We start from the raw sequence: 72,089 nt of genomic DNA, 5'->3' as shown, positions 1-72,089 counted from the left end.
GAGAGTTTCATTTCATCCTCAGCGTCATCTTCCACACGGGCATAATTAATGCTACTCGCTTGTGGTGGAATCGAATGAAAGGCACTCTACTCAGTTTTATGACATTTATGGTATTCCAAAATCGAGTTTCTTAAAGTGTTGAAATTGTATTCTAGCTGTGATTTTTATGCATTCACACTGGGGCCAACCAAGCTTTGACTTTGTTTAACACATAAAAATGTAAACAAGTCCATTGATGCGCTGCACTCTGTTTGCCTTTGTTTGATATTGAATTTCAATTTGTTATTAACATGGGAATGCAGCTTCCAATACTTTGTGATACTGATATTGATATTGAGCTCAACCGTGTGTGGAAGCAAAAGTCTGGAGGGAGTTAGACGAGATTGTGCAAGTGATTAAAACCCGCATATGTAGAATTTATATCTGATCAGTTTTAGCAATATTAAAACAATTTAATTAATATTATTGGATAAGTTGTAAAACTGTTTCCATGTTATTGAACTACTTCATTCGAAAACTAAATAATGCAAAAACAATAACTTTGTGGTAATTATTTTAGTCTCTTGTATGTTATTAAACTACTTCATAATAAACCTTAATATACACAAATAAAATGTTTGTAGAAGTAACTGAGACTATTCCACTCGAAACCATTAAATAAATTCATTTTAAAGTCCAAATAATGCAAAAAAAATGTACTTAAAAGTCACTTAGACTATTACATATTATTGAACTTCTTCATTTTAAAATCTTAGTACAATAAAATTAAATTTGTTGTGATAAAAAGCGCTTAGAAGTAACTTATGCTAAAGTAATATAAAATTCTTAGATGTAACTGAAGTGCTTCTGTTTATAGTATGTTATAAAGCTATTTTATTTTAAGATTCTTGTAAAATCAATTTAAAAATACATTAATAAAATGTACTTAGAAGATTATTCTTTTCCATACTCTTTAACTATTTTATTGTCGAAATCCAAAAAGGACAATAAAATTTACATAGAAGTAACTAAAAATCTTCATTACATCTCAAATCACTTTAATAGCCTTTAATCTCTTTAGAAAACCTTTTATCATAAACCGTATATATACGATCGCATCTTCGTCATTCGTTTAATGCATGTTTTTATACTCGTATATCCTCAGATTTATGACAACCCAAGAAATGCATCATCTCGCTGCATGAAACCTGATGTTTAGCGCAGTAAATTCTAAAAGCAGTTATAAAACATTTCGTGCGACTTCATCGAGATGCATCTGTAAATAGTTTTGATTTGTGTTCACGATTTGTTGTTGTTTGTTGGCTCTAAAGTGTTTGTGCGTGTGTAGATGATTTTTTTTTTTTTATTGTTTCGTTCTACAAAAAAACTCCATTTATATCATTAAATATACATATCGAGCGCTTGAAACGCACTTGACACGAAAAAATTCAACTCGATGGCACTTAGGTGTAAAGCTCAAGCTATCGAGAGCTGTGGAGAAATTGAGAGAAATATTCGTATGTTTGAAATTTATATTTAAATTGATATAATTTAATTTGTGTTGTGTTTTCTCTTCCGGCACAGATACCACAGAATGTATGGGTATCGGCTTTCAACTTTGACAAATCATTTCCAGCTACAATTTCCTCTCGAGTGGCGGATAAAACACAAACAAAATTAACGTTTATCATTTTTATTATGCTGAGCGTTGCACTTAAAATGCAAATGTTGTTTATCTCTAATGTATTCACGTATTTCCCTATAGAGACATTATATGACCCAGTTAACTCCAAGCTATTCACAAATTTATAGCATACGCACAGGTGAATAACACCTCTGAGTAAGAATTTTTATGAATGAAGTCTAAAGTAGAGTATAGACAAAAGCATTTATTGTACATTGGAAAATCTAAAGCTACACAATCTGTTTTGATTTAATTTATTTTTTATTTTATTTTTGATGATTTTTCTTTTTTTGACTTTTGGAATTCCACTTGATTTATTTTAATTTGTAATAAATTACAACTTTCAGCTGTGGTAAACAATATTTATGCCTTTGGCCCAGCATCATATGCTCCACCTATTTCGGCTTCAACATATTCGTTGGGCTTCCACTAATGGTTTTTCAATGTTAATGTGCCAAAGCGGGTGAAAAAAGTGAGAGTCTATCGAAAATGAATTATGAAATGTGAGTCAAGAGTTGAGAGTTATTATTGAAATACGAGCACATCGAATCTGAATTGGAATTGGAAATGAAATTCTCTTCATCGGTCTCTCATCTCTCATCTTTGCTCGCAGCTCAAATGTTGATTGTCATTGCCAGGGGTGAAGCGTCGATGCTTCTACTATATGTATATGGAAAGCTAAGAGCTACAATATGATATATGAATGGGTTATAAATTCCGCTGTTGCTGCTGGTGAAGGTGTCATAAACAGTAGCCGGTTCGATTACCTTTTACCTTAGGTATTGTGGTTAAACTAACGAACGAACGATGAACAAATATTAGATTTCTCGCCTCGGAGGTTAATGATCTTGGCTTAACACACCTTATGTGGTATATGAACACTGACTGAATTTAGGGATTGTCTCAGAGCTTAGCAAAAGATATTCGTGTTTGATATTAAATCAATTTTTGACTCTGTTAAATCTTTGAAAATGGCACAATTTATGTTAAGTGATAGGCAATCAATTTTGCAGATAACATATGTAGAACAGATTTCGATATTATGTATTTCGGTCAAACACAATTGTTACGCTAATAACACAAGCGAAGCCCAAATCAAAATTAGTCAATTTGAGTGACAGAATAACACAATTTATGATTGCGATAGCATAAGCCATATTTTATAATGTCACTGTCCACAGCATTTAGTTGCGACTAGAATGAAATCAGACTTTGCCATTGTGTTTGGACAGCTGCATCATTAGAAATGCAAATGGCACTGGGCGAAAAAATGGCCAAAATTTGGAAAACATTTCATGGCAAAACAGACATGAAATTATAGTCCGAAAACGCAAGAGCACCACACACACACAGTGTCAGTGCCAGTGCCAGTTTCATTCACACAATTTTGTGGTTTTAACTGTCAAAATTCATCAAAGACCATCAAAAACAATGCACCGTCCTCAAACTCCACCCACTCGAAGGGCTCAGTCAGAACTGACATGAATCAACTCAGCCCAATTTGCCTGCAGGCGAGCGTCAAGCGTGAATTATGACAATGCGTTCAGAAAAAAAAAAGAGAATTAAAAATTAGGGAAAAAGAGTGAAAGCTAGCGATAAGGCTGTGATACGAACACAGCTGGGGGCTCTGCATGTAAATAATTGCTGCAAAAATACAAAAACACCAAAAAAACACAAAAATTAAAAAATGTGTCTGCATAAATTTTGGGAAGGCGAACGCTAGAAAGCATTTCTGTTTTTTCGGATTTTTTTTTTCGGCAAGAGAACACAAATAAAATACCAAACTAAATTAGTTAATTAATGCAGCACAAACACAAAGGCGAGCAGAGCTGGACGCGGGTCGTCATCAATCATGGGGTGAACCTCAGTCGCTCTCGGTCTTTGGTTTGGGTTCCGGCTCAATTGTTGTGCGTGTGTCAAAAATATTTTGAAGCGCTCGCTGTTGGGGCGGGTGAAGTGTGCTCAGTGTGAGAGAGAGATGCTTTCGCTTTCACTCACATTTCGATTGACGTTTTGAATTGCTCACGGGAGGGAAGAAAGAAGAAATATTCACCAATTAGATGCCCACATCTGAGAATACGTGCCAGCGACAGGTAAAGTGATTAAGCGCCGCGCTATAACCCAATATTATCTATAAATACCAAAAAAGGCCAAATAAATTATGCACAGGCCAAGACAGCGACAACGACGACGACGATAGCAAACCGCAATGTATCACATTTCGCGCTTTGTGGTTTTTCGTTTGCTTGTTTGTATTTTGAATTTTTTCTGTTGGGTTGTGTTTTAATACGCCCCTAAGCCGATGGCAAACAGCAAACATCCATTAGTCGACGAGAGGTATACGTAATAAGAAGAAACAAATTTGTAAAAAATTAAATTGAATGGCTGCATGTGCCAAGTCGAAATTTCAATGCTCTTTATTGTCGAATGTTCTGAGCTCAACGATGCGAAATTTTCTCTATTTTTTTTGTTAAGAAACGAGTGCCATATTTCTTAAGTTATTAGATTTATAATTGAAGAAATAAAAAATTAATAAATAATTAAGCAAAATTCATATTTACTGATTAACCCTTAATTATTTCATACGTTAGAAATATCACCGAAACCATCAATAAATTTGTATATTATAAGATTTGTAGTTTTTTTATTCTCTACTTATAAATAACTTAATTTTGAATACTATAATATGTAATCATCTAATAGATCTGTTAAATTTTATTTATCACAAAAACGGAGATGATATTTATTTTAAGTGAATAGGTAAATAGAAGTTACAATTATATATGTTTAAAGTATGTAAAAGTTCAAAACTAAAAAAAAATTAACCCATTTCAATAAGTTTTCCCAAATTTTTGTGTATGTCATAATTTTTAGTTAACTAATTTTTCTCTCTCTCTACTGAAAAGCAAAATTCATTATGAATGCTGTCATATTCAGCATGCTTCTTGTTCCTTAGAGTAGCAGGGTTCTCATCTTTGATTGACATATCTAAACGTCTGTTGTCCCCCACGGGCATCGTTTCACAACTTATTCGGAAAAAGAGAACCCTTTGGGGCTTACTCATTTGTCGCACTGACATAATGATGAGAATAGGGGGAGGAGGACGTTTCCATTGGGCAGGTGCTCATATGAAGGCATTTGAAATTTGCATAAAAGCAACCAAAAATAATACAAATGAGGGAAAAACTCGCTATGCATTTTTAATTAATTAATTAAGGCGAGTCTTGTCGCTCTGTTCGCCTGGTGCCAATAACGAGGCTATCAACGGGCAGTGCTACCAGGTATTTAATATCATTCTTCCTCCCCCTCGGACAGCCATCCAACAATTCTAATCAACGTCATCATCAACACAGAGAGAGAGCAGAGAAAGCAAAACGCAAATATTTGTACTTGGATTGTGTTGGATTTAGTTTGCGATGGAGCTGTGTGTGTGTGTATGTGTTTGCATATGCATGAACTTAATTTTAATTAATATTTTATTATCTTAATTATGCATCGCACCTTGTGGTGTCCGCCTTGTCCGCTCCGTGAGTTGCTGCGCCCTTTTGTCGTCAGTTTAGTTTTCGACCTTTTGCTTAACAAATTATGGCCATAAATAAAGTAAACGAGTTAAAAGTGGTTTTGCGTGTAGACAGCCAACAACACAGGCCCTGTGTGTGTGGGGCCTTTAGACCGTATTCTGTATTCTGTAGTCTGTTTTCTGTTTCCTGTTTGTTGTCTGCTCTACAGTGTCTGGTCTCGGTCTAGCCACAGTCTGGCGGCGCTTCGCTAATGTCATTTTCATATTGGCTGCGTTTTTTCTTACCTTCTGTCGGCCAGCGGAAGGGTTAATTTTTTGACAAATGTGCAGAGTGCACTACGCGGTTTTATTTGGTTAATTTCGGCTGATTTATTGGTTTTTATTAGTGCCACTAATTGGCTTAAAGTTGGCTGACTCCAAGGCTACAGTTTATGGCACAAGCAGGTGGTGAATTTGTTTATTTCTTTGAATTAAGGGTTAAGAGTAAGATTTTGCCTATAAGATAAGCTTAAATTCAGCTCATTAAGAAATAGTTGTAAAAATGTCATTTGCATTTTATAACCAAAACATTAATAAAATAAACTGAAGGTGCAATATAAAGGAAATAAACGAAAAGTATTATTTTGGCTCTTCATTTGTAACTCATTTTAAGGGAAAGACAATTCATAAATTGAAAGATATTTATTTATTTCAATTAGAAGTTATTTATATATTATCAACTACTAGTCCACAGCTTCAAATATAAAAATAAAATGTAATTCTACTTATGTAAATTATCAACATCTGAAACTTTTATATTTTTATTATTTTAATGCAATTAATGTTAAAATGTAAAAATTTAAATCCTTCTAAGGATCTTACTTTTTAAATATTTTCTCTACAACTTAGTAATTTAAATTTAATTAATAAATGTGCTAAAAAACTAAACATTATGCAGTTGTCCTGCATATAAACATGTTAAAAGTATGTTTGTTTCTTGTACGTTGCATTCCAACTGATTTCCTGCATTGTTTTGCTTGTGACAACAAATTCCATTTGCCAAAATTCTCTTTTGTCCCCAATATTTTTGGGTAAAAATATTTCATAATTCTGCAACGTTGCCGCCCAATTAAATTTTGAAGTTGTGACCAAAACAGAATTTCGACAGAATAAAGAGGCGACAGACATTCGTTGACAATGCTGAAGAGTTTGCCCAGCGATTTAAACGCAAATTCCATGAAAGCAGTCAGCCTGTCAACGTGAAGTAAGTGAAGTTCCCGAGCCGAGCCTGCTTTTTCGGTCCTATGTCCTGTGTCTAGAGAGAGAGAGACGGCTTAGAAAAACATGAAAAATTTAAACAAGGCGACGGAGCAACGAACACAACGAAGACGAGCAGTGTTTTGTCTGCAACAAAAATTGCAAGTGACAGGCAATTCATCATTCATTCGGTTTTCGTTGAGTTGACGGCCTGGCTAACTGACTGACTGACTGACTGACTGGCTGGACTCAGTCTCTGGTCTGGTCTGGCATGCTCCGATCTGCTCTGTTCTGGGCAGGACTGAGTGACCAACGAGGAGGCGGAGCTGGTTGGCAGCGGCGACTCCTTTTTTGTCTGAGTCGCAGCAATTTTATGGCCGGCAACTTTAAGCACAGCGAATGCTTTGACAATTTAATGCATTTAAAGCTTACACGCGATGGTGATTACAGTGAGTGTAAAGTGTTGAAAAATTGTTTACAAGTATTATTACCAAGCACATAACTTGTTAAAAAAGAAACTCTGCTTAATACATACTCTTAATTGATTAAGTAGACAATGCATAGTATACAAAAATAACAAAATCAAGAGTAAAATTTATTTACGCTTTATTCTAAGATATATTTTTAAGATACTTTCTTTTGCCCCACAGTAGTATTTAAAAGTTTTGCAAATTGAATTTTCTCATTTATATCTATACGAAAAATTTATAATTGAATTATCACTACGCCCTCTTTTGAGTAATCGCATTTGAAACTATTTTAATGTATCGTGTATTATCTAAATAGAATTTAAATAAAACATTCAAATGTACAGCTAAATTTATTTATAGATATTATTTTATTACAACTTTTAACAATATTTATTATTTATAGTTATACTCTCTTTTTCCCCACAGTTATATTTTAAATAACTCTTTAGGTACTCTATACAATCCTTTCTACCTCTCAACAATTTATAATATAATATTTAAATATAGTGCTAATTTTATTCAAATTTTAATTTAATGTCATTTTCAAAAGTTATTTCAAATTTATGGCTTCACTCACTTTGGCCCCACTGTGGCCTTGGCTAGTGTTGGAATTTTAAATTGTTTTAATGCATACGTTGAGCAGCAGATAACCACGCCCCCTGCCGTTCCACAACCCACTCGAGATGATGTCGTCAAAGTTCCAGCTCGCCTCCCAGTCTCAGTCGCAGTCTCAGTCTCCGTCCAAGTTCCCAGTCCAGTTCTGTCCATGGGGTCCCAAGTTGGCGGCCGCCCGCTGCCCCATTCGGTTGCCCTTCAAGGATCAATCAATTTTTTAGCGCAACTCGGGCTGATGAAGTGCTGCCGTTGGGAGATGGCCTGTTTAATATTCAGCGAGTGGCATTGCCAAGCGCGACGAGCAAACTGCACCAATTTGGAGCTGCCTGGCTGCTTGGCTGGCTGTCTGTCTGTCTGGCTGGCTGGATGCATTTCATCGCTCATCGTGATGCAGTTCATAAATTTTTTAAACGTTCGCCTGCAAAACAAACAAGCTGCCAGCGTGAGGGCAGCATCGAAAATTTATTCATTGCGACCAAGACACACGCATGTAATCAATTTTTATTTTAGAATCTCCCAGCGCGTCGCTGGGGCAGGTGCAAAAGTTCCTTGGCTCCTCTACGTCGCAGCACTTCGCTAGACTATTACGGGCATAATTGGATTATACACAGTTTCAGTTCAGTGCAGTTCAGTTGGGTTTGGTTCGCTTCGAGACGGAGTGGTTCACTTGGTTCGCCAAGGACTTTGCACACATTGCGCACATTAAGCTGAATGCATTTTTACCATCTTCGCCGAGTTTGTTGTGTCTGGTTTTGGGTCTGGGAATGTCTGGACCGATGCTCTCTGGTCTGCTCTGCCTTTGCTCTGGTCTGGCATTTTTAACGAGCGCATCGTCTGAGCTGAGAACTGCAGTCATTTGCACTATCCGCTCTCTGCTCTTAAATGACACAGGGCGGGGTTCAACAGACTGGGGAATTGCCACCGCTGATACGTGTGGCAGTTGAGTTGCGAAGTGTGCGCCATAAAACGGTTAAAAGAAAGCCAGTTTGCGAGTTTAAAATGCAGCCATCCCGAAAAATTGCATCCTTCTTGACCCAGAGTGTCCATTGTCCACTCTATTGCTCTCAGCCCATTGTGTTAATCCCCACTTAACCTTGAGCTCAAACTATGCGAGTTTGCAAGTGTTATTCACTAGACATGATGATGCAGCCAATACACGACTTACGAATTCCTGTGGGTGTTTTACAGGACCGAAAAGATTGTCTTTATAAATATTTCGGACTAAAATATGAATTGAAGTTGTGAAGCAAATAAAATAATTCTTATATAAGATTTTAAATTAATAATTGAACCAAAACTGTAAAGTGTTTAATATTTGGGTGTTTATCCTATTCAAATTTTAGAAGTGAAAAGGAAATATTTATTTTAGAAAATATATTTTTGAGATAGATATTTATTCGACCAAGTGGAAAGCTAAAATTAGTTAGGTACCTGGAATCAATCTTCATGCTAATAAAGAAAACCAAACTCAAGGTTTTAAAAGAATATTTCAAATAAATAATTGAAATAATAATGTGTTATTCAATATATGGCTATACAATTTATTCGCTTTACGTAAAGGGAAGAATTTTGTATTTTCCATATAAAATTTACTTTATTTTAGGTTAATTATGTTGCTTTATTATTTAATTAATTACTGGTATTTTAATAGGTTTACATACATATACAGCTGAATTTAAAATTTAAATTTTTTTACAAAATTATTTTTAAGATGTCATTGACTTTACTAAGTATGAAGCTATATTTAATTACATCACAGGAATCGATTCATCTGTCAAAAGCTTTTTTCCTAAAATTAGTACAAAAACTACATTTAACTCTGTTTAAACCTTCATCATGCTTCACTTTTTAACACAGTGGATTGAAAATTTTGTTGGAGGGAAAAGCAAGCCACTTTACTGTCTGCTGTATGGACGCGATGAGGAACAAAGCATCTGGATTTCACCGATGCGTTATCTGAGCAGCTTCCTGATCGGCGTCCTGCTATCCTATTTGCTGGGTCTGCTGGTGTCACTCAACTACAGTTTGAGCTTCCTCTACCAGAATCTGCTGGTCGAGGTGCCAGTCGTTACCTTGTTCCTGCTGCTCAACGGCCTATCCTTTATGCTTAGTCGTAATGTGCGTGCGGTGACATTGCTGATATTTGCATCGATTGCCGACAAAGCCGGACATAAGTATCTGCGAGCGGTGGCCTTTGGTTTTCTGATTACGGGTCCCATTGCCAATCTGGCGGCAAATGCCAGCGAGGTGGCACGAGTCTTTGCCTGCAGCACAACGCTCACGTATAATCTGACTAAGACACGCTTTGATCTGATTGCCAAACCCTTTACGAACACATTGCAACACATGAAAAGCGACATTGTTGAGATACAAGACACCTTCAAGGAGCTGCAAGTGATTCTCAATGATCTTAAGCTGGGTTTGAGCAGCGACGATGATAGATTCAGCTACTACAAACATTTAAGAACTGCTGGCAATACGACGGGGAAACCTTCTAAGAACTTTAGCTTTAATTCGCAACTGCCCAAAGCAGCCGAAATTCAGCTGCAATTTGTGAGGAAAATGGGAAATCGCTGCAAGCAGCAGCTGGACAGTGGGCACGAGGTGTGTGAGGAGGTGTTTAGCCAAGGCTTTCGCAAGTGTGCCACAAATTTTCCCAACTGGTTGGCCAATGCCATTTGCTGGCCATATCGCATCGATATCATATGCAAGGTAAACATGTTTGGCAATCCCGATAAAGTTTGCGATGCCTCAAAGGTAGGTAGAAAATTCAAATTAGCAATTTTTTATATTAAAGATAATTTTGCACAGTTTGTGCCATCTGACTTTGGTCAGAACTATGTCAAGTTTCTGCAGACGGAACAAGAACTTTATGGCAATAGTTCCGATATTCAAATCACCTACAAATTGCAGAATTCATCAACAGCAGCTCAATTGCGAAGTGCTCAGCAGACATCGCAGGAATTCCTCAAGGATTTTGAGCAGAGGCGACGCATTTTCAATGTTGTCATGGAGATCATTGATAAATTCATGTGGTTGTTTATCTTCTATTTGATTTGGTCAGCTGCGAATTACAATTGGAATTATCGCTGCGTTATTGACTTTGACAACTTTTATATAACGGACTATTTCAGGCACGTCGATGCGCGTCGCAAGCGAATGAATGAGGGTTCACTTTTGCCCCTGCGCAGCTTGGAGAAATCGAGAATTGTGGATCTTCAGGATGTTTGCAGTCGCACTGTGGCCGAATCGAATCAGCAGAGTAATCATATACTACAGTTTCTACTAGAAATATTGCCCACTGGGTTATTTTTATTGTTGGATCGCATGGTTGTCAATATGCTGAACATCATTAATCATCGCTCATTGATCTCCTATGAACAGGAGGGAGAACATGAAGTTCGATTTCGCGTGAGTTTCTTTTTTTGCATTATTTCAGGCACAATTTGATTTCATTTTAATGGCAATATTGTGTCGCTTTTCAGATCAATGGCACCGGCTTGATGGCGCGTCTATTGCGCACCACCATGAAGAATTTTAATATCCACGAACGTGTCTCCACTTTCCTCACCAACGAGGAGTGTCTTCCTGTGCCACACAAGCTGCCCCCCACCTTCTACGTGAAACTAATTGCATTATACGCTCTGATCATATTGCTTATACATCAGAACATTTTCATATCGCGTATGCGTCCAGTGATCTGCAATTATTTCTACTACAAGCGGGAAAAGCAACGGACTCTCTTTCTCTACGGTTCGCTACTGCGCAATCGTGCCACATATCTGGATGATATGCGCCAAACTGCTGAGCAAAATTTGGCCACGCGACACTCGCAAGGTCAACTCAATATATTCCTGATGCTGCGCCTGGGATATCCTCAAAAATTCGGCTGGCTGACTTATTTCCAATGTGCTAAACGCAAGTGTCTAATCTGCAGTTGCGTTGAGAACGACAGGTTTGTCATCTGCAAGTATTGTGAGTATCCATATTGTCGCAACTGCAGTCGAGACATGAACTTTGTCTGCATCTTCTGTGAACAGTTGATGCCTCGACAAAAGGCGAATGAAAATAACGTAGAGTTTAACACCAAAGAAAGTACAAGCAACAATTAGGAATTTACATAGTAATTTTTGTAATAGAATTTGCAATTTGCAATAAAATGAAAAATGGGCTTTTCAACACAGAAAATTATGATGGATGTTATCTTTATGCTATTAGCTGGGAAAAATAAGTTATTTTTAAAGCCACAAAATATTTATTAACTCTACTTAAGTCTTTCTCCAATCTAGTGCTACTGCTTTTTATTGAAATTGTTTAATTTATGAACCCTTTAACTGAAAGCAATTATATTTGTGTATGTTAAACACTTATAAATTCTATATAAATTTCGCTTTGGACATTCACAATTCTCTTGCTTAAGAATTTTATTCCTTTCTACGACTCGTAATGGGATCGTCGCGATAATTGTCCATTTTCCAGTCTGCAGAACTTAATTCTCAGTAGTTTTGCGAGCTCACTCCGCACTCAGTTCTATTCTTTCATTTTAAGTGTCTTCAAATTGCCCTACAGCTCTGTCTGGCATTTTGTCTGCCGTGTGTTTTGGCAACATTTCCTCATACAACCAAGTTTTGCTTTCCATGCTTTTAACCATTAGAGGGCAACCTTTTTGTCTGTCTCTTCCTCTCAGTCTTTGCTTTATGCTGAAGTCCTGTGCCTGCCTAATATAATTATGCACATGTCTAGGGTTCCAGGGGCTGAAGTTGCTTGTTGCTTTTTGCTTTTTGCTGTTGCTTGTTTTGCCCGTTGTTGTCCTTAGACAAACTTTAGCCAGGCATTAAGCAGCCCCTTTTGCTGATTCGATTATGTCTGCTGAAATTTCAGCACTACCATGAACTACCACTGAGCAGCAGCAGCAGCTGGATTAAGTTGCAAAATTGTTAATTAAAAATAATAAAAACGCTAATTGAAGAAATGCCTACAGCCAAAACGACGAAGAAAGAGCTAACAAACTTTTTCGGGAAGCTCAGGGAAATTGTCTAGACATGCGCTGAGAATGGAGGCGGAAATTTCTGAGATGCACTTTGGCAAAACAGTTGCAACTTGCGAGACTCAGAACGAGAACGAGCTGCTCTTTGTTTTAATATTCATGCGGGCAGCACTCTAGCATGTAGTTTTGTGGGCGTGGCACACCTTAGCAGCCAGCCGCCCGCCCTTCTGCTTACAATAAAATAATTATGCAAACAAAAGCAGCAAGCGAAAGGCGAAGGTGGAGATTCCACTGAGGATTGCAAAGCGGCAGATGAAGGTGGAGACGGACACGGAGACGAAGACTCAGGCAAGGCGGCAACCACAGACATCTGCGTTTGCATTTTCCGTGTCGTTCCATTGAAATTTCACACATTTCACCAGACCACCGAAAAATGGTAAATAGAGGGGAGAAAAAAAACATGCGCAAAATTTTCTTACGAAAAACAAATACCAAAGAGAGTGCGACATCGTCAGCATCGGAGACGTGGAAAACTCAAAGCTGCTGCCGCCCTCCAATTGACTCCCATTTCCCCCGCCCCCAACGCCTTTTCCCTTTTGTGGGGCATGCCGCATGCGAAGGTGATTATTTGACGTTCACACCTTGTCCGCAAGTCTCGAGGACTGGGATTGGGACTCTGACTTCGTCTTCGTCTTGGTCTGGGTAACTGGGCGAGGTCTGTGTCTCTGCCTCTGTCTGCATTCTCGCCTTCCGTCTCCATTGTTGGCGGTTGTTGTGATCAGCCACAATAGTGACAGGTGTGACAGTGCGCTCCGGCATTGGGAAGGGATGTGGGACGCCCCGTTTAGTGGAGCAACGAGGCGGCTATGAAGATGTAAACTAGACGAGACGTCGACGGCGACGACTATGAAAACTGTAAAGCGAAAAAAGAAAATTATTTCCTAGAAAAAGCGGCAAAAGCAGCTGAACAAAACTTAAGTTGCACGCAACAGGGCTAAAAAATAAATAAATGACCGCAGAAATACTCTTCAGAATGATAAACGATCACAACATTATTGTATACGATCTGTTAGCTATAACTTTTCAGTTTGTAGAAACAATGCTGAATTGATTATTTTCATCTAGGAATTCCAGATGTTTTATGGCACAAAGTTTACACTAGAAAATAATAAACAAATTCAAGGTCGATCGTTAAGGTTATCATAGATATATTTCAAGAGCAATATGTCCTCTCTTTGTTGCAGGGCATTCGGCAAAACAAGAAGGAAAATAATAGTTATTTTTTCATAGAAAAATGCCAAGGTGCTGAGAGAGAAAAAAATATAATCGCATTGAAGCGTTTTTCATTCTTTTTTTTATCATGCGCTCAACTTGGCGTTGATAATGACGATGATGGTCGAGGTGCTGAGGTCGGTTCGTTGAGCAGTTTGCCAGTTGATGATGATGGTCAGTGCAGCGCATTGTTCTTGCGGTTTGAGTTGGTTTTTTCGCTTGCTTTTTTTTTGTGTATTTTTTTTTACAATTTACGAGAAGGCGACCAGGCAGTGAACTATTTAGCAAAGCGCATGTTGGAGGCAGGCCAGCAAGGGCATTGAGAACTGGTATCTAGCATTGAGAACTGCTAAACTGGTAAGCTGGCAAACTGGCGGCATCTCTGTGTGTTGCAAACAAGCAGCAGGTGGTAATGCGCAGAATTATGGTGCAGAACATTTCAATTAGAAAACAGCGAGCCAGAAAAAGAACTTTGAAACGCTGACAGGCTGTCGTCGCCCCCATCAGACTCCAGTCCTCAGACTCGAGACCCCAGACCAGATATCAGACTCTGTCCCAGACGAATGTTCCGCCTTTGATGTGCTCTGACGAACTGTGCCTCGTTTTCTGTTTTCTGCTTAGCTCCCTCTGGGTGCCGCAGTCTCTGTCTCAGTCACAGTCTCTGTGTATCACGTCTGAGCTCTCTACCTGCATCGCCTGTTATTATTTCAATAAAAATTCTTGAATATTATTTCAAGTTTTGTTATGGCAGGTTAGTTAGTAGCACATTTTTTTTTTTGCTCTTTACCTCTTTCCGATGCCCGTATTTAATTTTTATAATTAAAATTTTAGCAAAAAAAAAGAAAAAATTACACAACTTGGTTGTGGGAAACGACGCTCCGGATGAACAAAGTAAAGAAGGCAAAAGCAAGCGGCGCCTTCTCTTTGGGTGTAAAGACGCAAACGTGTTAAAAATTGATTAAAGTAATTGATTTGTAAGAGATGCTCGGTCAGTGTGGAAATGAGAACGTTGAGGTAAGAGGCAAGAACGAGGAAGGCATCTGGTATTCTCAGTAGATTAATGTTCTGAAAGCTCAAACTCAACTCAGGTAGTTTGTTAGCGGGAATGAAGGAATGTTGTCGTCTCGTGAGGGATTTTGCATATTTCGTTCAGCTTTTGTTGTTATGAGACTTTATATAACTAACCATGAACGATGACTTTATTAGGGTTGAAAAGGTGTTGCATTTATTAATGTTTTGCATTTTGTATATTATTATGTTAAAGAGTGTGCAGAAAACACTCACATGACTTTAAGAGGGGAATACAAATTTTGAATATTTTAAATAACTCTTACAACTATTATATTTTAATTTCTGTTATTGCCATCTCATTATATGTTGTCCCTTCACTTTAAGATGCAACTGCATTTGCTCCAACTGATTAACATTTTCTTGGATTTCACATTCCACAAAATCAGTGAAAAACTTGCCAGGCTTTGAAGTCGAAATATTTCTTTATATTCAAATCATATTCAAACCGCATTGAAATCTCAGCTTTGTTTCGCAATTTCAAGTCAAACTTCAAACGGCAAACAGCAAACACCAAATGGCAAACAACAACAGCAGCAGCAGCATCGGAGATCCAATTTCACACACAGAGCCAAAAGCCACTGCACCGCAAATCTTTCACTGCAGCCGCACCAAACATTCAACATTTTTTCTCGCTCATGTAGCCCAGTTTAAATACTTCATACATATTCATTTGTACACTTGCAGAGAGAGAATTAATGTTTTGGTATGTCATATGATTTAGGTGATTACTTGAAATAAAAGAACTACAGTTATCAAAAATAAAATAACAAGAATTTATTTTAGTATTCCCAATCTTGAAACATTTTTAACATTATTTTTATTTACTATTTTATTTAATCTTTTTGAAATGTTCTTCACATGATAAAGAATAATTCTCATTTATCAGCAAAGGGTATTTAACTTTCGACACCTTGCTTCAGCCCATTTTACAGAGCATTTTTGTTGTGTTTGTTTCTTTGCACAAAAACCTCAAACCGAAACTCCAACAGAGTCGAGGTCTCTATGCGTGTGCTGTGCCGCCAGTTGAACTCAAAGTTTTGTGCCAACTGCTTTTGACTCTCGCCAGCACGCGAGCTGTAGCTGTTGCTGTTGCTGTAGCTGGAGCTGTTGACGCCTTTTGGTCTTTCACAGCAGCGGCAGCAACAACAAGAAGCAATGCGCGAAAGAGTTAAAAGGCACTGGGAATACATTGAGGAAAAAAAACGCCTCACAAGCTTTGGGAGGGAAGCGACACAGCCAAAGCATTTTCACCCTATTATTTCGAGCAATTTCATCAAAACTAGACTGGGCTGGCCTCTGCTCCAAATTGTAACCACAACCAAGCAAACTACCCAGTGCCAGTTGCAGAGCTGCAGAGCTCAGGCGACCGCTGCAATTTTTTTATTTTTTGTTTCGTTTGCTTTTTTGCTGCACTTTTTGCTGTTGTTGCTGGACTGAACTGCGCTCAATAGCAGCCGGGAGAAGGCTGTGAACAGGGAACAGCAGGTTTCTTTCTTCAATGGTCAGCTCTGACTGTCGACTGTTTTTCTTATTTGGTTTCCACTTTTATGTAGATTGGTATTTATTTTCCACGCGAAAACCGGCAGAAACAAAACGAAAAAAATATATATATAAACCGAGGCGAAGAAAAAGCAGCAAAGATAGAAAGAAAGAAAAGAGTGGCAGCGGTTCTCACACTCTGCGATTTTGTTATTCCTGCTGCTGCTGCTGCTGTTGCTGGCTGGTTCCTTAACTCTCCTCATCGCTCTTATTATCGCGTCAAGCTTTAGCTTCAACTCAAACTCCATCTCCAGCTCTAGTTCTAGCAAACAACAAAAAAAGAAAGACCAAAACGATGGCAGCAGCAAGTCCGCTGTGCAACTATTTTGCGGTCCGCTGCCTGACAAATGGCAGCAACGCCATCGTCGCCAGCCGTTCGAGCATTTAGCCAAAGTCCAGGGCAACGTGGCGGACATTCGCTGCAAGTGCCAGAGCAGCCACTGACCGCCTCTGGGTGTAGGCTCTGGCCTGGCTATGGCTATGGTTCTGACTCTGACTCTGGCGTCCACTTTTCTTCAATACTCTATTTTGTTAAAAAGTTCTCTATAACTTTGCAGACTGCTTAGGGCGCTCATTTAGTTTACAAATAATCTTATTAGACTTTTACCGATTATGTAGGAATGTATTTGTAATATAATTTAAATCACTTTTATAGCTGTAAATATTTTCATTATTTCGTGTAATAATATAATAGTATTTACTATCAAACTTAAGAATTAATTTAAAAGTGTTCTCTAAATATTTTATTGATAATTATTAAGGCTTCGTTTATTTTAGTAAAATATTTCATTGACAAATTCTCAATTCTTGTATAGCTTGTAATTGTCTAATTATTATATTTCCTTAGAATATTTTCTTAGATCATATTTATTTTATTTTATTTCTTAATATTAATAATATTGCTATTTATTTGAAGCACTGGTTGTAGAGCATTTGTGCTTCGTCATTGTGAAAGAGTTTCCATCTGGTTTTGGTTGTTTTGCTTTGGCGCGTTGCGCTCGCTGGTAATTAGATTTAGTTTAGCGCACAGATTTTGATACGTTAATTGTAAATTGTGCAAATACATATAATTGTGTGCTGCCTGAAGATAGTTGCCTCCGATTTGCCTGGTTGCCCTCGAATCCACAATTGGACTCTGCCGCTGCCTCTGCCTCTGTCTCTGCCACTGATTGGAGATTTGTGCTTTAGTTTTGCTAAATTAGCGACCACTGCTGTCGACTTCTCTGTTGTTCTCCGCTTTGTTTTCTCTTCTGTGGCGTGAAGAAGACAAATGCCTAGCATTCTTTTCTCAAGCCTTTTGGCTACGCTTTTGATATGTGACCGAGCCAAGCTAACTGAGAACTGAAAACAGAAAACTGGGCATGACCATTGCTGCAGCTTTGTGGCAGCAGCGACTACAATTAATAGGCACGACAATTGCTTCACTTTCTGCCCGCGGTTCCCACGTGGAGTCCATAGACCTTATGTTCATATCTCTCTTTATCTCATATCGGATGAGTCAACATCAAACAAACAAATTCGGTATTAATAACAATCATTAAAGACTTATCGCAGCCTAATTGCTGCTCAATTCATTTTGGATTATGCTGCATACTTGTATCCTATATGAGCCATAATTGTTTATGGCTGTCCTTCGGGGCAAACATAATGGATATCATTATCCTTTTGTGGTAGCCAAGCGCATCTCAATATAATGATTGCAAATTAAATTGATGTCGACTGGGAATGCGTTTGATATTGGCCCAAAACTCAAGCCATGGCAAAACATGTAGCCCCGAAAATGTAGATGGTCCTTAGCACAAAATTATATTAGGCGAGGGTTATTTGAATAGTTTGTTGAAATTCAGAAAATTTTTAATTCTAAAATAAAGAAGTTAAATATAAAATTACTATTTGGACACTAAATTTCCCAATGTTATTAGTTTATATGCTTACTATATTTCAACAATTGAAAATAAATGGATGGAATTAAACATTCTTGAGATTATAATTTTATTCATTCCTAATTCGTAGATAGAATATATTCGCATATTTATTTAGTTACTTCCAGCATTTAAGTTTTATTATTTTTATTTTATTTCATCTTCTCAATTAGAAACATAAACTCTTTGATGAAAAATCGAATTATCAATAATGAATTTAACATTTTTCTGTTTGTGTTTCTCAATTTCAATATTTTTAAGATTATCAACATCTTATTTTATTTCCTTTCCTTTTTTGCTTAAACTGCCCTCTTTGACTTGATGACAAATCGAATTATCAGTGTTATAATAAAGCATAAAACGAAACAAAGGCCAATTTGATGAAGAGATGAAGCAAACCTTCAAAATAATACTCAGTCGTTGCTCTAAACCATATAATGGCACCGAAAAAGAATTCCTGGAACCCACAAACTACCTTGGCTACCTTTTACTCAAATTATGCGCTTCAATTTAAAGCAGTGGAGAGTCGAGTAGTAGTAGAATGGGAAACGGATTCGCAAGCGGTCTGGTATCCACTTGCTTTACGCTCTGGCGAAAAAAGAAATTCATCGGAATACAATAACAAAATTATCATTGTCTCCTACATCATCCGCTTAATGTGCATCCATCAATCTGTGTCCATACGCGCGACTGTCAAACACCGTCGATGGACGGAGATGGAGACAGCGACACAGACAGAGACAGCGACAGAGATGGAGACTGTGACTGTGACTGTGACTCCGACAGTCGACAGACGACGACGGACCATCAATCGCATTAAAACCATAAAAGGATTGCTCATATGTTGGCGATTCATTGCTGCTCTTGTTGTTATTTCGGACTGTTTCCTTTTCGTTTTCTTTTTTTGCCAGCCTCTTTTTTTTTGCATTCAACAACGGCGGCTGTTTAGGCAACTGATGAAAAAGAATTTTTAAGTCCATTGTGTGTAGTGCTGAAAGTGCCCCGAAATGTGTAAGAGAGTGTAAGTGTGTGAGCGGTGTGTGTGTGAGTATGTGTGTCTTGAGTGGTAAAAGGACAAAATGTCACAAAAGCGTGACGATGTGTCGTAAAGTATCCAACACTAACCCAAAGGGGCTGCGACTGCAAACTGTCAAAGGGTCCCAGGCTGATGGTGAAGGCAGTGATAGGGGAACGGGGTCGGGGTTGGATGTGAATGGGTTGTGCGGCGTCTGGGACTTGGCTTTTTACTACTTTGTGTTTGCTTCGTTGCGCTTTTTATGATTTCCATGTGCCACACTCGACTGTCGACTGTCAGCAGTCAGTCAGCCAAGAGATCCCCAGCATACGTAGCACACACTGATTTCAATCCAATCCGGGACTGTTGATGGAGACTGAGACCAAGACCCATATCCAGAACTCTCTCTCTCTCTCTCTGCTGCTGAGCTCGCGCTCCACTGGCGGCTTAATCAGTTCAGTTCGAAAGGTTGCCCGGCACAAAGACACTTTGGCATTGGCCTGGCTTTTGGCCCAGGTCCTTTGTTATCCGACGCATTCATGTGCGACATACCAAGTAGACATCATACACATACATAAAGAATATTCGTATATATGTATATAATGTATAAGTATTTTATAATGGGCTTGTATCGTGAGCTACAGTTTTACAGCAACGACGTCTGCGACTCTTTAAGCGTTTGTTTGTTGATTTTTCAGCTGTCCAATTAGTCATTTTCATCGGCTTAAAAACTTTAACTTTATTGGTAGCCATGAAACGAGATTTTAACGCTCGCCTCGCAAACAGAAAAAACCGAAGAAAAAGATCTTCCAGCTGCCATGCTGCCATCAGATTCTCTTTCGTGAGTTTTTATTTCTGCGCTTGGGTAGTCGGCAATTAAAACTATAAACGTCCAGAAAGACTCACGATGTGCCAGTCTTTATGGCCAATATACTTAAATATAAATATTTTTGACCCACTTTTACTGCTGTGCCAGACAAGCGTCTGGAGTCTAGACAAATTTTTGCAGAGCTTTTAATTGCATGTTTAGTGCCACACCAAAGTAAAAGTGGGTGGATTGTTGATTTTTTATTATAATTTATTTTTATTTGCTGCTGTGAGCTATTGAAAATATATTGGGAAGCTATTGCATTAATTTTGGCCGCACTCAATGTGTAATAGAGATGTTGAAACTCAGGTGCCTCTGCATGACTTAAGACAGCCTTCAATGCATTCTGCAGTTTCTTTTTAATTACTGTTTACCCATCATCGGACTTTGTAAAAAATCCAAAATGCAAAAAAAATGCACGATTTTATGCTCAAAGCTTTTAATGCCGTTCCTGCTGGCAATCTAATAGGAATTTAAATTCTATTAGGTTAAGACAATGCCTTGAAAGCGAAGAAAAGGAAAGTGTGCCACAAATGTTAAAGCATCAACTGTTGACTATTTTACTGAGAATATTATCTTATTTAATTTAGTATCTATAAGTAAGATTAAATAACATTTCATATAAATTAATTTAATTAAAAAATGTAAACCCTATTATTAGGACTTCTATTATTGGAATTCCATCCTAACAAACAGAAAGCATAACAATTCCAATGCTGGCTTATGACAGCGTCGTTCATCATTGCCCATAACGTTGCAGAGTGAATTAGTCGCAGATTACAAGCGATCATAATGAGAAAGCTCGAGAAAAAGCTTTGTGAATGAAAGCTTTTAGAGAGCTGCAATTTGGTGCTAATAATGCATTTGACAATGTTATAAAAACGTAACAACAGAAAGGTCTATGGAAATACAGGCATTGAAAGAGCGAGATAAAGCGAGTGAAGTGATTAATCCTGAGCTTGCACAGTGAGACAAGGCGATGACCTTGCTTACAATTTTTGACATTTTACGCTAAAATTGGGTTTCGTACCAAGGTGCAGTACTGCCGTTTGAATGCCAGTTCTGTCATTTTTTAGCTGGCACCGCAAATAGTAAGTAAGCTTAATCATAACATTGTGTCTTAATTTTTAGTTTTGATATCTGCGCAATAAACGTCTGATGGCAGACCTGTATGTTTTATTTATTTAAGTGATAATACATAACGAAAAGCTTCCAATATGAATTTAATTCATTTAACTTGGAAATTTTAAATATTAAAATTTAATATAAATTCTTAATATGACTTTCTTTTAGATAAGTTGGAATTATTTAAGCTTTTGTTGAATTTAATACAAATTTTCCGTTGCGACTTTTGTGCAATGTATTAAAATTGTCAACCACCGGCTGAAATTGTCTTCTAAATAGTCACAACTGAGAATACTGTTTTTCCGCCCACACATTTCCCTCGCCTAAGCAACCACAAAGCTTTGTGATATCTTATGTTGTGTCGAAGTGTCTCTGGTGCAGTTCGCAGTTGCCACTTCTATGCAACGCTTTTGTTGTTGTCTCTGCGCGTGAAATTCACAAGAAATTAACACAATTAACACTTTAATTGCAAACTTCCGTTTGCGCTACTTTTCTTTGGCAAGTTTCCGCCACTGGGACAAAGACGCTCCCAGACTCATTTGCACTGTGTGTCTCTTAGCGCCGACTGCGTCTCTGCCTCTGTCTCCGGTGTCTCGGCATCCTTTTTGCTCACAACTTAGAGTTGTGCCCCCCAAACCCAACCACAGAGACATATGTGTGTATTGCAAAATACACATAAAAAAGAATAGAGAAGAGAAGAGTTTGTTCTCGATGCAGACTGAGCTTCAAATGAAAGCAATTAACACTTTAATGACACTTGGAAATTCTGTGGCAAATGCCTGCAAAGTTTGCACCATCGTCACACAAAGGAAACCGGGTGAACTGAAACCAAAAACAGAACAGAACAGAACTCAAACTGCTACGGGGCATTACCTACATTTACCCACAGTCCTAAGCAAATGCTAACAGACTTATTTTCACACTTGGCCATAGACTACGGGAAATTAAGGAAATCTCTCTCACTAGGCTGATTAGAAACTCAAGCAAACAGTGTGCGAAAAAGCCTAAAATTACCAATTGACAGTCGCCAGTCATAGTCACAGTTACAGTCTGCATTTTGGTCACAGTTTCACATTCACAGTCACAGTTGCATTCAAAATCTGCTTGCAAAATTGAGTTTCTCTCTTTTTGCTGCTGTCCCCTGATTGCCTCTGGCAAAACAGATGCATTGTTCTCAGCTAAGGAGTTATTATGCGTTTTTCTAATTAGACCGAAAAAAGGAAAAAAGATGGAACGAGGCAAATTAGATCTACGAGCTGAGCTAAGAGAGAGAGAAAAATATTGTGGAATTTTTGTCCATGTTGCTGTGGCCTGCAGTTGTTGTCTTTCCCAGATGTGTGATGCAGGAAATTGGCAACACGTCTTCTTCCCATTCTGGTTTTAGCCAACTGCAAGAGGATAATATGGTGAGTGAACAAGAAATTGATTGCTTTAATCGCCTCATTCGCATACTCTTGACACTTTTTCTCTGGTCGAACAAATGCTGCATTTTACATGAGAGAGAACAGGTCTTTCTAATTAAGATACCAAAAAGTTGTTAAGCAAAAACTATAATTACATATTTATACAGAAATTGCTTAAATCATTTGATTGTAATGCTCCATTAAAATAACATTTAAATAATAAAAATAATTAAAATTCCATCAAATAAAACTGTTTTTTACTTGCCTAATAACATTTAATTTATTATGTAGCAAACACGTAAGAAAGCTTATCTCATTTCCTTTTAAAATATAGAGAATAAACATTAATATCGAAAATAGAGACCGCTTAAACAAAATCTGAAATATTCCATTAAAATAACATTTAAATTTAAAATTAATTAAATATTCCATTCAATAAACAAGTTCTTTACTTACTTTAATTTACTTGGTCCATTATTTAGTAAACAATTAAGAGGCCCAGGCATCTTTATATTCTACAAATTCTACAAAATGTCTCAATTAATTGAAGTTGTGTTCGCCTTCGTCTACCACCCGCCACTATCTTCATAAATTTTGCATTCATGTAGTCCCATTTAGGTTAGCTTAAGCAAACCTTGTACAAAATGATTTTTTTTTGACCCAACCTATCCATTGCAACGTTCCTTAGACTGCTGCTGTTTGAGGAGTAAACATCAAAACTGCTGGAGATTCCTTTCAGCATTAAACTCTCACCCGAAGCTGAACAAAACATCTTTCAACTCTGAGCTCAGCCTTTTGTTGAGCTCCCAGCTTCAACTGGAGCCATGTTGCTCCTGGGGGGAAGCTCACCCGGAGGCAGCTGGCAAACTGGCAACTGGCAACTGGCCTGTCAATGCAATAAACGCAACAGCCAAAGGAGCAACAGCATCCCAGTCCATACTCCTTTTTATTGTCCTCGTTGTTGTTGTTGTTGCTGCTGTTGTTTGCTTGCCTTTTTCATGTTTATTGCAAGTATTTCAATTCGGCGTTTCTCATTTTGGCCAAGCATCCAGAGTTGCCTGGCTCGTTTGCAAAATATATATTTTTTCTTTATTTTTTTTCACCAAGCACTCGCACCCTGGCAAAATAGGAGTCGGAGATGGAGTCGTAGATGTAGCCGTAGCTGTAGCCGGAGATGGAGCTCAAGCCGGAGCTGGGCATATTCTTATTTGCCTGCCGGAGCAGCTGCTCCTCTTCCCTTTGACTCTCCTCTTGTTGCATATGGCAAATGGCTTGGCTGGACACGGTAACTGCTACCCTGCTGGTTTTCCTTCTTTACATACACCACAATTTTTGTTTTTTTTTTTTCTTTTGCGTTTGCCTTTTGCTTTTCTTTGGAGGCAGTGAGGGAGTCATATGTTTTGGGAGCCAGCCACGCCCACTAGACAGCCCGCTGCGCTGTAAGTAATTTGTGGTTTCAGGCAAATACTCTGATGATGTTTTTCTTAAATGCTTTTCCCATTCCCATGGCTCCGGCTCTTGCTTGTCTCCTTGACGCTCTGGTTCCTCTCCTGCTCGACTGTTCTTCCTTCCGCTTTACGTTGCTTTTTCGCTGCAGCTTTTCTATGCTGCCTTCGCAATTTTTTTTTCGTTTTTTTGCGAGCTGTATCGTTAAAAATGCCTTTAAGGCATTTAATTTCTTTTGTTCATTGAGCGAGCGCTTTCTAATGGGGGGAACAGCTGTGAGAAAAAAGGCAAACCACACACACACACACCCGAGGACCTCAGACCTCAGGACCCCAAAACGAGACGAAGCAAACAAATCGCCATTGCCATATCCTTCTCTGTAGTCCTCTGTCCTGCTTTTAACAATTTCAATAGAAAATTAAAACGCAGCGGAATTTACTTTTCTTTTCACCATTCTCACTCTCTCTCTCTCTCTGCCACAATTCTCGTCTCTGGGCGTCAGCTCAAGAAAAATTATTGTTCCCTCTCTGTGAGTTGGCACTTTTTTGTTACTCTGAACTGAACCTCAGCTGAACGCGCCTTGGAGTGGGCTCTATGTAAATAGGCGTCATGTTTTCGGGGGAGCTCTATACAAATTGCAAGTTGTACTTTTGTTTGGGGAGCAGTCAGAGGAGGATACAACTCCCCCTTGTTCTTTCATTGGCCAGTTTGTAGGCTTTCGGTTTGCCTTTGTTTGCAAGTTTGTTGAACTCGAAATGGAGTTTGGGATTATTTCTGTGTACTTTCTATAGATAATTGTAGCTACTTTTACATTGCACTTTGGATTAACTTCATTTTTCGCAGTTTATAATGGATTATTATAAAATATGAACAGCGCAATTATAGTTCATGTCAAGTGCAGTACGAAAGCTGATATAACGGACAAGTTTTTTTTGGCATAATAAGAATTATTTGAGTGTATATATGTTTTCACATATTCTTAGTATTATTCTTCTTCTATATTTATAGTACTAATCTTAACATAATAATCGAAATTTTCATTACATTTTTTTACATTCTTTCCTTTTCCCCTTCATTAATCCATCTTCATATTCTTTTTATTTTGACGGCCTGCCTTCAAAATCATATTGTGTTTACTCAGTCGCAACTTTGTTGTGTATCTGTCAATTCAGACATGCTTCTGTCCATGTTTATTAATAATACGTACAATATACATAAAGAACCCCCAACCCCAAACACTTTTCTATAATATTTAATCATGGTCAATCATGATCGCCATTTTCATTTGACTCGCTACCCTCTTTGACAATTTTGCCCTAACACCAAGGCACACTATTAAACCCAAAGCGCGTATTTCGATTTAACAGACTACGGGGGGTAAAGTTCCTTCTGTGCCATGGCTTAGAACTCTCGTAACTCTCGTCAGCTTACCGCTCAGAGGCAAGTGTACAATTTCTAAAACTTGCCACACACACACACGCTGATAAAACGAAAAAAAAACCAAGGCGAATCTTTACGCAATCAGCTAGACAAGAAAAAAGCGTTCTAACTTTTGACTGACTGACTGCCTGGGTGAAAAAGCCAGCGTATGGATGAACGAATGAATGAATGAGTGCGTGGATGAGTGAGTGAGTGAGTGGCGTGGAGTGAACTGAATGGAGTTTGAGTGCGGGTGAATGCAATTTTTTCATTTCGACAATTTACGGGCAACGCTTTGACGCCCTGGGGGGGAGCGAAAAACGCGAAATCAAAACGCGAAACATTTTCACAATGCAACATTCGTTCCCGCTCTCGTTGTTGTTGTTGGGTTCGCTAGACCATTCACATTGAGTTTGCTTTTGGTTAAATGAATCGGTTTGGGGTTCTTTCTGCTTTTTTGGCACAGTTAGAGTTGCGTTGCCAGCAGCGAGCATTTTAATCGGCTATAAATTGCAACCCTTTGTGCCGCAGAGTTTGCGAAATAAAAGCGGAAATGGCAGCGAGAACACACGCACCCGGTAGAAAATTACTGTTATTAATGCATGGGGTGCAAAATACTTTACCGTTCGTGCAACGCCCCATGGTTTTTCCCCTTTCCATTTTTCCCTTCTCTTCTTCAGTTTTTTAGCAATGCGACAATATAATTTACTTTGCTGCTTCGAGCAGTCGTTACTCCTTTTTTTTGTGCAAAATGTATCACCAACACATTTCTTTGGTGTGACATGTCAAAATAATCTGACAGCTTAATTATATACGCGGAAATTTATATACGTTTCGTTTGTCCCCGAATCTGAAACCGAAATCGAAACCAAACCCGTGACCCCCTCCAGCGATTTCCTAGACCATTTCTTTGCTACATCGTTTAGCAGTTCGTGGTTAAATCAATTTTGCACACTTCGACCTACCAACAACAACAGCAACAACTCCTTACTGGTTTCGTGTGCCTTTCATTTGACAGTTTTGGGTCAACTTCAACCATTTTTTTGTGTACTTTTTTCTACCGAATTGGGCGAGACCTGACAGCCAGGCAAGTGATTACACCATAGAGGCTTTTTTCTTGGGTGCTTTTGCAAAAATAACGAAGAAGTCATGAATTACAAACTTTGTTTAGGTTACATTGAGAACTGTTTACCATGATATTGTCGTATATGGTAAAAAAAAAAAATAGTAATCTAGCCTCCAAAGTTCACGAGCAAAGGCAAAGGCTATGTTGTAAGCTAAATGACAATTTTAAAATATGATATAGTAAATGTTTTTTTTAACTACGTGTAAATATTAAAGAATCATTTTAAATATACTACTTTACAATATATTTTTTAAACTGAATGTCATGTATTAATTAAACACCAAATTTATATGTGTATTCAAATGTAATATTGAATAACAATGCATTTTATGTTATTTATCATATTTATTTCATTCTTTAGTCTAATCCGAATTAATAATAGACTAAACATATTTTAAGTTGTATATTCTTCAGTTATTTTTCTAAAATACAATTCTCAACCGCATTTCAATGTATTTTAATTATGAGAAAATATCAAAATGAACAATTTGCTACAATGATCTGTCGTGCATATGTAAATATTGCAGAAACATTTAATTTCCGTTGCCGTTGCTGTGTCAAATGTTTCCGTTGTGTCAGAAGTAAAAACTAGTCATTGACACATTTTTCTATCCCCAGTATTGTCTTTTCGAAAGTTCTTAGAAATCTGTCCTTGTCACATGGCAGTTGTCTGCCCTCTGTGCACTTTGGGTCTAATCTTTTTTGGGGTCGTGGTCCGTTTAAAAGCTTTACGCTGTTGTTCCGGCACTTCCTGAGACCGAAGAGCTGTTGTTCACATATGAGTCCAGATGCCCGAACATCCGGAGCAAATTTGATACACCAACCGCTGCTGCTGTGATGCTCAAAAATTCGATACATCATTCATCAGAACGCGTGGCATGGACGTCAGACAAAAGCCATCCCATTAGAGGCAAATATATATAACATATATATGCGATAGGGAGGAGAGAGTGCTGGAAGTTTTTCGTTCGTAATCCCTTTCTAATCGAATTACGGCAAATCCCTTGAGCACTTTTTGTGCATTAAGGCAAATTCAAGCGTAAGAAACTAATTTGAGGCGCCAACTCAACTCTGCTTAGCTCAGCTCAACGAGACTCTCATGCATATGCGTACTTTCAGCTCTAGGAATACCAGCTCGTATTTTTCACTAACCCAGTAGCCATCTAATTTCATTGTCTGTCTCTCAATCTCGCTGGAAAGTCAGTCATAAAAATGTGTTGCGGCCAGCAGATATTTAAGAATTGATAAAAAGCGTCGAATCAGTACAAAACCCACGAGAGCCAGATTAGCCAAGCCAAAAACGGGGCGAGCAGCAAAGTATTTTTCTATGGCATGTGGACTGGTTGCAACTTACCCCTAAATGAGAGAGTGTTTCCCACAGCAGCGGTAGAAACAGCATCAACCACCCCACCAGACTCTGATCACATTGTTTTCCCAAATCGGATTTTAGTTTTACACTAATTTCTTTGGTTTAAGACTCAGACTCGCTCAGCAGTCCTTGCTCGATGCTACTCAGTTTGGCTGGTCCTTGGTCCTGGCTTCCTCCTTGTTCCTCCTGTTCGCTCGCTCGCTGTTTGTCTGGTGGTATTATAAACGCTTCGCTGGACATTTGCTGGTCCTGTGCTGATGAATCCTCTTTGATTGCACTAAACTGCAATCGAGACGAATGCGCAAAACGTGCAATGTCATGCGGCAGGCTTGTCTCTGTTGTGGGTTGTTTGAATCGTCCCCTCTCCCCCTCCCCTTCTCCTCATATACCCAAAACACTGTCTGTGGTGTGTGTGATAAAATTCTCTTCACTTGACGGCCAGGCTTTTTATCACAATGCTCGAATCGTGCTGCGTAGAGCGGTATCAGGGCTTTAGTTTTAGTTCCTATGTAGCTGCACATTTTTATGGCCAGAACAATTTAATTGGCTGCCACGACAATTCTTTTTTTCCCTCATACATTTTTCTCATTTTATACTGAGGGGTCACCCAGAAAAGCTTACATTGTGCCAGATTTTGTCTAAAAGTTTGCCCAACTTTGATGGCGTTTCAATTCCGGCTGAGTCATCTTAGCTTAGATTGATTACAAATTGCATTCACCAGCTGGAGAGCAATAAAACGGCAGGAAACTCTTTAAATTTTTCTTTTTTTGTGGGGAAAAAGCTGCATACAAAGTTAAATTGATTTTAACGGTTACGCTTATTTTTATTTTGGTTACATGTGAGTTTTTGAAAATATAAAACTAAAAGAAATTGCAGCGCAATAAATTTTGCTTCCAGCAAAGGTATTTAAATTTTATATAAGCAACCACATAAAAAAAATAGTTTTTTTTAATACATGCATTAATGGCGCATAAATATTTGCAAATGCTCATTAGCTAATGAATCGATCTACAGATGCAAACATTTTGTTGAAGAAAACCTGAAACAAAACAAACAAAATGTGCTAACATAAACATTATTTGCTTTCGCAAAAATTTCAATAGTTTCATATAAAAAATTTTATTTTTTTAAAGAGATATGAATTTTAAAAAATTTATGTGTACGATTTTTTTTTTGTGTACTTAAAATGAACATTGATTAGACTTGAAAACGTTAATTGCTAGTTGGCTAAACATTTTTTTTACAAACCAAGACTTGTAACAAAAATAAAATTAAATTTACAATCTATAATTTAATATTTATTTACAGGAGTTCACTGCGAACAATTTTTATTTAATATTTTTTTTTTTCATTTTAATTAAGCAATATTTAGTCGTGTATCTAGTCGGTTTAGTTTGTAAGCTGAACTTATATTTCCCAGGCAAAAATTTTCAATAGATTCCCCTCCACTTGGTTATACTGACTCATCGCAACTTTGCAGGCTGCATCGAAGCTTCAACTGGAGATGGTTAAGCAGCTGCTTTGCGACGATGAGGCAACATCTTGACGTGATCGTTGTCGCTCCAATGGCACTTAAAATGCCAGAACTTATTTCCATTTGGCTGGGCAATTATAATATTTTGTGTGCGCCCCTGCACATTGCTCTCAGCCTCATAAACTCTCGCTTCTGCCTCTTCAGGTTGCTTTCCAGGGCCGAAGCCCAGCTGCCAACTCGAAGCTCGTAGCGTGGAGAGACACAAAGAGATGCAAAAAGGAAAAAGAAAAGAAATGCGTTTACCTTTTACCTTTTTGTGATTTGTGTGTTTTACTTCATGAATTTGTCGTAACGGGTTGCCAAACGACAACGAGGGAGACGACGACGATGAAAGACGTCTTAAATATAATATTGACATTTCTTTTTGCCAACCATTTTACATTTTGGCAGTGTGGCTCAGGTTTCCAGAGGGCTCCGCAAACTTGCAAACTTTGACTTACGCAGTACAAATAATTATAGACATTTTGGTGCTTGCCTGTGGGAGAGCGAGGAGAGAAAGATGCTTACCACCAACCAACAGAAAAAAGGGTTAAGTGCTTTGCTTTGAGTGGCGTTTACATTTTTTGCGGCAACTGTCGCATAATTTGCTTTGAATTATTTAAGAGCAACCGCTTGGCTCGCTTTTTTCTCTAAGGTCCGAGTGGGGGGCCAGTCTAGCATGGCTAATTGAAAATGCGAGGCAGCATTTGGGTCTTTTAGTGCGGCTGCTGCTGCCACTCATATTACTCATAAAATGCTGCAATCCAATAATTAGCAGCTTCTCTTTTTTGTGCTCTCTCGTAACCGCAATTCAATTCACATTCCCAACAAAAAAGTGAATGACTCATTCGGCTTTCATCAGTCGCAAAGGCTGTCAATAACTCTGCCAAAAACGAGAAATGAATTTAACACAAAAAAGCAGTTCTGCCACATTATGCACAATTGTGTTTTGGTGGCAGTTTCAACACATTCAACACAACACATCGAGGCCAACTCTCCTTCGACAGCTCTGCGATAAACCATGACAACAATCCCAACTGACAACTCATCTTCCTCCTTCTGCTTGCCTTTGTTATACTTTATTCAATCGATAATTAGCGTGCTGCTCATCAAATTTATGTTGTAAATTCAAAATGATGTTAGTGTTTCTCGCGAAAAGTGTCTCCCCACCTTGTGAATAAGCCATTATAAGCAAATGCCCAGCCAGCGCTTGTCTCGTATTTTCGCACTCAGATCTTGAATTATTGTTATGATAATTGCAAACCAGCTAAAGTTTTTTTCTTAAACGGAGTTCGGCCATGTGACTCTGTGGGTTGCTGTTAATTTAATAAACACATTCAGTTGGTTTATTTATTTAATATTTTTACTCCGGAAATGCCATTTCAGCAAGCCATGCATAGATTAAAGTTCGCCGGAGGCTGTGACTCAGCTGAGTAACTAAAAAGGTGACAATCTTAAAAGACAACAATGTTTCTTTAATTGTTTTGGAGTTGGGGATTCAGGAAATACTAAATTTGATTAGTTTATTACTAAATAAAAGTATAGAGGTAATTAAATAGATAGGTGGATAACCAAATATTAAATGGTGATCTTCAAAGACAATGAAGAAAACAAATTTGACTTTTATCACACTTTTTCCGTTGAAAAAAATATTCAAATTAAGCTATTACATAAGCCAATTGAATAGATAGCTTTATGTCAAATTATCCGAATGCACCAAACTTTTTTAATAATCTGTCTATGGTTCAACTGTTCTCTTGCTTTTGAATATATTCGTATTTTAAATTTAGTATTTTTCATACTAGAACTTTTGTATTGCTTCACCAATTAACAAATCAAATTTCATATAATATCTATCTATAGAAATTAAACTTAACACTTAATTTTTGTTTTAAAGACTTTTAAATCGAAAGACTTGAAATCATTTAGCAGAGCTCGTTCGCCCAATTAAATTGAGTGACTTTCAATGTCATGGCTAGATAGTTCCATCTCCCATTTGGCATTTGTATTTATTCACAGTTGTTTGACCGTTGGTCCAGCCAAAGCTAGTCTCATCTGTGCACCATCCAGCCTGTTGGTTATCCCTGTCGTCTGCAACTTGGCTGTGATTTTGACAAGCCTCCTCCTGTGCTTCATCTCCGCCTCCATCTCCACCTACATCATTCCACCTCTGATGTGGACCACGTTAACCAGCTAACACCAAAATGCCACCCAGATGCGTTGCTTTTGCTGTTGTTATTTGTAGAGCTGGCATGTCTGCTTTCTGCTGGCTTGTTGTACCAGGATCTAGTCCTGCTCTGGTCCCTTTCGCTGTCCCCACAGTTGTGTCCCTTTTTGTTGGCCATTCAGTCGATGGACAGGCAAAGCCAATTGTCAGCATGACAAACGGGGCAGCAGCTACAGACATTTTGTTGTTGTTTTGTTTGCTAGAGATGTTTGCTGTTGCTAATCCTTGGACACAACATAGCGCCCCCTCCCTCTCATAGTCCCCACTCTGAACATATTGTTTGCCAAAGTGTAGCCCTAAAATTACTGATAAATATTTGTAAAAATTCTTTGCTGAATTATGCGCGACTTCCTTTCGATAGTGTTCGGTAGAGGGAGCGGACAACTACTCACAGGGCTTAGAGTCAACTGTACTTAGGGGGGCTAAATATGATTGATTTATGGCTGGTTTGTCACCCCCAAATCGCAATACCGAAAACCAATAGCAGACCTCATTCGAGTCCAAAAATTTCAGCACAAATAGCCAAAGCAGTGCACTCATGTGGCCATGTGGCTGTTTGGCTGATTTTTGGGGGGTTTGGGTGAAGGCGAAACTACGATGAATGCGAATTGCACTTGCAGTGAATAGTGAATGTGGATAGTGAATGCAAAATGCTCCATTGCTGCTCTCAAATTGAGCATATGCCCGACACAGGACAAACTACGCTGCTGCTGCTGCTAGGACGACGACGACGACGACGACTAGAACTGACAATGTTGACAGCAATCGTATGTTTAAAAAGCATAATCCCAGACGAATGATGATGAATGGTCCAACCAACCAACCAAACAGTTCCCTCCTCACCCCCTTAAAAAGCAACCCACAGACGCTCGCTGTCGTTTAACTAAATCCTTGATGAATGATGTTGCCTCCTCTCGCTCTAGCTCTCTCTACATGTTGGATGGATACTGGCAGCCAGGATACTGCAGTGTTTTCATATTTGCAGGAGAAAATTCGAAATGCCAACGACATTAGCAACATGCCACCAACACAACACCAAACGAATCTTTTGAGGCAACCGCCGCCAAGCGCAATTTTCATTTACGCGTCATTTTAATGATGTTAAGTGATTGTGCAGAAAACGTAAATGAAACCAAAACGATGTGAAGCGATACGACCAAGGAATGGAATGGAGGCAGAGTAGAAGGGCGACCCACAGTTTTTGCATTTACCATCCAAAGTTTTCGTAAATAGATTTTTGTTCTGGTAGTCGGCATGTTCTCGTCTCATGATGAAAGCAGCTTGTAATCCATTTCAAATCATTTTTCACTTTTGTATTTGCCTTGGCTTCAACAGGGTATGCGATAGTAGAAGCGGTTGTGGGGTCTTTCTCTCTAGGTTTCGGCTTCGTTTTGATTTGTTTGGTTTACTTGATAAATGATGTCTGCGCCGCAACGCAGACAGGTCTGCTTTCAGCGGCAGAGAAAGATGCAATAGCCGTAATCCATCGCAGAGGTGATGAGTTCCTTTTTTTGGGGGGAATCTCTTGGTAATTCTGCAGCCAGATGCGACTCGAACATAATTGCAAGGTTCAAATGCTGAATTTGCATCTATTATCAACTATCTGCCATGTCGTTGGTAGCTTCTGTAATGACTTGCTGCAGCTCAAGTTCAAGACAAGCAAAATAAAAGATAATGATCGAAACATTATCAACAAATTGCTCTATAACGAAGAAATATGATATTGACTTATGAACAATTTTTTGAAATATTTATATTTTCTATTTATTACGACTTCATGATTTTAAAAGTATTATATTTAAAATAGTTTTCCAGCTATACAAACATAATGGATTGAATTCTAAAAGATTTTTGATAAATGCAACTTTTAAAATATGCTTAGAAATTTTATATATAAATATGAAATATTTAATAAATATTGATATTTTTAAAATACAATAATTATAATCTAATTAAAATTAATTAAACTTGAAAAATACATCTTTAATTTAATTGAATTTTAATTTTAAATACATTGCAATCTTTTTGATCACAATGAAACTTTTAGGATTTTTTAAACACTTTCAATAAGTGTAAACAATGCCATCGCCATCAAATTTTAGAAATAAGCTTTTTAAAGACTACGGATGTAATTACTTTTAAAAAACAATAAATAAACGTCTTCTCTTTTACATCAGATAACATGTTGTTGTTTCTCAGGAAGTTAAAATGAAGTATTTTACTTTTAGAAAACAAGTCGCTTTATCACTGATTCGACACAGCTTAGACGGCGCCGCAGCCCAAGAAGTCCCAACAAGTCCCAACGGAACCGGCCGAGACATGCGTTCCTGTTTTGCCCAACAAATATTTCAATTTCCTGGCATTTTTGGTTGACTTGACACCGTTTTGTGTGAAATTACTTATCGAGTTAATGTGATTTTCGGTTTTAATGAATTTGCTGAAATTAATTTCAAACACAACCAACGCTCAGCTCTGATCGTTTCACTGCGATTAAGATGCACAAAGATGCGAGAGGGAGAGCATGGGAGAAATAAAGATAGTTGCATGGATGATGTTGGAATCGCTATCGTAGCAGGGCATTATCGGACGGCGTGCGATGCCGTTATAGAGCTAGAGCATGTGCCGATAAAAGTAATATCCTGTGAACGCCACGTGGCGATTCAGTCATGCGCATTGGTTTTAAACCTAACCTCAAAATGCTACTTGTTAAACAAGTTGGCAGCTCTGTTGCGAAAACTGTGAGTCATGCCACAACACCTTGACAGGCTGTGTGCAGTAATTGCAGAGCACAAAAGAGAACTTGTTACCAATTAAAATTGCTTACGGTGCAGCAAATGCAATCGAAGCACAAAAAGGAGGCGTGGCAGGAGGACAACAACGCAAAGTTGTCGCGCATTATCCTGGCATGTTGTTTGTACAGCGCTGCTAATGTTCTCACTTCAATAAACAAAAGTACTTTTTTTTTGTGTTGTGTTGTCAACCCAAAAAGGAGCAATCCAGCCTGCAGCCTGAAATGCAATTGCATTTCCAGCGACAATGTCCTTAAGCCTGCCTAACAGCTTGCCTGCCTGAGTCCTTTTCGCTGCCCGCCTCCCTTTTTCGTCGAGGGTGGTTAAGCAATTGAGTTCGACTACGTGAATTTATGAAGCATAGCGAAAAGTGCAATGGTCGGTGCAGAAGGACAACGATTCGTTTTGGGTGGTGCAGTGGTTTCTATGGTGGCTCTCGTTCTCGTTCCCGTTCTTGTTTTCCATTTGACAACCCTGCGTCCAACATGTTTACTCTATTGTCGCTAATTGTTTGATATATGGGTGTTTACGACGAGACTCCACACACAACTTGCGACTGTATTTGTTGTTATGGTGAACAATTTTGTTGGCAGTCATCAAGACTTAAACTTGTCAGGGTTGCACTAACCGATTTAGCTTATTTCCCCTTCTGCTCCAGAGTTGTAGCTCACTTGCTTAATGGGCCATACTACAGGTGAAATGGAACTAAACACTTGCTGTCTGGCAAATGAATAGCTAAAGTTATCATTGAGTGCAATTAGAATCATGGCAGAGAGTCATTTGTACATATAATACGAATACAATTAGTGTTTAGTTTGATTGATTGAGAGGAGGGTTCTCTGAAGCAGATGTTCAGATAGTTGAAATCGATTACGCTTAAAGAGGACTATTTTTGTGTTCTGCTGACTCCTCAATAATTAATCAGTAAATCACCATTCCATTCAATTGAATAACCCTTTCTGATATTGAATTATAATTACATATAATAATACTTGCTAAAAGTGATATGTTGATGTCAGTAATTGCTTATGTTAGTTTAACTATTTATACTTTGTATTATAGATTAATGGATAAAAACAATTAACAAATTTTCACAAAATAGTCATATTAACTTCACTTTAAGAAAATGGAACGTAAAAATATTTTACATAATAATCCAACCATATTTTAATACATAGTACATATTATTATTCAAACTAATAATCATAATAAATTTAGCAGCACTTTATGTAACCAATCAACTGTATATGTTATTATCCTCTTACTTTAAAATTGCTTCTTTATTCACTTTTTAAAAGGACAATCCAATTTGTCTATTCATATCTTCAATAAACTGCATTATTACTTATATCTCCAAGCTGACCACAAAGGACTCACAAAGTAGCGCACCTAATGGACTTTCTGTGTGGTGAATAATGTGTGACTAATCTGAAGTTTGCTGTCAGCCATCATCAAGCTGGTCAAACTGACCCAAAAGGTATTATTTGTATTCTAAAGTTTACGTAAAGTCAACTTCATTAGTGTCCGGCACCACCTACTTTACTTTACTTTGCTTGACTTCAGTTTGCTTGACTTGACTTGGCGATAGTTGCGACTGCTTGTAATGTGCATAGTCTATTCATAAACATTATTACAAAGTTGCCTCCTCCCCAGCGATTAAGGCGACTCCAAAGTTTTGCTTTAGCTCATATAACTTGGACTCATATCGGGGCGTCTTTCTATAGTACACTGTCAAACAATCTACAATCTTGGCCCGGCCCAAAACGGAGCCAATCAAATTAACTACTTATAAAGTAATTTGAAGGAACTTTGACTGCGAGTCCCGAACAATGCCAATGCGTCGCCGGAGCTCATGAAAAATTCTATTAACAGCCGCATAGAAGTGGAGAAGGAGGAGGAGAAGGAGAAGGAGTTGGAGTAGGTGGAGTCCTGCCTCCTTCGTTCGTCCTGCCCTGAGGCTGCCTGTCATATATGCGGCTCTCTGACGAAGTGTATGCATTTTTAAGCCAATCAGGTTATGAGGCTGTGGATGAGGTTGAGGTTGGGTCTGTTTACTTTAGCCGCCCAGCTTTCGCAGCAGTCGCCACAATTTACAGCTGGCTGGTAAAAGTTTACATTTGACACACCTGCTTTCATTCGAAACTTGCCACAGGGCAATAATTGCAACAACGGGGCTGCCTGCCGCTGTCGCAGTTTACATTTGGCCAACACCCGCAACAACAACAACAACAACAACAGCAGCAACAGCAACGGCAACAGCGACAACAATAAACAACAAATGAGTGGCAATGTTGCAAGCCAGCCATGTGCCTTGGCATTGTGCAAAACTTGTGGCAAAGAAAGCCGTCAGAAATGTTGCATAGGCCGCATGCCGCCACCTCGTTGCCTCCCTCGTCATGTCTGCGCTTGATTGAACGCCAAGCTGGCTGCCAAAATGCCTGCAAGCTATTTGTGTTGCAACGCAGGGCGTGCGGAGGGGGAGGCAGAGGACTAGAGCGTGCGCCTTAAATAAACAATTCACATTTAATTACGTCTAAATTTGGTTTTGAGAACAAACAGCGACGACAGCCGCGAGTGCAGTCAGTCAGTCAGGAGCTGTGAGAGCTGCCACAGAACGCACACGTCGCTTCGTGCCACACAAACCATGGGCGTCGTCAATGAATGTCGAACAAATTGGCAACACACGCGATGAGCGGGAAGCGTGGGCGACAGGCGGAGGCAGTCCAGGAATAATAAACGGACCCATGCCCAATGCCCATTCCTAGGGGATAGAATTATGGGTTCTTTAAATTACTTTATGCTCTCTTTCCCACTCCCAATTTCCCTTAGTGGCAGTCCTTGCTTGTCTCTCAGTCTTTGGCACTTTGGAGGCGAGCCAGTGCTGATTGCATGCAATTCAATGAAAACTTTTTGCCAAGAATCAACAGCTCTCTCTTCCATTCTCCGCCCCCAGTTCACCTTCTCGACTCGTGTCGAAGACTGGTCCAGTAGGTAATGCACCCTCAAATCGATAGTAATGGCGGTTTGGGGGGTAAGTAAGTAAGCATGTGAGGATGTGTTAGTGTGTGCGAGGCGAAGCGAAGCGAATTCCCAGTCTCAGTTGTGCCAAAGCACTAAATAATTGCCCATATGTGGCCCAAGGAGCAAGGACTCGTAGCAAGGACTCTGGGCAAAACCACCCTTTTCAACACCCAGAGGGTTGCACTACCCGCTTGTTGTTTCATCGATATTTCTTTTTTCAATTTATGCTCATTTATTCTATCAATTTAACGAAATACACACACACACACACACATACCCAGCGAGAACAACAGATAGAAAAGAGAACAAGAGGGGGAGTAAGGGAAAACACGCTTGCAAATGGAAAAACAGATTGCAACTCGTGCGTAAAGTCGCTCCCAGTGGCAGAAGGAACAACCTCAACCCCCAACCCCGACCCCAGACTCAGACTCAAACCGCGTTCTGTTTTGAAAGCAAATATTTTCTGACAAGTGGAAGTCAGATGTCATATACGAGTACGAGTATATTCACACAGTATTCACAGTATTCGGTATTGTGAATACGCACTCCCAAATTCGGTTCTGCGTCTCAATTGCTACTTGACATGCACACACACACACACACACAATCACAGAGAGGGTCGCCTTCGAAGTAAAGTTGTCAAAAAAAACATACACAACAACAACGAAAAAATTGGGAAGCAAATCGTGAAACCCAAATGTCGAGCAGGAAGTGAAGGAAGTGAGGGCAAAAAAAAAGAAGCAAGAAAAAAGTTCGGCATTCGGCATTAGAGCGTCAACGCAACTGACAATTATTGCTTGACAGCCTGACAGGTTTATGGCGGTAGCGATTTCATGAATTCGCAATACGTGATTGCAATGGCCAAACGATGATGTAAACTTAGAGCGCCTGAAATATGAGATATGTGGAGTGTCTGTCACTTGATCGTGGCTTGCAGTGCTTTAGTTAAAGTTGTTAGGATTTTTTTGGGGAAACAAACTTTTTAGTATTATCAGACCAAAAATGGACTTAGGACACAGTTCAGTGCTAATAATTACTTTAAAAATACAAAAATTAGGAAATTTTTTTAAGAAATAGATAACATACTTTATAATAATTTCTCATTAATGCTTAAGTTAAGAAATGTTTCAAAATCATTATATAGTATTTTATGGGAATACTATTTGTTGAATTGATTCTGTTTCTATAAGTGCATATACCCAAAATAAGTCTTCATGTTTATCACACGTATAAACCCGCTAGAAAGCTTAATTAGCAACAAGCCTTGGTCCACGAAGGGACGACGTGCCCCACATCGTCCTTTATTATAAGACGTTTAATAATTTATGTATTTCCGATTTATGTTCGCGCATTTTTGCCTACACTCCAAACAACGCCTCAGCTCCCCCAGGCTCCAAGTTTTCCTTGGCCTCTCCTTGACTCATTTGTATGCGTGCAGTGTTGCGCAGCGCACTTATTGCGAGACAGGGGGGACACTTGGGTATTAAAAAATGCCAAAGTACTGAGATGTCGAACCACCCAAGGAATGACGAAAGAATGAAGATCCCAGTCCAGCTCAGAGTTCTGCACAGTTCCAGTTTCAGTTCCAGCAATTCAACGAACCATTACTATTTTATTCCCAGTCTCGAGTCTTGAGTCTGTCAAAAATTGTATTATGCAGAAGTTGTTGTGTGTTGGTTTGTTGCTTGGTTCCTGTTTGGTCTGTTTTGGTCCCTTCTTATGCTTACTACCCCATTCCCATTTCCATACTCAGAGTCGGGAGGAAGCGGCTTTTTATTAAGAAATCATCGTTGATTGTGTGGAAGGAAATAATGTTGATTTTACATTTTACAAGACGTTCAACTGCGACATGCTGGGAATGTGGATGCCACAAATGGGGTTGAGCACTAACTGGGGGTTGATTCTCCCGCTACTTGTGGTAAGTTTATTATCATAATAGAAGGCACACTTATTTTTTAGGCGGGTTCCTGGTACCTTGGGGGATTTGGGAGTTCCTCTCCGAGTCTATTAATTTTATGACTAATGCACAATGCTCTCTATTTGATCAGGCTTAATGGACTATCAATAAGCATCCATTGCCAATGTCAATTGTACCTGTCTGACATAACTGTTGCAGTTTGTTTAGAGTCTGACAAGTATGGGTACTCGTACAATATTTATGTGCACTTCATCAATATTTGCATTTATAATGAAAGCACTAGACACAATACGTTTGTTCTTGAAATTGTCGTGTTTTATTAAAATAATATGGAAATGTGGAACGTGAGTTGATTGCAACAGTTTCTATATATTGTGCAGTATTGTCGCTTCTTTATTCTTACGACTTTAAGCTGTGATACATTTTTTAAAAATGAATTTAGATTGTATATAAATAAATAGAAATTTCGTATTTTTATTTCGATGCATTACATGTATTAAAATTAATGTCATTGTGATTATTTTTAAATTATTCATATAAATCTAGGTCTACAACTAGTACTTAATGATCTCTATAAATGAAGGTTAATAGGATTTTAATAATTTTATACTGTTTACTAACATTTAATCAATTCTTGAGACTTTTCGACTAAAACAAATTTTATGAATATGAAATTGAATTTGTAGAATAAGACACACGGAAGAATGAAGGAATTTTACATGTGGCTTTGTTATTCAACTAAATCAAGATCTACAATTGCTACTTAATGATTTCTCAATCTGAAACGATGAATACGATAATTATCGTTTTATAATATATTCTCATTAAAGAATATTACAACAAACCACAATTATTTTTCTATTTATTCAAGTAATTCGTTGCAACTGCAGAAATATTTCAAGTATGATTTTAAATTCATAAGCAGAGCACATTCCTCTCTGAAAACTGGGCTTGACTCTGACTTAAAGTCAGTTATTTGTTATTATGCCGCTTTTTTGGCTTTAAGAAACTATATTTCGTCATGGGTTCCTTTCGCTAACTTCTTGATGGCACTTAAGGCTTTGGCTCTTAAGCCGCCTCTTACCCTTTTGAACCCTGGCATTAGACATGCCAGCCGAAAATAGTTGTTGCCCAAGCCTAAAAAGAGCAATAACTCGGCTTCAAAACTACCCAGACTATTGCCACAGACAAAGACTGGGTGCAAGTTTGACTGTGTGTGTGTGTGTGAGTGTGTGTGGCAGGTTCAGTCAACTGCTTAACTCACTCTCTATGCATATGAGTAGCAAAAGTATACACACACACTTTGTGCTACGTATGAGCGATGACTCGTTGCAAAAATCTATAAATCTTGTCAAGCACAATCTCACTCCAGCTCCAACTCCGACTCCACATCAACAAAAGACCCACAGAAATAGTTGGAAGCATAGAACTATGTATTTTGCTTGGGTTAACTTCGTTGTTGCGTTTGCAGCAAAATTAACACAAAATGTGAAGGCGCAATTTTCACACTAATCGCACGTGGCAAGCTCCGTTTTTCCCCCTCACTCTGCTCCTCTTCCACTGTGTGTCGTCTGGCATGGGTCTCGTCCGATTTCGTCTAATGTTTTTGGGTGTCGTGCATAATCGTTAATGAATTATGGCTGCACATATGAGCGGGGAGCAACACGGAAGGGCGGCAATTCTGTAAATGCGTGTAGCACATGTTTTTTTTTTGGACTATAATATCGTTCATTACTAAAGTCGTGTTTTGGGCTTTAATGAAGTTTTCCTGTGGTCTTTTGTTTTAATGCATTTACAGCGAAAGAGAGAGAGAGAGAAAGGGGGCACCCTTAGCGAATTTTTGTAATTGCCTGCATTCGGTTTTTGTCGCTAAGTATTTTCCACCCTCCGGGCATCGGTTTCCATTAGTCACGGGTTTATCAAGGTGCTGCCATCTCGCTGCGTGTTTCAAAACTGTTTTTCGCCAAATGGCGCCTCAAGCTCGTCCAGCCACACCCTCATTTTCACCTAATAATAATAATATTTTATTTGTTTGGCCAAATTTTCGTAATGACTCTGACATGTTTCGAGTGGAAATCGTGGAAAATCGTGAGGTAAATCGAGTGCCCGAAAGCCTTTTTGACTTTATTCAAGCGCATCATTCACACTTTGTTTGCTTTGCTTCCCTTTTGCTTCCCTCCCTTCAACTCTTCATTGCTGCCTCTGTCTTTTTGCTGCATGCATAAAACATTTTCCTTCTTTTTCATTCATTTGAATTGAAAAGCTTTTCGCAGCGATTTGTTATGCAAGCTTAGAAAACAAACAGCAAAACGCAAAAAAAAAATGTATAAGACGAACAAAAACCATAACGAAACCTGATGCTCAAAATTTGTTGAATGCCTTCCCTGCATCTCATCTCCATGTGCATTTCCTCATCACTTCTCTCCTCACCGCTCCCGTCTTTACATTTGCTGTGTTCCTTTTCTTGATTTTTTGTTTGGTTTTTGCGAGCATTTTTGTTTGTTATCAACTTTGTTGCTGCCGTAAAATGTAATTGCATATGCAGCCACGCTTCAAAGCGCCCATAAAAGGAGCCACAGAAGTAGCAGCAGCAGCAGCATCAGCAGCCGGCAAATGCCGAGAGTCGCCATACCACATTTCCCCATTTCCACACATTTTCCTTTTCCCCACTTGCCAGTTGGCAGTTGTTAGTTGCTGAAATAGCTCCCAGTGCAGCGGCTGGCAAACATTTTGTACCCCTCTTTTATATGCATTTTTTGATATACAACTCCTTGTCCAGTTTTTGAGTTTGAGTCCATGCGGTTATTCGCTGCATGTCCTGCTCACAGCTTCTAGTTCCCAACTCCTGGCTATAAGTATTTTTGTCTGCGTTTCTCGTTTCGAAAAATCTCGTTGCCTTATGAATGCAACAAACGCAACTATGAGAATTGCCAACTAAAATGCCTTTCCTTTAGTGCTCCTCCTTTGCCATTGAAATCCAGATATTTGATAGCAGCTTCGGATGCTTTGCAGCTGCTTTCCTCAAAAGAATCATCCATCATCTAGACAAACTTCAAGCAGAAAGTGTGTTCATAAAAAAAAACGAATTCTCAATTGGTTTAAGTAAAATAAAATATTAAATTGCTAATAAAAGCTGAGTGAAATATTTAAAATAAATTCAAATTCAATTGCAATTTTAAGGCAAAAAAAAGGATAAATATGATTTGTTATAATGATAAGATAAATATTGCAAAGCATTATAAGTACAATGAATTTCAATAATAAAGTGATAACAAATATATAAATAAACAAGTAAGAAAGCTACAGTCGAGTGCACTCGACTGTGAGATACCCGCTACCCATTTTGAATAAAAGAAATATATTTTGCGATAATTTTCTCAAAATATACCGAATATACTGCAAAAATACTAAAAATATACCAAATAGTATATTTGGTATATTGATATAGTACCGCATTCAAAATATACCATAGACGGCACAATATACCAGATTGTCATCTAAAGCAACAACCCTAGTAAGTAGACGTGTTTGCCCATACAAAAGTATTTCTTTAATAACTTCGACAATTTTCATCTGATCGCAACCAAATTTTCAGGAATCATAACTACTATAGTTATTATTATATATACCAAAATTCCCAACTCTAACTTTAAAATTACGCTTGTTATTCGATTTTTTTGATTTTCGGGGGCGGAAGTGGGCGTGGCAAAAATTTGAAACAAACTTGATCTGCGTGCAAACATAACAAATGCTGTCGAAAAAAAATTATAGCTCTATCTCTTATAGTCTCTGAGATCTAGGTGTTCATACGGACGGACGGACAGACACACAGACACACAGACACACAGACGGACAGACGGACATGGCTAGATCGTCTCGGCTGTTAACGCTGATCAAGAATATATATACTTTATAGGGTCGGAGATGCCTCCTTCTACCTGTTACATACATTTCCTGCCGGCACAAAGTTATAATACCCTTCTACCCTATGGGTAGCGGGTATAAAAATGCTATACATAAAGATACAAAATAAATAGTATTATATTGTTCTGAAACAAGTATACAATAAACGCAAAATAAATTTTAAAATTTATAATTAAATTTAAATAAATAATTGTTAAATCCATTCCAAATTCTATAACATAAAAAGTATAACACTTAGACCAACCTGTCTATGTAGAATAATTAAAATGTTCTTTGGTATTTATTACCATTCTCCCACTATTTTACGTAGATTTATTTCCCTATCACACGAAATCCCCTTTTCAATATTTTATGCTAGAAGAGGCACAACGGATCACTTTAAATGGAGAGTCCCCACATTTTCACCCCTTAACTCCCAATTTGTATGCGTCGTTTGTATTGTTTTTGTCATTGTGCTATGCGAGACGTGTTTTCGAGGGGGAGGAAGGGAGGGAGAGTCGAAACTATTTTCGAAATGTTTTAAGCGGTTCTACCAAAGTATTTAATCCTTTTAATGTTTTATTGCTTAGATAGTGTTTACTCAGTTTTGTTTGTTGCCATCCCATCCCCAGTTGCACAGAGTTTTCGGTTATCACAGCCAGCCTCTAAGGGGGTGTGGCAACTAGAGCGCTTTTATATAAATGTTTATATGAAATGTACGCGAGTTGTACTAATACCCACTCAAATGCCCGTAGTTGCAACTAAAAATATTTGTGTTGCAAAAAAAAAACGAAAGCCAAAACAACAAACGAGGAATCTGTAAATAATAAATTTGCTACAAGAGAAACAAATTTTCAACGCTGCATTTCGGAAAACTTGTCCATTGTCATGTTGTTTGCTTGGATTTGCAAAAATGGATTGAGTACAGATCTGGATAGTTACACGTATTTACATTCCGAACAAATTAGTGACGAACAGTTGAAGTTTTTAAGTTTGTAGGGAGTTTTACTTTAAAGTGAATATCTACAAATACTTTAACAACATTTTTTTAAATAAACTATAATTTTCACTTTAACATAGAATAACTGAAATGTTAAAAAAAATGTGCAAAATTAACCATTCCCATAATTAATGTAGTATTAAAGAGAGATAGAAGAAAATATTCTGAATAAGTAAACCTCAATTATCCGAAATGGAAATGGAATAAAAAATTTTACTCTTCATAAAAATACACTTCATAAATGTAATTTCATAATGACGTGCATTCTTGTTGCCCCACCAATAAATAAAGATTTAATTGGTAAACACTTTTTGGAAATGTTGAGCACGTGTCATAAGCAACGCATTCCACATCTTTCCCGTTGATCCCAATCGCTGCATCAATTGCTGCATTCAGAGTCCTCCCCCATTATCATTGTCATCTACATCTCCCGTTTAAATGCATTCATAAAATATCATACTCGTAATTCTTCTGTAAAGTGCAGTTGTAATTTCGTTGAGCTATCTCCGATGTATTTATGTGCACAACTGTTTCGTACATAAATCCGGGATGCATCCATCCCAGGTTTTGTTTGGAGATTCGTGCCGCAATTGAGCCGAGTTTAATATATACATACTTGTCTATGGGATTATGTGTTAATATTTAATGTCATTCCACTTCTGATCGATGCGCTGAAAAAACATGAAAAATAAACCATAATTGTTCTCGTTGCTGTTTTGTTTACCTTTAAATTACGTTTGCCCGTATTTATTTATTTTCAGCCGCGTGTTGATTTATTTAAATGCTCTTTACCACACGCGGCCTGCTCCACGTGTCAAAATATGAACATTAAAATATCAGAAAATCCAATGAGAGAGATTTTTTAAATGCAATGCAGCAGCTCGATTCTGATGTAATCCATCGATTGCACAGCTCTACATGTGATGCCAAGAAAGGGGAATTCAAAACCTTCCATAGAAACTGGGGCAACTGGGACTGACAGACAAGTTGTTTTAGCAGCAGCTTAGTAATGATATTCCACCCTTTTCTGGCTTAGAATAACTCTGTCTTGTTAACTTTTGTAAACTGTCTTAGCCATACACACTCACTCTCTCTCTCTCCAACAAACTTTTCGCTGCCTACCCAACTCATAAACAAGTAAAAGGGAAGAACTCGAAAGCAGCAAATAAAAAATAAGAAAAAAACATAAAACTCGCGGCTAATTAAATTCCTGAAAACACGCAGCAAAAACCAAAACGAAGCGACTTTGAAGTTAAGGTCAACCCCGAATGAATTCCCACTCAAAACTCAGTCAATATTTCGGCTGATGACGTTGACAATGTTGTCAGACACTCCTCACTCCGCACGCCTTCTAATTGTATCTGTTTGGAAATATGTATATAAATATTTGAAAAATTCCTTTTTAATTGCACAAAGCCGAAAAGTTTTCTTTAAGCCTTTTTGTCATAATTACCGTGGAACAAGCGCTGCTCATTGAGGCGACTTCAGCAGCCGAGACTCGAGCTGTTGCTGCATCATCGAGTGGTAGCGACTTCCTGTTACTGACAAGCTGTTGCCTCCTTCAGTGGTGGGGTTGACTGTTGCATATTCAGCAGCTACGTCGAGCAAAAATATTACATAATTATACAAAGTGTAAGACAACAAGGCGAGGAGGCAAAAGGCGACGACAAGGACTGAAGAAGTGACTGACTGGCGTTTTGGTGTTTGATGACCCTGTTTATGAATACGTTAGCATTAATTAACTTTGATTTAATTAAACGCGCGCACCGAGGACAGCAGCACGCGACCCCCACTCTGAGCTCTGAGCCATGTCCTGGTCACTTTTTGAAGGCGTCAACTCGACTCGACTTGACTCGACCTGACTCGACGCGACTTGACTTGACTTGGCTTAGATTGGGGGCTTGTTGCTCCTGTGACTGCTCTTTGTTAATCTTTTAACCAGTCGCTGGTGCTGTCGCTGGTGCTGTCGCTGGCTGCGTTGCGCCTTTTGCGGTTTGGCGCCACAGTTGGCAGCCAAAAGAGCAGCCAAGTGGAAGGAGCAGCAAACAACGAAGCAAAGCCAAAAGCCAGCTCCTCAGACCTGAAGCACCATAGTCGTCTGCTTCTTAGGTTCTTTGCCTTCTTTTGGCACTCTTCAAGTGGAAAATCCTTTTTGCCTATTTACGTGGCCTTAACAGCAGTCAACACCGAAGGCGTTGTTGTCGGCATCTCAGCATCAACAGCAGCAACAGCATCAGCATCAGCAACGCACTCCGTTGTCTTTTGGATAAGCTTTAATGTGCTTTGGCTAAGATGGTTTGCCACAAAGGCGGCTAATACGCGAATGAAGACGAGAGTTGCGCAAAATGTTTGAAATAAACTGCAGATAATTTTTAAAATTTGAAACAAATGTGGATATACTAATAAGACTCTTAACTGATCTTAAACAAAATTTTTGTAGCTTAAGCTTATTTGTAAGCTCAAGTTGTTCAAGCTCTTCAAGTAAAATCTAATCCAAGTAAAATAAATAAAATGATCTTAGGAAATCTTCAACAGAATTGTGTAAGAAAACATTTGCCAATTTCGATTCCTATAGAGAAATTAGATAATTATAAAAGAAACCATGTATTGAAAGTAGTTTGACAAACTTAATATTTAATACAGTATTCTAGGTTTAACGCTTAGTAAACTATTTTATAAAATTAAACACGAAAAACAGTTCATGAGTTTGAAGCTCTCAAATTAAGAAAACTATATAATATTCATTTAAAAACACGAACTGAATATTTAGTAAAAATGATCTTAGAAATGTTATTCAAGCAAAGTTTCAATCAGTTCCATAGAAAAGTACTTCAACAATTTCATACAAATTTGATATGAAGTTAAATAAGACTGTTTCTCAGATTTTTATTCAACAATATATATGTTGAAATTTAGTTAATTATTATTTTCATTTAGAGATTGTTTGCTTTCATGTCTAAAATCAAGATGAACTCAATGTGCTGAGCATGTAACTCACTTTCACATGCCATTGGGCATGAGGCTGGCTGCCTTTAATTTTTTATTCTCTCTTCTTTTTTTTCTGTTTTTGTTGTTTACATATTCACTTTAGATCTCATTTCCTATGCGCTTTGATTGTGCAACTTTCTCACTCTTTCTGTCACTCTCACACTCTCTCGCTAGCTCGTTTCTCTTATATATATTTTGCTGGCTGCTTTCATAAATTAATTAATTGGCCTGCGGCTGGTCAACAACGGCAACAGGCAAATAAATAAGCAAAAATATTTGCTTTAATTTGTGTGGCAAGTGGCACAGAGCAATGAGTACAGAGTACAGAGAGCACTGAGAACTCAGAGCTGAGAGCAGAGAACTGAGCTGAGTAGCTTGGAGGGGAGGGACCCTTTGTGCCCTAGTTATAGCCAACAACCTGACTGTGGCAGTGCTTGCCACTCTTACACTGGACCTCTGTCCGCCTGATGCCATTTACAAATTGCATTAGATTAAAGCGCGATAAAACGTGGGACGCGTTCACTTGGCATGATTTCGACTTATTTGCACTTACAAAAAGGCCAACCAAATGGCGGAGGAGCGAGAGGGGCTCTACCTCTCTCTCTCGCTCTGTGTGTGCTGTGGCCTGGTAATATTTTCCACGCCTTGCACATTTTATAAAACTCAACGTTGCTCTCGCTCTTTCTCTCTTTCTCTCTTTGTCTCCCTTGGAGCATGTAGAACATGGTTAATTAGCAATTAATGAAGCGATAATGAAGCCAAGATAAACGACAACGCCGACGACAACGTCGATGATGATGATGATGATGACCAGAATAACGATGATGATGATGAGGATGACGATGACGATGACAACGAGGCTGTTGATGTGCCACAAGGGGCAGCAGAAGGAACACAGCTGGAAGTGGAAACGGGAGCAGCCGCAGTTTGATGCTGTCGAAGTCTTTGGCAGGCCGTTGTCGAGGCCGAGCCTTGTGGTTGCTGCTGAGGCTGATGCTGCTGCTGCTCGAAACGGCCTTGACGAGGATGCCGCATGCCACTTGCCGCATGCCGCACAGAGGATGCGGATAAGCGGCAGCTGCCTGTTGGTTTTAGCTTTGCTTTATTCTTTTTCGCTTTTTTAGGCTGCTGGGCATAAGCAGCTTCATTTGCCGTTGCTTATTTTTTCTGCCTTATTTTTTTTTGCTGTTTTTGCTAGGCTACCTTAAAATAAAATGTGTTTTTTAAGGGTCTCACTCTCAATAAGCCTCTATGTGTATCTGTGTGTTTGTGTGTGCTGGGCGCGAAATTGTATCATTTCCTTGGAAAAAAAACATCTCTTCTTTTTTTTCTGTTGGTTTTCAGGTTAATTAGTTTGCCGGCGCTGGGCATGAAAGTTTCCTGTCACTTGCAGTGGCAGAAGGCGTTGCCAATTAGCTTGTTGCGAAGGTTAGAAACTGGAACTCGAACTGAAATTGAAACTGATACTGGCCCAAGTGTCCACGGAATACCCGGACGGACAGCTTTGGCCTTGGCCAGCAATTTTGTGTTGTGGTCTGGTGCCTTAAACACGATACAAATTTAATGCGGAAGGTGTCAAGTGCTACAGTTGCTTTAATTTGCACAATATTTCGATTGTATTTAGGATATTACAAACAATTTAAAATTTATTTTTGTTAGATGTTTCGTTCAGGTATGTATGTATGTCCAACAATTCTTAAATGAATGAGAAGAATACTCGTATATTCTTTTATAAAGGAGTGAGCATATTTCAGTTGATTTTATTCTCTAATGTTTAAAGCTACAAATTACTTATCTACTTTTAAACGCATCCAAAATATTCATCAAATTTACTATTCATACTATCTTCTTCATGATGTTAAATCGTTATAGTTTTTCGAAAGTAATTTTGTTTTTAATGCAAACTTTGTATTATGCCTTATTTATTAATTGAACTTCCATTCACACAATACACTATTTAGATCTTAAGTTATCATTTTATATGAAAATACTTTAAAAATATTCTTATCATATCACATTCTTATATGGCTTCATTATACTAGTTTTAATTCAAGAAATTTTCAGTGCCGCACATTTTATTATTGTCGTCAACTTGTCTAAGGAATTTAATCTTCAAAAATGTTTCATTCTCATTACTCCAATTAACAATTGCAAGACAAGAATGCACTTCTCAGATCTTAAGCACTTTGCATTCATCTTTCCAAAAATTTAAAAAATAAACATATTGTGGAATGTGCTTATTATCATGCCAAAGTATCTGCATGCAACTAGTTTCCCTGTCTAGTCTGGCTCTCACATCTGTAGCCAGCATAATCTATCTGCCACACTGAAAGACTCGAGACAGCGTTGGCAAATCTGCTGGTTTTGCTTCCTTATGACAACGGCAACAGCAGAAGCAGCAGCAATCCCAAAATGCGATCTAATTTTCATGTTATTTGATAGAAAACTTTTGTAGGTATCCATCGCACTCTGTGTTGCACTGTTCAGTCATGCCAAGAATTTATCACACAGCCGCAAACTTTTGGTTGCATCACTTGGGGCGGGGGGGAAGAAACATGCTTTGGGATGCTGTGTGTACCATCACCAGTTCCCCTTCCTCCTCCTCCTTCGCTGCCACCTTAAGTTGCGGCAACAAGCAACGCCACCATCTCGATGCCTCTTTGAATATTATCAAAAATGGTGTATCTGCAGCTGAAGCTTCCTGAATCTCGACTCGAGTCGAGTCGAGTCGGGCATGGCAAACATGCTCATAGTTGTTGTGTTACCCATGGATGCATCACTGGCGATCGTAACAACAGCAAACAGCAACAGTTGCTGTTGCTGTTGCAGTTGCAAGCTTGCTGCTTGTTGCTGGCGCTGTACGAGATTAAACAATGATTGCATTTTCATTTGCATTTTAAGTCACGGTGCCAGCAAAATCCAAAGCACAAGAAGTCGAGGGTCGGGATCTCACTTACCAAGTGTTGTAGTTGCCCCCATTCCCCTCTTCTCCCTCTCCACCTTCTCCACTTTTAGAGATGTGCAATGCCATTTCATCATTATTTTCATCCTCGGCTCAGTCACGTTTTTAATCTGAATCTAGAAAATATATATTTTAGACATTGATGCGTGCTCGTGTCACGCGTCCATCTCTAGTGTCTCTAGTGCATCGGGCTGACTTCTTCTTCATCTTCAGCAGCTTTTGGCGAGGGGAGAAACTGGTTTGCCAAAACTAAACACATGCCGCCAGCGTCGTCAGGCAAAAGATTGAAATGCAAATCAGTTAATGGTGTTCCTGAAGCTGTGTTGCACCGCTGCACTGTTGCACTGTGTGGCAAGGGCAAACACCATTCATTGCAGCCTGCTGATGTACGTGTTTGCTGCATACTTATATAGATAATTGCCTAGGCCCGAGTTCAACTGGAAATTCCAGCTTTCAGCTTCCAGCTCTATGCTCTACTGTGCTTTGACCCATAACTCAAATGGCCAAAATGCTTGGCTTTAATGCCTTGAGCTTCACGCTCATAAAAATGAAAATTTGTGCGACAGATTTTCGGCAACAAGACCCCAATAACACACAAATAACAACAACTCCTCCACCCACTTATAGACCATGCGCTAATCTTTGCCATGTAACAGCTGCCTCAGCTCCGATTTGCTTTCTTCTTTTTCATTTTATTTGTCGGTTCTTTTTTGGCCCTTTGCTGTTGACCAGTTGGCCAGTTTGTCTGTCTGTGTCCACTCATCTCGATTACGAGGTGTAAATTTACTGAAGCACATAAAGCCATTTGGCAAGAGTGGATGCGAGGGAGGAATAGAGGAAGACAGCATCGCCTTCACTAATCCCAAGCCCATGGCCAGCTCAAAAGCCAATTCATATATTTACCGTTTTGCCACTCGACTTTAGGGGCGCATTATGCCCTAAGCTTTTTGGCCATTCGCTTTATAAATTTTGATGATATGCTCGCTAGATTGCTGTGCAGCTCATTTCTGGGGTTCATTTGAGCAGCAGCAGCAGCAACAGAAGAAACAGCTCAACGTGTTGCTGCCATTGGGTTTTGCGCATTCGAGAACTTATGTTGATGCCACATGTGTCCAGCAAAAGTAAAAGACACACACACTGTGGCAAAATAAATCACAAGTGCGCCAAGGGAGTGCTCTGAATTGATAAGAATAGTTTACATTTTGTACATATTTCAAGCAGATAAACCATGAGATACTGCTGCCTTGTGTGATTACAAGATGATATCGATAATTTCACCAAATGATGCTGAGAAACTTTGCAGCATTAAATGTTCTAACAACTTTTCTTTTTCTTTAAAGTACAAACTACGGTTATTACAGTGAGAAGATTAATTACTCTAAAATTGTATAATTTTCTTCTAAATGTATCTAAAAATCAATAAATAAAACAGTTAAAATGGTCAACTACTTAATGCAGAAGTGTTATTAATATAATCTTGATGTATCTTTAATAAGAAAATATGTGTATATATACTATAAAAACAAATAAAAGTTTACTTAAACTATTTATAATATAATAATAAACACACTAATTCACTAATTTTTTCACTTTTATTGTGATTTATTTTTACTGTCCACCAAAATGTTGTGAAACTTTCTATATACTCTTCTAAAGAATCTTAAATCTGAAGAATCATCTCGAGTTATATAAAAATGGTGAAATTTGCGGTACATTTAAACGACTCTTTTAAGTAATGTTTTAATTCATTTTTGATAAATTTCTCATCCTGAACTTCTTAAATGCTGTGTACCTTAACTTTAATTTTAAGTTGCTGACAATAATAAATAAATACATAATTGAGTTTCTTTCTAAAAATGTTTAAAATTGTATTAACAAAGAACAAAGAATCTTACAGTCTTATTTGCAGATTTTCTAGAAAGTATCTTCATCGCATAAATTTCTTGGCGTCGAAAGCAACCCTATATCACACCAAATTAACAATAAATAAAGCTTTTCACACATAGAAGTTTAAGCGGCTCTGACTATCACTTCCTTCACCAACTTTGAGTTATGTAATTTCCTAAATTATTTATTGTACTTATATTTTAACACTTTCTATCTTTAGAAACCCTTTCAGACCACACTCAAGAGCTTCATCCATCCGCTAACCTCTTTGTTAGCAGTGCAGAGCATAAAACACGTCTTGCTCGCTCTCAAAGTAAACATAGAGTAACAACAACTACAAGACCAAGTCAAACAATCTATAAAATACAATCACTTTCAACAGGAAAATCAACAACAACAACAGCAAACACGGGACTCGTGTTTAGGTCTGCCCTTTAAATCATGTTCAGAGATCGTTCGGCGAGGAGCATAAAAGCAGAAAGAAAAAACAGAAACGTGCCTAGATCTTTGGCTCATCGCTTTTTGGTTCTTTTCGCTCTGAGGGATAGGACTATGAACCACATTTTTTTCTATATATATATATTTTATACAAAGAGCGTAATTATGGGTTCGAAATATCTTTGGCAGCATCTCATGATGATGATCGACATCGCCAGTCGCGAAATATATGGCTTAAACCTGATGAAAGGGCAACTTACTTTGAAGCTCAGTTGGAGTGCATATGGGAGTGCTTTATATGGTCGTGCATTAAATTTAACACACTATGCAGTGTGCTTTGCTGTGTTGTGGATTTTGTTGTTGGCCCGTTGATGATGGGCACGCCCACTAAAGTGGCATGCCGCCGCCATGGTTATGTAAACAGCCAGAAGGAGTCGAAGGAGGAGGAGGAGGAGGAGGCGGGCGGAGACAGACGACGTTGTTAAAGGCCACTAAAGTCGCCTGGGCTTTGATGCTGCTGCTGCTGATGATGATGATGAAGACAACCGACTCACTATGACTAAGACTAAGACTGAAGTTGGAGTTGCAGTTGGAATGAGAAGGAGGAGCATTGTAGTGTGTGTGGTGGTGGCCAGAGGGCAAAAGGTTGCCACAGCTCTACATCGTTCTCTCTCACTCTGTCTTCATCGCTTCCGCTCTGCGAAGACACAAGACGTGTGCAGTAAGTGTTAATGTTGCATAAGTTAACTTCACTTGCTGCGTCAGAGCCAAAGTTGAGTGCATTTCTGGGTGGCTTGGGGAATTCATCACACAGCAGCAGCAACAACAACAGCAGCTCAGTGTGATCCATGTTGATGGAAATCAATCAAGAGATTTGGTAATCTGACATTGAGTAATATAATGCACAACAACTCAACTAAGTTTGTGTGTTAATCAAGCAACGGTCAAGTTTGGAGCTGTTTACAAATATTTTGAATGATTTTGTTAGAAACATCATGATTTTATATGAAAATAGATGGATTTTGTTTTAATTTTTTTTATTTAGTTTTTTAGCATAAAATATAATATACATGTAAATATTCTAAGAGAGAAAATATGATGTTCTAACAACAACAATAAATATTCTGAGTTTGAGAAATTTTCAGATATTTTCGATTTTTATAAAAAATCAAAAATTTTTTCTGATCTTTTCTATCAGAATACAAATATACTTGAAACTATAATTCCTGACTGAAAAATTCAGAAAACAAGATTTCGTTCTCAAATTTTAAGCTTAAGATAATATTATTTGAGGATTTAAATGCTGCTTCATGAATATTTTAAATAAAATACTCAAATTCATTTTATATTAAAATGAGATATAAAATTAAAAAGATGAAATTGTAGCTCAAAATATTGCCCTACTTATGAGGACTTTAAATATCCTAGCTCACTTAGTTTCTTCTCCCATGCACCGCATTAAATAATTATGCTTTTATTATTCGTATTATGCTCCATCAAGCTCAGACATCTAGACCTCGATGTGGGGTCCAAATCCCCAGAGCCATTAGCGAGGCAAGAGTGCTGTCAACTACAGTGAAACCCGCTAAACTAAAGCCACCCCTTGCCCTCATTCGTCTGAATAAAGAAAAAAGAAAAGTATAACCCAATGCGCAGTTGAAATAAATAATTGAAGAAAAGTCGCTGCAGCAAATGTTAAATGGAAATCCATTGAAGAGTGAAAAGACGCACACCGAAAGTCGCAATGAATTTAAATGAGCCACCAAGAGAACAACAGTTGATGTAACCTTCGCTTAGATTGGGTGGCTACATATTAATTACAACAACACTTACATGCCACCAACGAGTCTCGTTTGTGCCCAATGCGAAATCATAACAGCTGTGACGTAACAAATGAGGCTGCCCCTCAGCGGGGGGTTGCCCGCAGTTCTTTTCGAAAGCAACCACTTCAAATTGCCATGCAACTTTTTAGCAGAATTAAGACATAAAAAACATTTTTCTGCAGGCAGCCGAGCTGTGGGGGTTGCTTGGGATGGGAAGGAGAGTGAGGGGAAGGGGAAGGGGGTTGCAACCCCTAAACACTAATGAAGCTATCAACTCGCTCACGTACCTTAACAGTTTCAAAGAAATTTTAAGTGTGTTTACCGAGGACATAAATTGAAAAACTGACCATATGAGTTCCCAAACAGTGGTAACTGGGCCAACTTTGATGTTCTCGTCTCTGTGCCTTTCGCTCCTAAGCATTTGTTCAAATATTTGCAAGACCCTGAGAACAAAAGGCAACTCGTAAACAAGAGGGGAGAAAGTGCCATAAAAAACTTATAGAAGTCATTGCACAGTGGAAAAGATGTATAATAAAACAAAATAGCAAGCAATTAAGGTAAATAAATAGTAATTATTTAAATTTACTAATTGATTAATAAATAGCATAATATTCAAAATAGATAAAAAGTTAAAAATGTGCTTTCCGTACATAAAATAAATTTAATATCTCAATCGAACATGTTTTGCAATAAGAAATAACTAAATTAAAAACAAGAAATAACTTTTCGAAGAATTAATCAACAATGAAACTGAATATATATGTATATTTATGTATGTATTTACATATATATTGATTGAATTCAGTAAGGTCGAATTTGATTAAAAAATATATTTCCAACAAAAAACATAAAAATTCAAATTTGTGCTTTGCATTTAAAATTTAAATTTTTCCAAAACTACATTTCTAATTTTTATTTAAACTAACATTTCGAGAAGTTTTTAAGCAATGCTCCTTTTGAAGTATTTATCTTAAAAACTACCGTAAGAATGTAATTTCTGTTTCATTTTTAACCTCAGCTTCAACTTTTCGAAACAACAAATTATTAATCATAACACTTCCTATAACAACTTAACAGAATATTATAAATCCATAATTGATTTCATAAATTGTAGTACCACTTAATTTTTATTGCAATCACTATAACAGTTAACCACTGTGCATAAATGTGCATAAGAATTGGCAGCCAAAAGGCGCAGAGTAACCACATCGAATCAAGTGAGTTTATGCGGGTCACCCTCCTCACGGCATATGATTTGTTACACTACAAAAAAGCAACAGCTAGCCAAAAAATAAAAAATGAAATAACGAAAAAAAAAGACCAAAGACCAATGCATTATCGAGCAGCCGCACAATAATGTTAACGAGCAGCTCTTCGAGAGATTACAATCAGTGACATAAGGCGCAGCAGCAGTGAAGTCCAAAGGATGTTTGCTTCTTCTCCTGGCTACGGGTTGCGGGCTGGATTCGTTGCCCTCTACTCAACCCGACACAGCGAGTTGGCAAATGGACAGTGGCGCATAATTTGGACGCTATGGGCACAGCTGGCATTGGCAAACTCAGATTTATCGAGGCATCCAACATATGGGCGGTTTCCCAATCAATGCAATTTGGCGGATGTGGCATATGTTGGGTCAAGTGCTGCCTGCTGATTAGCGTTGAGTGCCATGCATGGGAACGAGCAAATGCAAGCGCAAAGCAGCTATTAAACAGCTAATTGCAGTCAACCACAGCAGCAAAAGCAACAGCCATAGCCTATGACTTGGCCAACACCACACAAACACAATGTGACAAAACGATCGTCCAATCTGACAAACGATCTTTTTAGCCCGCTAAAAGGTCATTTAAGCGGCTACCAAATGTTCAATGTAATTATGTTGCTTTCGAAAAAACAAACTCGTTTTTCTTGTGCGCTGAATTTACAATTTACATATGAAAGTTAACAATAGCCACAAGCTGAAGACATAACCACTTGAGAGTCAACACATCGATGCATTTATGAGCAAAACTTTTCGAGCTTTGTTCAATTGGCTCGTTGGTCTAGGGGTATGATTTCCGCTTAGGGTGCGGGAGGTCCCGGGTTCAAATCCCGGACGAGCCCAAGTAAAGTCGATTTTTTTTTAAATTTAAGAAAACATTTTTAATATTTTTAACAATTTATCTTCATAAAAACGTTAAATAAAAGCGCTGATAAGTGATATTGATAAGATAACCAATATTATTTACGTTCAGAGCAAAGAGAGACAGATGCATGGAGCATTCTCATTTTTTGGTATTTTAAAAAATAAATATAAAAAATTAAAATTTATCTATTTTTAGAAAAAATGTTGCTCTTGTGGCATTTTGGACTATACATACGTTAAATAATAATCTATAAGTGTATTTATTCCAAGCCGTCTATTGTTTTTGTGCTACTTTTGTATATTTAATATTCAGCAAGTTGTTAATCTTCAGTACTTGCATTAAGACAGTTTTATCTAAATACTTTAATCAGTATGAAGCAGTACTTAATGGTAATTGAGACGCACTTCAATCGCAACTGCAGGCGTCTGTGCATCATAAACGTTGCAGAAGCTATTAGTCAAGCGTTATAATGCCTCTTAAATAGTACGAACAATTAAAGGCATACAATTACTTAGTGTGCTGAAAGAACAAAGGCAAAGGATTCGATTACCAGACCATGCTGACAGGCTGAGCGACAGCCAAAGGCCCGCCATGGAGACTCTGTTTAAACTGAGCACATGTCTCTGCCCAGACTCTGATGACCTGACCATGGCCAGTTGCCCTGGTGTAGCTTTTGTGGCTATTGAAAACCAACGCCCCGCAACACACTCGAGACGACATTGACGTTGTGATCCCACCGTCTGGAGCATCAAATGAATTTATATGCATTGAAAATTAACACAACAAACTTTTTGGCTTGACTGACCAAAAATGCAGAGTGCGAGAGAGAGAGAGAGAAAGAGAGGGAGCATTGGGGATATACTGTTCTAAAGGGGGCTTATGTCTGTCATTACCGTTTAAAATGCAAAGACCAAAATCCATTTGCCAGCCAGTGGCTCTGACTGTCTGGCTGTCTCTGACTGTCGGACTGTGTCGTCTGTCGTAGCACACATGTATCCCATTTAGGCTGATGTATCCGATTGCAGCCATAACAGCTGGAAGCACGTAAATCCCATTGTTTCATGCGTTTTGCATGAGAGAAGAAGAGCTTGAAGTGACGCTCTTGCTGCTGCTGCTGCTGCTGCTGCTGCTCGCTGTCGATTTCAATGCCACATCCCCAGTCTTTAACCACACAGCTCACAGCGAGAGTCAGAGCCGCAGGCAATCGAAGGCAGGCAGGCAGGCAGGCAACAGTTGAAGCTGCATTTGATAGCATAACATGTGCGAGTATTGAATACTCTTTTTACACAACTGACAAACGCATCCTGGTGCCAAGTTCAGAGTATAACATTGAAAACAAGGGGGTGAAGAAGAGGCAAAGGCAGCAGATCAGTGTTTTCAGTCTGTGGTTAACAACTCATCTTGGGTCGAAGCACGCGTCGACTGCCGACAGTCGACTGCCAATTGTTGGCTGCAATTGACTTGAACCCGTGGCGCATCAATTGCTGGCTGCGGCTTGTGTGATTTTTATGATGAGGCCTCGGGGCAGCAATTGCCCCAACAGCAACAACAGCCAGAGTTCGGTTTGATTACCCTGCCGGAAGCTACGCTCAGGTTACATTTTAGCAAACGTTTAACCAACAATAAAATGGTCACTCAAATCTGACACTGAATATGATTATGTAAGGTACAGTGGAAACTCGTTGCGAGTCAACCACTAACAAATTTGCAATGTTATTGTAATCACTATAAAAAGAAATGTTATTGTACAAAACTTGATTAGAAATAATTACAATATGAATTCAATTTACCATTTACGGCATTAAAGCTTAAATTTTATGTTAAATTCACGACATTATCTTGAGAAAATATTGTTAACATAAACTTGATATCTTATTAGATTCAACAATTAACGAATTCTTTATAATAACAATAATGATCGTATAAAAATAAAAATTTTTCTGCTATGAGATATCAATTTTCATAAGAGGTTTATTGTAAAATATTCACAATTGAATATTTTTGATGATGTATGTAAATGCTTATAAACAAACAATTGTTTTCTATTCTCATTTTATTTTTCCAACATGAAACACATGTAAAATCATTGCTGGCAATCTTTTGATATATTTTATTAACACAAAAATTATTCAACAAATACTGTTAATATACTTCTGCTAGCCACTGTAAGCCAAACATTTAAAAATACGCACATGTGAACAAAATTTCAATCTAACATAGCAACAAGCATAAAGAGAACTTCACCAGATCGAAAGCACATTTTACTCACTCACAATATATGCATACGATGAACACACGTAATTGTTGGTTTTGTTGTAAAACATTTTAGTTGTCGCCCTCGCTATGTTATCTAACATTTTCTTCACTGCTTGTTCTATAAATATCAAACTCACACCAATACTAGCGTAAATAACAGTTTGGCAGTTTGCTCACTGATTTCAACATGTCAGGATGGCCGAGCGGTCTAAGGCGCCAGACTCAAGAGCATAAACTCTTACCTTTCATAGAAGGGTGTTTGTATGAGCGTTCTGGTCCTCTCTGAGGGCGTGGGTTCGAATCCCACTTCTGACAAATAATTTTTTTTAATTTTTTTATAATAATTGACTTTTTTAAATTTAAATATGTACTTCTTATTCAACAAAATGCATATATTGTTTATTATTTGAAAGTTGTCAGTTTCTTTCAAATTTATCAACTATTGTTTTTAGTCGCACCCACAATACATCATGTTGTATGCTTAGTATTATTTGTTAAATTGAATTGAACTATGGAGTATTACAGGCTAATGTTATAAGAATCAGCGAATTATTATAATCTATTATTATAGTTAGAAAAAAAAAACATCTGGATTTTGGTGTGAGTTTTAGACTGATCATTGTCAACGTGTCAGGATGGCCGAGCGGTCTAAGGCGCCAGACTCAAGAGCTATAAACTCTTACCTTTCGAAGAAGGGTGTTGTATGAGAATTCTGGTCCTCTCTGAGGGCGTGGGTTCGAATCCCACTTCTGACAAACAATTTTTTATTACATTTAATTTTTTTGACGAAAGATTTTACTTTTTTTATTTGATTTTCATTTACATAGAACAAATAATAATTGTTTTTTCTACTAGTAAGTACAGCGGATTGGATAGCGGATAGCGGATAGGAATGCTCTTAATCTATAAATAGTAAACTAATTAAATTCAAATTGCGTGAAAAAAAAAAACAAAAATTTAATTGTAATTAAATAATACTTTTCTTAACAGTAAGTAAAAAATAAATTATATTTTTAATCAAATTGGTATAATTGTGGTATTTGAAAATTTTTAGTTTATGTCGACAATTTTGGTCGGACGATTCACATAAGTCAGGATGGCCGAGCGGTCTAAGGCGCCAGACTCAAGAGCATTAACTCTTGCCTTTCAAAGAAAGGTGTTGTATGAGAATTCTGGTCCTCTCTGAGGGCGTGGGTTCGAATCCCACTTCTGACAAGAACTTTTTTTTATTTTCGGCAGCCTGTGCATAAACAAATATCTCAGTTTTATTATCACTTTTGTATTTATTAATCGAAAATAATAGGCAGCTGCTCTTGATGTTGTCTAAACTACCCTGTCAGTAATATTGCACATAATACAAAAAAATTCCCCGTCGTGCCTTTTGAAAAAGCCAGCACGCCTGCAACTAATTAGTTTGGTTTTTATATTCTCTCTTTTTCGAGAGCATCCCAACACGTGTGTGTCGCAGTGGCACTCGCAGTCTCTGTTTCCATTTCCACTTCCATTTTCATCTTCGTCGATTGGGAAACTTTTCATTCTCTCGACTGCACTTGAATGCACTTGTTAAAGTCCGGAGCTGCCACCTACGTTCGGTTAGCCACAACAGTAGAGGCAACAACAAGAACAGATGCCAAAGACACGCGTGGCACAATGGGCACGCAATCATGTCCCCCCATCCACCACCCCCTCTGACCATGTTTGCACTTCCAAGTCGACGGCGCATGGGGCAACTCCAAACTCAATTTAAATCCAGTGCATATGCAAAGTGTCACGTAATTTCAATTACATAGCATGGAAAAGTAGAGAAAACTGAAAACTAGGGAAAAAAAAGAATTCTCGCTCAGTGCAGTTTATAAACTAAGCCAAGAGCGACGACATTGGTGCGTAGTGGCACGGCACAGCTCGTAGCATGCTCCCAATGTGGGCGCCACAGCGCGTGTTGCATGTCAATCATGTCTGCACTTGTTGTTGCCCCACTCCACATGCCACCAGACACTAGAAGTGCCAAGGAATAGAAACGTGAGTGTGTGAGTGTGCGTGTGTGTGTGTGCTTGAGATGTCTATTGACTTTGGACAACAATAGAGACGCGGCTTAGTGACCCATAATGCGTTTGCCAAGAATCTCATTCTCTTTCACTCAGCTACCGTCTCTTTTGCCTGATGACTTGTAATCTGCATCTCAAATCTCGACTGTCTTTCGCCTACACCTTCCGTTCGGATTCTAGGGCAGAGTGTCAATGGACAATGTCGTTTGATATATTAATTCGAGTACCCTTTAAAAGAGGTATTGTTGGTTATATTAGTTGTAATATAACATTTAAATTAATTGTAAAATAACGTATTATATTCCATATGATGTTGCTATGCAAGTTTATGAATATGTATATCTTGAATAGTATATCATTAATACTTTATATACCATAAACATTTTTATGTTTTTCGCTATCTATAAGATGAGTTAATTCGAGTTCCCCGTAGAAGATTTAAATGTGGGTATATTAGTTGTAATATTACATATAAATTTATAGTAAAATAACGTAATATATTCCACAAGCTATTGCAATTTTATATATCTACAAACTATGAAAAAGTGTAGTATATCTTTGATACCGTATATACCACAAATAGTATTTATTTTTTCGGTACCTAATTGCAAACTGTTAATAAAAAAATACTTTGCGTATACAATTTTAGTATATTTTAGTGATCGAAACGCTACTGTCACAATATTAAATATTGAGTATGTATGTAATAGTATAATTTAGTATATTTTTTATGAGCTTGGAATATAATATTATATTATAATAATAATTTTTAATTAATATTCAATATAGTAAGGCTATTTACTTAGCATAAAGAATTTTTAGCTTAAACCAATATTGAGAATTTTAATATACTAAGTATAAAGTATTTTCCGTTTGAATGAATTCTAAGTATTTTAATATACTGAGAGTATAGAGTATTTTTGGTTTTACTATTTATTTTCTATTTTCCCGAGGCATTTCCGTAATTTCAATTAGAAATTACTCTAAAAAAAAAACGGGAAATGCAGTTGTCCGGTTAGCTGTGGTCTCGGAACTTTGAAGTAGATGGAGTAGTAGCTGTAGCTGTAGCTGAGGTTACGTGGGTCGTGCGACTGCGCAGCTGCATTTTGGCGTAACTAATTTGTTGGCGTTACAAATCCGTTTTAAATGCTGCTTGTTGCTGTTGCACTGAAATTGATTTTTACCTCGTTGTCGTCGTTGTTGTTGCTGTTGTTGTTGTTGTTGATGTTAACTCGCCTGACATATGGACTTTTGCGCTGCCGGACTATGCCATAATAACAGGTAGTGATGGCCATGGTGGCTAACCACAAGCCTTTTGTTCCGCGCTGCACATCAGCAAAATGTTTCCACGTGTGCCGCATGTACTTGTTGGTGCAACACCTGCCCCATATCTACGACATCTATATCATTGCCCCTGTTGCACATTTCGGGGGTATTTAGTGGCTTTCAATGCATCATTAATTTTGATGCGCTGCCCGTGTTGTTGGCAAGTCAGGTCTTGACTCTCAACTCAACTCAACTCGACAGTTTTCCGTGAGTAGCCACAGGTTGTTGAACTTGTTGGAGGATTAAGATAAAAGCAACATAAGATGTTGGCTGGGATTTGTAAAAGATTATCAGTGAATGGCTGCTACTTAATCTCTAAAACAGCTGCAGTTTTATTTTGTTTACTTTATGAACGATGAATGATTGATGCAGCTTTGAAGGCAAGATGTTGAACACGATTCATTAAAATTGAAATAATTTATTTTTCTATTCGAGAATAATCTTAAATTTCTTATTTGATATTTATTATTTCGTTTTCTTATTTATTTGATTTAAGGTTCATCATCTAATACAAATTATGATGATGAAAAAATTTCAATAGGTACTTAAATAATTGTAAGAGTAAAATAATATAAACTTTTCTGAAAAATTTCTGTAATTTTTAAGAATATTATGATCGATTATTTGTGGTTGTTGAACTATCAAAATGTTGCTTAATCAACAACTATTGAAAGTTAAATTTTGGCTAATGAAAAACCAAAGTTTAAAGGGTTATCATTAAACCTGAAAGATGTCGAGTAATCTATAGTTTATCGATCTATGTGCCAAGCACTTCTAGTTTTCCATTGACCTCTGCTGGCTTTGTCCGTCAGTCGATATTTGATACGCTTTTCCAACCGAAAAATATGCATACAAATATTTCTCAACAGTTTTTGTGGCACATTGTATGTGCCACATGCGCTCTCGAAAAGCCAAAAAATAAAGGAAAAATCTTATGCTGACACTGACAAGTCGTGTGAAGCACACCTGCAAGAGTCAAGCGAAGACCGCAAACAGAAACCCAACGGGGATCGGGGAACGGGGCACGAGAGGATTGCTTGGGGCAACGAGGGGGAAGCTGAGGAAAAAACTGGGGTGTGCGAAGCTGAAACATGTTGCAAAATGCAGTCAGGGGTCCGTCCGTCCGTCCGTCCGTCCGTCCGTCTGGTTGTCCGACTGCTTGTCAGCTGCGTTGTGGCCTTAAAATGAGTGCAACATTGGCTGTCTGACTGTGTATGCCACAGGCTGGCGTTGCGCCAAACTGGCAAACTTGAAGTAGCGCACACACAACACACACACATAAAAAGACCGAAAAGAAAGAAAAACAAATGCCACAGCTTGTTGCAGTAGTTGCAAGCAGCCGCCCCTTGTCCTCCTTCCTATTCCTCCTACTGCGCCAACAAGTAAGCCTAAGGCCTTTCGCTACTTGAGCACACACACACACGTGCAGCAAGTGGCAATGTTGAGAAGAGTGAGAGCTGAGCCCTAGACCGCGCCGAGCCAAGGCATTGTCCTTTGCCGCACCGCAGGCGCTGCGCGTGCACAACAACCACAACCAAAAGCCAAAGAGGAGGCGACGGCAGGGGCGGTGGCGGTGGCGGCGGCTATCCGTAACAATGTTGCACACTCAAGACGCGCCCGGTATTCGGCTAAGGCGATAATGTGACAAGGATAACGAGCCAGCCAACCAGAAGGCTTGTTATCATGCCCAGGTCCGCGACAATTTCAGTCTACTACTCCGTCGACTACTGTCTCCAATCTCCAGTCAACAGTCTTCTCTACTTCTCCCTGCTTCTCCTCTCCCATCCAACTCGCTGTCGATGTGCGTAATGCGCTCATTACGTGACGGCATCGCCAGCTCTCCTTCGGCATCGCCATCGCCATCACCATCGCCAGCTCCATCTCCATCGTCAACGCCATCGACTGCCAAGTGGCTTAGTGTCTGAGCCAGCTTCTGCATCTTGCACAGTGTTGCAAGCATAATACATTTTGCAGTTCTTAGACTGATAGTATTATGGCACTCCAAATAAAGATTAAAAAAATATGTGCATTATTTTAACATTTTTATAAGAGTTTATTAGAATAATATATTAATATAGGCCAATTTTAATGTTGTTTAAAAAAGAACACAGTTTAATTTGGAGTTTTTTTATTTAAGCAAAAATAATGTTGGAAACAAAAAACACGATTTTTTGGAGAAACAATTATTAAATAACCACGAAGAAAAAATACCTTTGAACTCATGTGTGAAAAGTATAAAAATCCTAATAAATAAAAGCCCATAAATTACAATTTTTTTTATATTTTACTTTTATTTATATAATTTTTTCTTTGATTGTGACAAACAAAAATTTATTTATTCTTTTAAGTAAACACTAACTAGAAGTTCATTAAGAGATTTGTGTAAATATAATCCTCGATTTACTTTAAGTTTTATTTAATTTTTAAAATGTATCGTATTAAATATTCCTTTTTATTTCCTTTTCCCACTGTACGCTGTTGGCCAGTCTTATTTTTCGGCTTGAATTTTCGGTTGAACATTGTACACGACATTTTCATGCCAATTGCATGCCTTTCCTATTGGTTTCCCATCGCCTTTAGTTGCAGTTGCCATTGCCGTTGTTGCAGTTGCAGTTGCGGCAGCTAATTAGACAATTGCTGGTTTATATTGTCTGGGTCGATAAGGCAAATGGACTTGGGCAATGGTGCTTTCCTCTTTTTCTTTTTTGGCTTAGGCTGCGGTTGTCATCGGAATGGGAATGTCTTGTAAATTGATGAAATTGTTTTGAATGCGAGTGATAGAGCTAGAGCATTAAAGCCATGCTGAGGAGGTTGAGAATGCAAAGAATGCTGAGCTAGGAGTGCGAGCAGCCTGCGAAAATTACCTTTAGGAAATGCGTAGATATTGGTGAAATCATGGGATGATGTTTAATTTAATGAGGCGACAACAGGATGAAAAGAAACAAACATATTTTGTATAAAGTATTAAGGCGACAACAAAAGGATGAAAATAACCAAATTTATATATATTTTATCAAATTTTAATTGATTAAAAACAGCAATATATTTGTATAATTATGTAGTGTAGGTAAATTCAAGGGATAATTTTCAAAGCAATGAGGCGACAGTACAACGATTACGCAGACAACAAAAAATTCACTTAAGAGAAATTTATTTAGGAAAATACTTGAATAAATTAAAAATATTTTCATTAAAAAATGTTATATACCAAACTATAATTTATTAAATTGTTTACTGCTATAAATTATACTTAATGAACTTGAAAATAAATTAAACATGATATTTTATAGTAAACTTGATGCATTAAAAATGCAAATAGTGCATTTAAATTATTTTAATGTGATCGCCTGATCTGCTGCTATTTTCATTAAGTTTACACAAGCTATTTAAGCAGTATTTGTATTTACAAGTTTGCATTATGTTCCTTATTTAACCCGGGTGCAAGTTTTATCGAGCGTCACTTTGACAAGCGAACTCGAGAGGTCGCTCGCCTCCGAATTTGTCTTGGGTCGATTTACATATGACTAAGGGAGAGTAAAGCAGCCAATTAACTAAACTGCGCTTAATTAAAATTTAATCGAGCTTGAAATGCAATGTCGACAATTTAGTGTTGTTGTTGTTAAGCGCAAGTTGCACTAATTAGCTGCGCTCTCACAGAGTCGCTGAGAGGAGACTGAAGACTAAAGACTAAAGACTGAAGAGTGACTGTCACATGCAATAAATTTTCATAATTTGACAAAAATTGCACATAATTTCTAATATAGTCGGCAGCAGATCGTCAGCTGTAGATCGGTTGAAGCTTATTGCGATCAAAATCAGCGCGTTGTGCACTCTCTTCCTGGTGGTTGGGAAGATTGTGAGAGTTGCGGTCTATTAATTTGAAATGTCTTGAGATAAATTACTAAATGACTACCGCTTACGTGTGATCCATCCATCAATGCCATCATTAAGCCAAACATTTGACAGAAAACGAAACGAAGCAGCGACGATGTGGACGATGAAGTCGAGGAGCGATGGGATGTGAAACGGAAGAGATGGATGGGCTGGGAAGGGAACAGGTATAAGACTGAGCAGAGAGAAGTCGGGAGAACAAGAGCGACAAACGGAGGGGACCCCACAGTGTGACAAGAAGACATCGTCGTCAGTCACAGCCACATCCACATCCACATCGACTCATCCAGCTTCGTCGTAGGGTGCTGTCGATAGGCAGCCAAGAGAAAGAGAGAGCGTCTAGTCTACGCCTAGTCACAAAGGGAGCCGCCAGTCGTTGCAAAAATATTTGTTTGTCCCAGGCGGCAGCGACTGTGGCAGTTGCACTCAGGCGTGTCCAGGTATTTGTTGTTGATTATGTTGATAAGTGGCCGCCACATATTTTTCAACTGCACTTGTAATAATTTGTTTGCCACTCATGTTTCGGTTTTCTTCTTCTGTTTTTTTTTCAGTTTTTTTTTCTTCTGTTGCGCTGTAATCAATGCCAATGTGAAGTGAGGCAAATTCTTGTTGTGCTCTCTCAGCTCACCAAGTCACATTCCAAGTCCAAGTCGCAGTCGCAGCCCATGTCCAAGTGGCTGTGGGAGCCTCAATGGCAAATCGTCACCACGATTTCCAGGAACTTCGCCTCCACTTAATGCTGTCGATTGCGTGCGGTTTGTGTGCGGGCTTATCTTTTTGATTTTTCCTCCTGCTTTTTTTATATACATAAATATTTGGGTGCCTTTTTTTTGTTTTTGGTATTTTAATGAGTTTGCAAAACATTTCAGCTAAAAAAAGGTCTTTTTTCTCATTGAGGGTAAAAGTTTGGTTGTTATTAGCAGCATTTTAGATGAACTCAAAATCGATGCTTTGATGTCGCCCTGGGATTTGTATATGCTTTTTTATATTGTTGTTTATATATACATATGTAACACCACAATACATATGCGGGCATATTGATAAGAAATTAAATTACATTTTATAAAATTCATCTAAGTATAAAAAAAATTTGCAGCACCCAAAAAAAAAGTTGTTCTCTCAGAGCCAAATTAGCAATTCTTCTGAATTCCATAAAAGAGAATCGAAGTTTCGAAGTTGTTTTTTATATTTAGTAGTAAAATAGATTTATGAAAAATTATTTAGAATTTGTACTTTATTTGTTATTTATTTAATGTTTTATATAAAAATTAATTTTTTTGACATTACAATATAAAACGTAATTTTGCATTAGAATTTGTATAATATTTATTTATTTCTTACTATGATAAGTAAATAAATTTTGTTGCCATTGTCAAAAAAGCACATTTCTCCAATTTTATAATTAATTTTTCTTATAAGAGGAAAAACACTAATTTGTATTTTGTTTTGATTAGTAAAATATTGATATACGAAAAAAATGTATCTTTGAATTTGCATTGTATTACTACTCCTTGTTGTATAAAAAGTGAACAAATGTTCTTATTATTGCTTTCAATTTGAACACGAATATTTTTCTTAGATATTGCATTTTATTTAGGTATACCTTTTTTATATAGGAAATTTAAATAAGTGATTGTGCAAAATAAAAAAGTTTCTTCTCAATGTATTAGCTAAGTGCATTTTTTATATAAATTACTTTTATAATTTCACTTTATTAAAGAGCTGGATTGAGTGTAATCATATTAAGCCTGCCTTGGACTAATTAAATCTTACCTGAGTCAGCAAAAAAACAGAAAAAGGAAAAGTAATATTTCCTCTCAATTTGCAAAGTCCAAACACACACATTGCAACACATAAACATGCTACGAAACTAGCTTGTTAAACATGCCTCCCGCTCATCTTGCCACATGCAACAATTCACCTGAAGTTTAGGTTTTTTTTTGTGTGTGCATTTTTTTTTGTTGCTGTTGCTGTTTTGCATCCTTGTTGGTATCCTTCTATATATGTATGTATGTATGTGTGGGCTGCAGAGAAAGGACTTGATGGTAAGTAAATTTTATGTTTTATTATATTTAGGTCAAAGTTTTTAATAGTTTCGCATGCAGTTCAACTTTTTACTAGGCCACAACAAAGTAGCTTTTATGGATAGCTCCTTGTTGCAACAACACACACACACACACATACACCTACATACATGCCTTGCAGGATACACATGAAAAAGATTTCTTTATGGTAAATTTCAATGTTGGGCCAGACGTTGTCCTGCTGCTGCTTCTGCTTCTGCTGTTGAGCAATGCTCTTGTGCTGCAGTTAATTCAATTTTGAGCAGCTTTTACTCGATTCTATACCTTGGCCACATGCCTGGCGAATCAATTACAATGCTTGCCCCACATTGGCTGCATTTAACGGCTTTTAATTGCAACGAACCGCACGAAATGTCAACGGCAACAGCAACGGCTTCGACTTTAGAGCTTGGCACATTTTTCGGGCCTTTTTCTTGGTCTCTCACTCTCTGGGGGCCGGTCGACGGTCGACTGTCGACGGTCGACTGCAGGTGCCTTTGGCTGCAGCTCAACCTTACTTTTTGCATTCAAACTCTGAGCTCTGTGGCTAACCTAGAAAACGGCAAAAAAAAAGAAGAAAAATCTAAAAGCCGTCTTTTAGATTTGTTGTTTTTTTCTGCCGCTCAGTTTAGTTTAGTTTTTCATGTACTCGTTCTGGTTTTTATTTTTTATTTTTGTGTTCATTGCATTTTTTTTGGAGCCCGCATTTTGTGAAAGGCACAAAAACCACGTTGATGTCGTTGCTATCGTCGCCGCTTTGAGATTAGTTACACTTGTGCTCCATTTAAATGGCCCGGCAACCAAATTATGCGAAGTTCTCTACGTTCACCCTCCCTCTCTCTCTCTCTCTATCCCTCTCTCTCGCTCGCACTCTTTTTTTTTGTGGCAAGCAGCCGTTGCAGTTAGTTGAAAAGTTTTTCCAGCGACTTGAAAGAAAAATAGAAAGTGAAAGAAAGACACGGACAGATGCAACAAAAATAAACTGAACAAAATTGCAATCAAAGTGTTTTTCCAGTTGATGTCGACGCCGCCCTTTCCCTAGGTGAATGTTATTGTCGCCGCTCTACTCTCGTACTCGTATCTAAGCAAGAAACTTTCGCCAAATATTCTGGGCGGGTCAATTGATTTAATATTTAATCAGCTGGGGGTCGCCACTCTCCAGCATTTTAGGCTTGCACATCTACTTCATTCGATTATTGAGAAAGCATTTTATTTTTTCGAAAAATATATATTTTTTATTCTGCAAGTTTGAAGATAACTTAACGAAATTCTTTATGCCAAGCTGAAATATTTTTAAAGTGCGCGAAAAGAAACGTTAAGAAATGACATGAATATAAGGTGAAAACAAAAGCAAGATGTTATTAAATTAATGTACCTGATTCATAAGGAAGAGATGAATGTAAAATGTAAGGACTTAAATACTTTTATTTTAAATTTAATTGAATTTATTTATTTGGCATCTATTCTAGATTATTTAAAAATTAAGTTTGAATAATAATAAATACTTATTATAATAATACTTATTTTACCGAAATAACTTATACGAAGGGTGTACGAAATAGACAACTTTGGACTTTTAATTTTCGCATTGGATTTAATAATGCAAATTTTATATTCTTTAAAAAACTAGTCAAAACTTACCTTGAGTCTAAAATTCTTATAGCTCATATAAATCATAAAAGTCTCGAATTTGTATTTCAGTCCTGGAAATACGTTGGCGAAAATAAATCTATCCCAATTGGACCATAAGCAGTATTTAAATCATAGTCCGTGTCGCAATAAATAGTCAATGTGTGGGATGATACAATCCAACCAACGTAAACAGTGTGACCTTAAAATGCAGCCACTTTATAAATCTTTCATTGTCGAGCACTTACTCGTACCTGTTAAATGCAACTCTACCTGCGACACCCAACTAACTAAGTGAGACTCCCACCCGAGTTCGTCTGTCTGCTGAAACTGGGGCAAAATAAAAGTTATGATTTAGAAATTAAAGTTTGCATTGTGGTATGGGTGTGAGTGTGTGTGGGGGCGTGTCTGTTTGCAGACTACATACTGCAAAATGCATGCATATAAGTGCCTATTATATGGTAAAGTTGTTAGCAAGAGTTTACAAGGAACATAAAAAAAAGAGCTGGCTAATGACAAAAGTGTAAGATGTCTGTCTGCTGAAACAGATCCATATGGAAGAGGTGCACATAAAAGTGCAGGATATGTTTAGAAAAGAACTTAATAAAAGGAAGAAATAAATTAAGTTGGAATGTGCTATACATTTATTCAATTTAAATAAAAGTGTAAGCTTTTTAATACCTGCAACAAATTTAAAAAGAAAAGTGAATATTAAAGTTGAGAATATGGTATGGATACAACTGAATATAAGGAGAAAAATTACCATGTGTTATAAACTTGTTGAATTTAAATTAAAGCTGTTATTAAATGTGTTATGACATTCTCGTAACTGATCTATATAGAAAAGAGTTGAAAATATTTAAGAAAGAACTAAGATTAAGGAAAAAATAAATTAGTATAGGATGTGATATAAACTTTATGCAGTTAAATGAAAAAACTTACTAAAGTGACTCTAATGTTGAGTAAGAAAAATAATAATATGATGATGTGTTAGAAAATAAGTGTATTCAATATTTATAAATTTGAAATTACTTTATTTATCTATATTAAAAGAATATTTTATTATAATTGTGCATCAGTTTTATATGGAAGAGGTAAATTAAATATCGTGTAAAAGTTAAAAAAAAACTTGACAGAAAAAATAAATTAATGTAAGATGATTTGAAATGAAATTTACTACTTGAGCACCTACTTTAAAACAGAATGTTATTAAATGAATTGCAGAATTAAATTTGAATGCAAATGGCTGAGGTCAAACTTAGCTGGGCAACGATTTGTCTATTTGCTGCTGCTAAACTCGACATTGATAACAAGCTGAGCTGCAGGTAGCAAAATTTACTTGGCCACCAAGTGTTGGTAAATGCCGCAAAGCAGCCACATGACTTACGTAAAACAATTGCAAATGCATTTTAGCTCCATTTCAATGCCAAAATTAATATGCTCCCATAAAATACAGCGAGCGGGCAGTGCACTATATATATTTAGAATCCTCTACGCTCTACGCTCTATGCCAAGTCCGAAACCAGAAATAAGTGTGGGATGAGGTGAGGGAGGGGAGAACTACAAGAGCAACGGCAAACCACAACTATGCACATGGACAGGAATATTCCCTAGGTGAAAGTATGTGAAAGCATGCCATAAATCGTTTGCCTGCTCTGCTCTCATGTTGTGGGTGGCTCAACAACACAGATAGAGCTCGTTCGCTCTCTCTTTTCCTCGCTCTCTCTCTCTATCTCCCTCTCACTGTGTGTTGATGTTGGCTACAGCTACAGGCGATTAGAATTGATGTGGGTTACTAAGCAAACATGAAAGGCTATTACGTTAAGCGTTACGTTATGTTGCGTTGCGTTGCGGCATTTTACGAGCTGCCTCTGCAACTTTTATTGAAAGCGAAATAGTTTTGACTCTCGCTGTCTCTCTCTTTATCTTTATCTCTATCTCTTTCGGCATGCCAGTTGTTACCTTTGTCCTAATTCTTTTCCCACCCTTTCCGATTTTTGCTTCATTTGTCGGCCTGTCAGTCAGCCTCGACGAGCTTGTTTAATTAGAAATTTAGCAAGCTTAAGCAGTTGTTGTCGCTTCATTTTATTGACTTGGTAGTAAGGTTTTTTGGGCGCAGATTTGCTAATTAGATTATAAGCTTGGATTTTGATTTGTGGTTGCCCATGATGAATGACAGCTTCGAATGGAATTCGCAACGGAAACGCAGATCCCGTAGAGT

At 37.9% G+C, this 72,089-nt stretch overlaps 1 protein-coding gene and 4 non-coding genes across 6 annotated transcripts; all 5 read left to right on the top strand.

Moving 5' to 3' along the window:
- The first annotated feature begins 9,278 nt into the window (after nucleotides 1–9,278).
- LOC132792708 (protein sneaky) lies at nucleotides 9,279–11,712 on the top strand. Of its 2 annotated transcripts, XM_060802158.1 has the most exons (4): nucleotides 9,279–10,261; nucleotides 10,316–10,563; nucleotides 10,639–10,915; nucleotides 10,990–11,712. In XM_060802158.1, the coding sequence occupies exons 1-4, from the start codon at nucleotides 9,341–9,343 to the stop codon at nucleotides 11,614–11,616; spliced, it is 2,073 nt and encodes a 690-aa protein (XP_060658141.1). In that variant the 5' UTR covers nucleotides 9,279–9,340; the 3' UTR covers nucleotides 11,617–11,712. The 2 variants fall into 2 exon arrangements, with proteins under 2 accessions (XP_060658141.1, XP_060658140.1); XM_060802157.1 differs by having other exon boundaries at nucleotides 10,316–10,915.
- Nucleotides 11,713–56,563: 44,851 nt separating this feature from the next.
- Trnap-agg (transfer RNA proline (anticodon AGG)) lies at nucleotides 56,564–56,635 on the top strand. Its single transcript has one exon. It is a non-coding gene; the product is annotated as a tRNA-Pro (tRNA).
- A 2,468-nt stretch (nucleotides 56,636–59,103) lies between these two features.
- Trnal-caa (transfer RNA leucine (anticodon CAA)) lies at nucleotides 59,104–59,229 on the top strand. Its single transcript has 2 exons — nucleotides 59,104–59,141; nucleotides 59,185–59,229. It is a non-coding gene; the product is annotated as a tRNA-Leu (tRNA).
- A 314-nt stretch (nucleotides 59,230–59,543) lies between these two features.
- Nucleotides 59,544–59,669, top strand: Trnal-caa (transfer RNA leucine (anticodon CAA)). Its single transcript has 2 exons — nucleotides 59,544–59,581; nucleotides 59,625–59,669. It is a non-coding gene; the product is annotated as a tRNA-Leu (tRNA).
- Nucleotides 59,670–60,004: 335 nt separating this feature from the next.
- On the top strand, nucleotides 60,005–60,129 carry Trnal-caa (transfer RNA leucine (anticodon CAA)). Its single transcript has 2 exons — nucleotides 60,005–60,042; nucleotides 60,085–60,129. It is a non-coding gene; the product is annotated as a tRNA-Leu (tRNA).
- Nucleotides 60,130–72,089: the final 11,960 nt, after the last annotated feature.

This window comes from Drosophila nasuta, chromosome 3 (assembly GCF_023558535.2).
Source record: "Drosophila nasuta strain 15112-1781.00 chromosome 3, ASM2355853v1, whole genome shotgun sequence".
NCBI lineage: Eukaryota > Metazoa > Arthropoda > Insecta > Diptera > Drosophilidae > Drosophila > Drosophila nasuta.
Note: the sequence above shows the minus strand (reverse complement) of the source record. Positions and strands in the feature narration are given on the sequence as shown.

Bases quoted from the DNA above. Each gene is read 5' to 3' on its own strand.
- LOC132792708 (XM_060802157.1), top strand. From the start codon at position 9,341: ATGCTTCACTTTTTAACACAGTGGATTGAAAATTTTGTTGGAGGGAAA. The intron at 10,262-10,315 runs GTAGGTAGAAAA...AATTTTGCACAG, and splicing joins AAGTTTGCGATGCCTCAAAG to TTTGTGCCATCTGACTTTGG. The intron at 10,916-10,989 runs GTGAGTTTCTTT...GTCGCTTTTCAG, and splicing joins AACATGAAGTTCGATTTCGC to ATCAATGGCACCGGCTTGAT.